This window comes from Molossus molossus, unplaced genomic scaffold (genome assembly GCF_014108415.1).
Source record: "Molossus molossus isolate mMolMol1 unplaced genomic scaffold, mMolMol1.p scaffold_m16_p_15, whole genome shotgun sequence".
NCBI lineage: Eukaryota > Metazoa > Chordata > Mammalia > Chiroptera > Molossidae > Molossus > Molossus molossus.
This window is the reverse complement of record NW_023425350.1, coordinates 70,443,562-70,509,771: the sequence shown is the minus strand read 5'-3', so window position 1 is coordinate 70,509,771 and position 66,210 is coordinate 70,443,562. Positions and strand designations below refer to the sequence as shown.

At 50.5% G+C, this 66,210-nt stretch overlaps 1 protein-coding gene across 1 annotated transcript; it reads right to left on the bottom strand.

Annotated features, from left to right (window-relative positions):
- Positions 1 to 19,009: 19,009 nt before the first annotated feature.
- MAL (mal, T cell differentiation protein) lies at positions 19,010 to 43,585 on the bottom strand. The gene is made up of 4 exons (XM_036263189.1): positions 43,391 to 43,585; positions 23,051 to 23,218; positions 21,812 to 21,937; positions 19,010 to 19,329 (listed from the first exon to the last, which is right to left on the bottom strand). Exons 1-4 carry the CDS (start codon positions 43,481 to 43,483, stop codon positions 19,255 to 19,257), a joined length of 462 nt encoding a protein of 153 aa, XP_036119082.1. The 5' UTR covers positions 43,484 to 43,585; the 3' UTR covers positions 19,010 to 19,254.
- Between the last annotated feature and the right edge of the window lie 22,625 nt (positions 43,586 to 66,210).

The window sequence follows — 66,210 nt, the reverse complement described above, 5'->3', positions numbered from 1 at the left end:
TTAGATAGAGTGGGAGGGAGGGAGAGAGAAACATCAATTGGTTGCTTCCCACATGACCCTGAACTGGGCTGGGGATCGAACCTGCAACCTAGGTACATACCCTTGACCAGAAATCGAACCCACGGCCCTTCAGTCTGCAGGCGGACACTCTAACCTCTAAGTCAAACCAGCCAGGGCTCACACTCATTAGACACATTAGATGTGGGGGTTTCTCCCCCACCGAGCAGATCTCTGCAACACCAGCAGGCTGTCCTACAGTTAATTCTGACACTGTCTGGAGACAGCCTAAGATCCCACAGGTTAAGGGCTCAGTCCCACAAGACTGCCCTGCCCCCAGCTCAAATGCCAAACTAAAGTTGGATTGTCACCCGTGCTTCCAACTGAATGGCTGTAAATCAAAAGATCTCACAAGCCCTGGCTTGTGTAGAGCATCAGCATTCAAACTGAGGGGTTTATAGTTCAATTTCCGGTCAAGGACATGTACCTGGGTTTCAGGTTCAATCTCCTGTCCAGGTCGGGGCACATTCAGGAGGCAGGTAATCCATGTGTCTCTCTCACATCGATGTTTCTCTCTCTGTCTCTCTAACCCTAACCCTTCCCTCCCTTCCTTCCACTCTCTCTAAGAATCAATGGAAAAAATATCCTTGGGTGAGGGGTGAAGATTAACCCCCCACCCCCAAAAAAAGATCTCACAAACACCCTCATTGGGATCCACTGATTTGCTAGAGCAGCTCACAGAACTCAGGAAAACAGTTTACTTATATTTACCACTTTGTTATATGAAGGATGTGATGAGAAACAGATGAGCATCCAGAGGGAAGAGATGCTTAGGGAGGGATGTGTGGGAAGGGTGTGGAGCTTCCATGCGCACTCTGGTGCCACTCTTCACACCGCCCTGTGTTCACCAACCCTGGAGGAAGTTCTTGAGACCATGTACTTTTGGGATTTTGTGGAGGCTTTATCACATAGGCATGATGTATTGGCCAATTATTAACTCTATTTTAGCTCCTCTCCCCTCTGGAGAATGGCGGGGGGTAGGATTTGCTGGAAATTCAAAGTTTTTTTTAAGAAAGAGATCGATTAGTTTTCTACTTATGTATGCACTCATTGGTTGATTCTTGTATGTGCCCTGACCAGGGATCAAACCCACAACCTTGGTGTATCAGGATGATGCTCTGATCAACTGAGCTACCTGGCCAGGGCTCAGAGCTTCCAATCATGGCTTGGACTTTCTGGTGACCAGCCTCCATCCAGGAGCCTACCCAGAGTCACCTCATTAGAACAAAAGATACTCCTTGTCACCCAGGAAATTACAGAGGATTTAGGAACTCTGTCAGGAACCAGGGTCAGCTGCCACCAGACAGAGTCCCACTTATTTATTTTTTTACTTTGTGAAATTTGCAGGGAGTTGCTTGCTTGCCCTTCCTTCCTTCCTTCCTTCCTTCCTTCCTTCCTTCCTTCCTTCCTTCCTTCCTTCCTTCCTTCCTTCCTTCCTTTTTATTAATTTATTTTTGTTACAGATGTTTCTCCTTTTTTCCCCATTGACACCCTCCTCCCCGTTCCCCCAACCTTGTCCCCAGCTTTGTTGTCCATGGCCATCAGTAAGTCCTGTGGTTTATCTCTTCCCTCCCCCTGCTTCCTTTCTTCTGCAGGTTGTCAGTCTGTACCCTACTTCCACGTCTCGGTGTCTGCCCTGTTCCTAAGACTGTTATGTTCATTATATTCCACAAATAAGTGAGATCATGTGATATTTGTCTTTGCTTGGCTTGCTTCACTTAGGATAATACTCTCCAGGTCCCTCCATGTCATCGCAAAGGATAAGAGATTGCGTAGTACTCCATTGTGTATATGTACCACCACTTTTTTATCCAATCATCTACTGATGGACACTTGGGCTGTTTCCAGATCGTAGCTATTGTAAATAGTGCTGCTATGAACATGGGAGTACATATTTCTTTCTGATTGGTGTTTCAGGCTTCTTAGAGTATATTTCTAGAAGTGGGATCACTGGATCACATGGTGGTTCAATTTTTAATTTTTTGAGGTAACACCATAGTGTTTTCTATAGTGGCTGCACCAGTCTGCATTCCCACCAGCAGTGTACTTGAGTCCCCTTTTCTCCATACCCTCGCGAACACTTGTTTGATGATTTGTGGATGGCAGCCATTCTGACAGGAGTGAGGGGATACCTCATTGTTGTTTTAATTTGCATCTCTCTGATGATTAGTGATGTTGAGGATTTCTTGATATGTCTCTTAGTCATTTGTATGTCCTGTTTGAAGAGGTGTCTCTTTAGCTCCTCTGCCCATTTTTTAATTGGGTTCTTTGTCTTCCGTTTGTTCAGTTGTATGAGTACTCTATATATTTTGGAAATTAACCCCTTCTCTGATATATCATTGGCAGTTATGCTCTCCCATACAGTGGGTTCTCTTTCCATTTTGATGGTTGTTTCCTTTGCTGTACAGAAGCTTTTTAGTTTGATGTAGTCCCATGTGTTCAGTTTTTCCTTTGTTTCTGTTGCCTTAGGTGATGTATCAATGGAAATTCTGTTGCGTATGATGTCTGAAATTTTGTTGCCTACATTTTTTTCTAGGATTTTTATGGGTTCATCAGTCACATTTAAATCTTTTATCCATTTTGAGTTTATTCTTGGGTATGGTGTAAGTTGATGGTCTAGTTTCATGTTTTTGCATGTAGCTGTCCAATTTTCTCAACACAGTTTATTTAAGAAGCTGTCTTTACTCCATTGTATGCTCTTTCCTCTTTTGTCAAATATTAATTGAGCATAATGTTTTGGATCAATTTCCGGGTTCTCTGTTCTGTTCCGTTGGTCTTCTCCTGTGCCAGTACCAGACTGTTTTGATTACAGTAGCTTTGTAGAGTAACCTGATATTCAGTATTGTGCTCCCACCTACTTTGTCCTTTTTTTCCCAAGATTGCTGTGGCTATTCGGGGTCTCTTTTGGTTCCTTATGAACTTTTGAAGTATTTATTCTAGTTCTGTGAAATATGTCGTTGGTATTTTGATGGGGATTGCATTGAATCTATAGATTGGTTTGGGTAGTATGGACATTTTAATGATGTTAATTCTTCCAATCCATGAACAAGGTATGTACTTCCACTTTTTTATATCTTCCTCTATTTCTTTTTTCAATGACCTGTAGTTTTTTGCAAATAGGTCCTTTACTTCTTTGGTTAAGTTTATTCCTAAGTATGTTAATTTTTTTGCCGTGATGGTAAATGGGATTTTTCTCAGTTTCTCTTTCTGTGAGTTCATCATTGGTATATAAGAATACCGTCGATTTCTTGACATTAATTTTGTATCCTACTACTTTGCCAAATTCATTTATTAAGTCTAGTAAATTTTTGATGGAGTCTTTAGGGTTTTCTATGTGTACCATAATGACCTCTGTGAATAATGACAGTTTCACTTCCTTGTTTCCCATTTGGATCCCTTTTATTTTTTCTTCCTGTCTGATTGCTATGGCTAAGACCTCCAGTACTATGTTAAATAAGAGTGGTGAAAGTAGGCATCCTTGTTCTTAAGGGAAATGCTTTTAGTTTTTGCCCATTGAATATGATGTTGGCTGTAGGTCTTTCATATATGGCCTTTATTCTGTCAAGATATATCACTCTGTTCCCACATTGCTGAGCATTTTTATCAGAAATGGGTGCTGGATTTGGTCGAATGCTTTTTCAGCATCTATTGATATGATCATGTGGTTTTTATCTTTCATTTTGTTTATGTGGTGTATCACATTTGTTGGTTTGTGAATATTGTACCAGATTTTGGCATCTATGTTCATCAGGGATATTGATTCGCCTGTAGTTTTTTTTCTTTGTAGTGTCTTTTTCTGGTTTTGGAATTAGAATAATGCTGGCCTCATAAAATGAGTTTGGAAGTCTTCCATCTTCTTAATTTTTTGAAATAGTTTGAGGAGAATGGGTGTGTGTTCTTCTTTGAATGTTTGGTAAAACTCTCCCATGAAGCTATCCAGGCCTGGGTTTTTTTTGCTGGGAGAGTCTTGATTACATCTTCAATTTCCTTAGTTGTTATTGGTCTGTTCAAGTTTTCTCTCTCTTCCTGGTCCAGTTTTGGGAGACTGTGTGTTTCTAGAAATTTGTTCATTTTGCATAGATTGTCAAATTTGTTGCCATATAATTGTTCATAGTATTTGTTAACGATCCTTTGTATTTCTGTGGTGTCAGTTACTTCTCTTTTATTTCTGATTTTGTGTATTTGGGTTCTCTCTGTTTTTTGGTGAGTCTAGCTATAAGGGTCCATCAATTTTGTTTATCTTTAAAAAAAAAAACAAAAAACGCTCTTTGTTTCATTGATCCTTTCAGTTGTTTTTTTTGACTCTATGTTGTTTATTTCTGCTCTGATCTTTACTATTTCTTTCCATCTACCTGCTGTGGGGTTTTCTTTTTGTTTGCTTTCTAGTTTTTTAAGTCTATTAGAAATTTTTCTTGTTTCTTGAGGTAGGCCTGTTGTGCTATGAACTTCCCTCTCCGAACTGCTTTGTCTGTATCCCATAGATTTTGTGTTGTTGTGTGTTCATTTTCATTGATTTCCAGGAAGTTTTTAATCTCTTCCTTGATCTCCTCAGTACCCATTCATTGTTTAATAACATGCTATTTAGCCACCATGTGTTCAAATGTCTTTGCATGTTCTTGTTGCAATTGATTTCTGGTTTCATGCCATTGTGATCTGAGAAGATGCTTGATATGATTTCAATGTTCTTGAACTTGTCGAGACTTAGTTTGTGTCCTAACATATGGTTTATCTTTGAGAATGTCCCATGTGCACTTGAGAAGAATGTGAATCCATTTGGTCCAGTACTTCATTTAGAGTCTTTATTTCCTTGTTAATTTTCTGTCTAGATGATCTATCCAGTGATGTCAGTGGGGTGTTGAAGTCCCCTGCTATGATTGTATTGCTATTGATTTCTCCTTTGAAGTCCTCCAGAACATTTTTAATATATGTTGGTGCTCCTATATTGGGTGCATGTATGTTTACCAACGTTATATCCTCCTTTCAATATTATGTAATGGCCTTCTTCGCCTCTAGTTATAGCCTTCATTTTCAAATCTAGTTTATCAGATATGAGTATTGCTACCTCAGCTTTTTCCTTTCCTTTGCTTAGAAGATTTTTTTTCATCCCTTCACTTTCAACCTGTGTGAGTCTTTTGTTGTGAGGTGGGTCTCTTGTAAACAATATGTATGTGAGTCATGCTTTCTTATCCAGTCAGCTACTCTGTCTTTTTATCAGAGCATTCAATCCTTTTACATTTAAGGTGATAATTGATATGTACTTATTTATTGCCATTTATGTTTAGTGTGGTTCTATTTTTTGTCCTATTTTTTCTACTAATTACAGCAGTCCTTTTAACATTTCTTGCAGTGCTGGTTTGGTGCTAATGTATTCCCTTAGCCTGTTTTTGTCTGGGAAGGTCTTTATTTGACCTTCCATTTTGAATGATAGCCTTGCTGGATAGAGTAGTCTTGGATTCAGATCCTTGTTCTTCATGACCTTGATTACTTTGTGCCATTCTCTTGTGGCCTGTAGTGTTTCTGTTGAGAAGTCAGTTAATAGCCTTATGGGGGTTTCTTTGTAGGTTACCTGTTGCTTATCTCTTGCTGCCTTTAGGATTCTCTCTTTGTCTTTAATTTTTGGCATTTTAATTACTATGTGTCTTGGTGTGGGCCTGTTTGGGTTTTTCTTACTTGGGGCTCTTTGTGCTTCTTGAACTTGAATGCCTTCTTCCTTCACCAAATTAGGAAAGTGTTCTGTCACTATTTCTTCAAATATATATTCTAACCCTTGTTCATTTTCTTCTTCTTTGGGGACTCCTATGATGCAAATATTATTATGTTTCCAGTTGTCCCACAGTTCTCTTAAGCTGTCTTCCTGGTTTTTTGTTTGTTTTTTTAATTTTAAATCTTTATTGTTGAATGTAGAATGTATTCCGATGTTCCTCATTTTCCCACCATTGACCCCCTCCTCCCCATTCCTGCCCCCCTCCAGCCTTTTCCCACACAATTGTCTGTGTCCATTGGTTATGCATACAAGTTCTTTGGTTTATTTCCTCCCACCCCCAACCCCTTTCCCTTTGAGGTTTGTCAGTCTAGCAATGAATTTGTACTTCTTAATCCCTTCACCTTTTCACCCATTCCCCCAACCCCCCTCCCATCTGGCAACCAACAAAATGTTCTCTGTATCTATGAGAATGTTTCTGTTCTACCTGTTCATTTTGTTTGTAGATTCCATTGTCAACAGATATGTATTCATTGCCATTTTGTTTGTTCATATATATATATTTTTTTCTTCAAAAAGACCCTTCATCATTTCATATAATAACGGTTTGGTGGTGATGAACTCCTTTAACTTTTTCTTGCCAGGGAAACTCTTTATATGGCCATCGATTCTAAATGACAGCTTTGCAGGATACAGTAATCTTGGTTGTAGGTTCTTGCTTTTCATCACTCTGAATATTTCTTGCCACTCCCTTCTGGCCTGCAAAGTTTCTTTTGAGAAATCAGCTGACAGCCTTATGGGAACTCCCTTGTGTAACTAGCTGCCTTTCTCCTGCTGCTTTTAAGATTCTCTCTTTGTCTTGAACCTTTTGCATTTTGATAATGATGTGTCTTGGTGTGGGCCTCTTGGGGTTCATCTTGTTTGGGACTCTCTGTGCTTCCTGGACTTGTATGTCTGTTTCCTTCACCAAGTTAGGAAAGTTTTCTGCCATTATTATTTCAAACAGGTTTTCGATTTCTTGTTCTCTCTCTTCTCCTTCGGGCACCCCCAAGATGTGAATGTTGGCACGGTTGAAGTTGTCCCAGAGGTTCCTTACACTCCTCATTTTTTTGGATTCTTTTTTCTTTTTGCTGTTCTAATTGGGCGTTTTTTGCTTCCTTATATTCCAAATTGATGGTTTGCTTCTTGGATTTACGTACTCTAGTATTGAATCTGTGTAAATTATTCTTTATTTCAGTTAATGCCTCCTTCATTTCTGACTGTGCATCCATCATTTCTGACTGGTCCTTTTTTATGCTCTTGAGGCCCTCACTAAGTTCACTGAGGTTCTCACTAAGTTCATTGAGTATCCTTATAAGCAGTATTTTGAACTCAGCATCTGTAGGTTGCTTATCTCCATTTTGCTTAGTTCTTTTCCTGGGGTTTTGTTCTGTTCTTTCATTTCAGACCTGTTTCTTTGTCTCCTCATTTTGGCTGCCTCCCTGTGTTTGTTTCTGTGTATTACTTAGCGAGCGGTATGGGGCTAGCTGAGACCAGATGCTGCCTGTTTGAAAGAATTTAGGAAAACCTGAAGCAGGATCCAATATAGGCCAATCCTTTGGTTAAGCAAGTGGCAACAGCTTGGGTGGGCCTGAAAGTAGGGTGGGGCGGGGCAGGGCCTCAGGGAGTCACCAGGGCGGTGCTACCAGTGTGAGCCAGGTTACTGGAGTCCCAGATATGGCGACTGTCTGGCGCCCCAAGGAAGGGCTCACCAAAGGAACAAAGGCCTCTGACAGCACATTTGTCCTGGAGAAAACCCCCTCTCCAGCCTTCGCTCCAGTGCCAAACAGCTCAGTTCTTCCCTGTATGTCTCTGGCGCCTGTGGAGCTGCTTCCCCTCCAAGCTTAGAGGGAGAGAGTCCAATAAGTCCGTGCGCGGGCCCTTTAAAGAGCTGCCTGGGGCTCCAGCTGCGTCACCCTCCCTGAGCCTCAGTTCCTGCTGGTTTTTCCAGCCAGAAGTTATGGGGACTTCCCTTCCTGGCACTGGAACCCTGAGCGGGGCACCTGGTGTGGGACGGGGACCCCTCAGTCCTCAGGAAGGACCTTCCCAGCCAAGGTATCCTCCTGACTTTTACCGGCCATACGTAGGTGTGGGTCCAGCCTGTCGGGCCTCCGCCCCTTGCGCCTCCGCCCCTCCTACCAGTCTGGATGTGGCTGCTGCTTTAATTCTGTAATTGTAGGACTTACATTCAGTTTGATTTCAGGCGGTTTTGAATGATGGTTGTTTTGTAGTTTAGTTGTAACTTTGATGTGGTTGTGGGAGGACGTGATACTGCATTTACCTTCGCCGCCATCTTGACTGGAAGTTCTCTGTCTTCCTGTTTTTTAATTGTTTTTTCTTTTTGGTTTTCTGATTGGTTGATTTTTTTACCCTGTCTTGTAATTCACTGATCTGGTCCTCATCTTCCTCTAGTCTGCTGTTTAGTTCTTCCAATGTGTCCTTTATTTCTCCTATGTCATTCTTCATTTCTTCTTGGTGTTTTTTCATATCCAGTTGGTTGATTTTCAATGTTTCTATGTCTTTACTCATGGTGCTCATGTCCTTACTCATACTGTTCAGCTTCCTCAAGATCATGGCTCTGAACTCTTCCTCCGATAACTTGCTTAGCTGCTTTTTATTTATCTCATCTTCGGTAGAGGTTTCTTGTTCTTCTATTTGGCATTTGTTTCTTTGTTTCACCATTTCGGCTGTCTCGGTTTTGGAGTCTGCCAAATTTTCACTCTGGGTGTTAGTGTTCTGCTGTTTGTGGCTCCCTCTACTGGGTTTGGGTGAGCATGGGAGGACCCAGGTTAAATACCACTGTCAAGTCTTACTTTCCTGGCTAAATTTGCAAGCCCAGGAACGGTTCAGTTATTTTCAAGCTTTTTGCCTGGAGGCTATTAGTCGCAGTTACATGAAGAGCCTTGGTTTCACATTTGAACGAAAAACTCCCTCAGGTGTTCCATGTATGAGGATTTCCTGAGGGTGGGGCAGATGCTGGTTGTTAATGAACCTCAATTTGTATTTTAATGGCCCACCTGTGTGGGGTTGGATCTTCGAGGGAGGGGCCACCACCTCTCCCCAGAGCTCTGGGAAGGAGTAAGATGGTCACCATCCTGTGGGGTCAAAACTCAGCAAAAGCTCTCCGTGCCCTCCAAATCCTGAGTGTCCCCACACAGTTCCAGTCCAGTCTGCCCACCCTCTGCTCTGTGGAGCGGGCTTGGGATTTTAACCTGCTCACAGCTAAAACCACTTCTGTCTTGGGCTCCCAGCCCCCCTCTCGCGCCTCCGCAATTCTACCAGGATCGATTCAGTGTCCCTGGTTGTATGGTCCTCTCAAGCTGCTTTTCTGTTGCTTTTTCCCCGACGATTTGTCTTTATTTTAGTTGTAATTCCAGTTTGGTCCTGGGAGATGGTCTGTGTAGCTTACATTCACTCTGCTGCCATTTTGGAATCCTTCCCTTATTTCTTTTAATGTCTTTTCAGTTGCACCCACAGTGTCCTTCAGGGATATACTTGGCATAAATGTTAGATCTTTTGTTATGGTCCCACACATTCCTGAGGCTCTATTCACTTTTTTTATAGTCTGCTTACTCTGCTCAAATTGGATAATTTCTATTGTTTCATCTTCAGAGTCATTGATTTTTCCCTCTCCATTTTGCTTTTGTGCTTATCTATTCAAAATTTTTATTTTGGCTGTTATGTGTTTCAGGTCTAATATTTCCATTTGCTTCTTTTTATCCTCACCTGAGGACATTTTTTCATTTTTTGTTCAGATAGAGTGGGAGGGAGAGAGAGGAAGAGAGAGAGAGAAACATCGATGTGAAAGGGACATATCGAGTGGCTGCCACCCACACAACCCAACCAGGGCCGGGGACAAACTGCAACCGAGGTACATGCCCTTCGTGGGAACCGAACCCGGGTCTCTCTGGACCACAGGCTGATGCTCTAACCACCGAGCCAAACCAGCCAGGGCTCCATTTGCTTCTTTATCTTCCATTTCTTGGATGATTTTTTGTTGTTGTTTAAGTATTTGTGTAATTGTTGGAATATTTTTATGGTGGCTGCTTTAACATCTCTGTAATTTCAGTATTGGTGTTATCTCAGTATGGCATTCTCTGATTGTCTTTTCTCACTCAGGTGGAAGATTTCCTGATTCTTGGTCCGAAAAGTGATTTTGGCTATATCCTGGATATTTTCAGAAATTTGTTATGAAATTCAGCGTGTTACTTAAATCTCCCGTAGCAGGCCTTTCCTTGGCTGCACAGGGCTGGGATGGGGCACTGCCTTGTTGCTGTTAAGTGGTGGTAGAAATCCGGGTTCCCTCCTCAGGCTCCCTGCAGGCCTCATTTCTGCTGGTTGGAGGGGGAGTAGCCCAGTGATATGGTGGGACAGGGAGGAGCCTTTTCAGGCAGGATGGTGGTGAAAGTGCTCCACCTGTGACATCAGATGGGACCACACTTTCATGTGGCTTGAGTAAAGAAATGTTTTGTCTTCTTAGGTTACCTTCCTTACGTATCTAAGAAATATCAAGACATTGAACTTCAGGCAACAAAGGACTGACATCTTGGAGATGGGAAACAAAATTGTCCCCACGAACCATCTGGAAAAAATGCAAGGCTCCAGGAAGGGTCCTTCTGTCAGGACTGGTGTTCTCCCTGAGTTGAGATGGGATTGGGAGTCAAGGGCAGTCCAGGTGGCTAGAGTTCACAGGGAGAATTCCTTAGAAGAGAGAGCTGCACAGCACTAGAAGGTCTGCAGGAGGTCTGAGGAGGGGCCGTCAGAAGCTCACTTGTGTACGACACAGTCCATGCTTGTGAGGAAACTGCCAAGGCCAGGGCAGACCCGCCCAGAATGATGAGAGGAAAGTGTTTAGAGCCGAAAATGGTGCGTGCCTTCAGTGGCCGTACTGGAAACCTCGTGATTCGTGTGGCATTGGAGAGCAGTAAGGAGAATCGTGACTTGAGGGAGGAAGGATTAACCCCACACTAAACCTGTCTCTGGTCCCAACTCACAAACCTTAAAAGCAAGACCCAACTAGAACACAACTGTTTCCAAGTAACTTTTACTGTGTTCCAGAGCAAAGCTCAAGAATATTTGTAAGAATACAAAATATAACACCCAGGAAAGTATAATCCATGGTGCCTGGCCTCTAATAAAAATCACCAAGGATGCAAGGAAGCATGAAAATAAAGCCCATAATGAAGGGAAACCCTAGTCAATTGAAACTGACCCAGATATAACAACAATTGAACTAGTAAACAGGGACATTGAAACAGATTAGTAGACAACGACTGTATTCTCTATGTTTAAAAAACTAGAGAGAAAAAGTAAGCATGTTAAGAGACATGGAAGACCAAAATTATGCAAATCAAACTTCTAGAGATGAAAAATATAGCAGATACGGTTAATAGCAGATTAGACTGCAAAAGAGGCAAGTGAACCTGAAGACAAGGCAATAAAAGAAATACCCAAAATCAAACAGGAAAAAGACTGAGGAAGCAAGGAACTCCCATGGCTACTCTCCCAGTCACCGCAGAAGGGCCTTGCACAATGCCTTGGTCCCAGTGCTGATGTGGAAACCCCAGGGGAACCAGCCAGACATATCAGGACACCAAACCCACATCTGCTCATGTGGTCGTGCCCAGGAAGGGAAGGGTTCTTTCTGTCCATCCCGGTCCCGTACACCTCTCCCAGCCACCTGACCACTCACAGACCCTAACGGCTACTGCAGCCACTTCTGTGCTTCCTCACATGTTCTGTCTGGGAGAGAACTTACCTGGGCCCAAAGAGAACAGAGATTGCTTAAGCAAGCTGGGGGCTTCTTATTGCTCCCCCAGACTGGGAGCTAGGTTGTTCTCCCACCTCAGCAGGAATTCTCATTGAGAGAAGAGTTTTGGAACAGGAAAGTGGGATCCTGTGTCTGAAACATCACCATTAAGGCTTTCCTTGCAGATTTTCAAGGGTCTCCCAAAAAAGTAGTCCTTCTAAGCCCAAAGGTGAACAGGGCAGCTGGGAGCCTGGATTCAACCAGGGCTGGCGCCTGAGGGATCAGATTGGGGCCCGGGGCATGGGAGGCACTGGTCTCTATGACAGCTCTGCAGGACGGCTCTGGCCCCTCCTGGGCCCGAGGTTGGCCTGCCCTGGCTCCAGGCCTGGCTGAGCCACAGAGCGGGGGCCCCAGGAGGCATGATTCAGTGTCACAGAACCTGCTTCCTGTCTGCGCAGTGGAAACGGCAGCAGCACCTGCTAATGGGATTGCTGGGAGGTGGCGGTAAAGAACATGTGGGGAGCTCTTAGCTTCAACCACACAGAAGAATGATCCAGTGACGGGGCCTCGTGTTTAACACCTGAGGGAACAAAGCTGAGCAGAAGGTGCTGAGCAGGGTAGGGCCTGATTCTGACCGCATGGCAGCTTTCTCCCCTCCAGCACCTCTCCCCACCTTCCTACCTGGTGAAGCTGGAAGCCTTTGCCCTTTCCATTACTGTGGGGCTTTGCTATGCCAGGGCAAGGAGAGCACCCTGGGGCCAGACTGTCCCCCAAAACTGATGCTAGCACCAGGGGCCAGTGAACTGATTCAGGTTAAGGGGTGAGGGGCAGGACAGCCCTATCGGAGCATCTGGCCGCCCAGGCCAGCTCCCTGGGCATGCTGTCTCAACGCGCATTCCTGTCATTGTTTGCCCAAGGCAGGGCACAGGCCAAAGCTGGAGGCCAGCCCCGCTTTTAGAAGGGAAAGGTCCTGGGAAATACTTTTTCTGTCCACCTGCACTTCCCTGCTGGCCATCCATTCCTGGCTGGGCGACAGGCATGAGTCTGGAGGGGTTCCTCTGGGCCAGTTCACCTCCTCCTCTCGCTGCCCTTTCCGTCCTGGGAGCTGTGGAGAGCCCTCTGCCCTGTTAGGGGCTGGGGATGGGTGAGCTTGTGCAGAGCTGGTCAGGGCATCAGCCTGGGATGTGGCCGCTGGCGTGTGGAGAGCCAGGATACCCTGGGGGACATGGCCTGCCAGCTGGTCATGGATTAGGTCAGTGCATGACATTGTGGTCATCACCACCATAATCGTCCTCGTCACCGACATTCATCGTACAGTGTGTGAAGGGTGTGCTGGGTGATTGGCACGTGATGCTCACAACAGCCGTGCCTCACCCCAGCCGTGGGTGAGTGTCCTGTGTGATCTATAAGGTTGTCATCAGTTCTAACCCCAGAAACTGAAGGCCTTCTGGGGCCACAGCCTGAACAGTGTCCCCGCACTCAGGGACAGCTCTGCTTTCCTGCCACCTCGTCACTGTGGGTTGCTGATCCGCCCACTCTGCTCCTCAGTGACTACGGCAGAAAGCAGCTGAGTATCTTAAAAGAGGAGTGCACCTGCCTGAAGTCCACCTGTTGTCACAAATGACAGGATGTGACTTCTTTTTACGACAGTAGTATTCCGTTGTACATGCACACTACTTTATCCATTCGTTTCTTTTTAAAAACTTTTCTCTTTATTGGTGTTAGAGAGAGGGAGGGAGAGAGAGAGAGAAACATCAATGAGAGAGAACATGGATTGGCCACCTCCTGCATGCGCCCCATTGGGGATCAGGCCCACAACCTGAGCCTGTGCGCTGACTGGGAATCGAACCAGTGACCTCTTGATGCAGGGTCGATGCTCAATCACTGAGCCACACCGGCCAGGTTCCATTCATTTACTGATGGACACTTAGGTCATATCCATGTCATGGCTATTGTGAATAATGCTGAACATGGGGGTGCAGATATGTCTGTGGGATAGTGATTTCCTTAAGCCAAGTGAAATAAGTCAGCCAGAAAAAGACAAATATCTGTGATCTCATATGTGGAATATATATATTTTTAAACTCAATGGAGTCCTGGTTGGTGTTGCTCAGTGGTTGGAGCATCGGCCCATGCACTGAAGGGTCAGGGGTTCAATTCCTGGTCAGCGGCATGTACCTGCATTGCAGGTTTGATATCTGGCCTTAATCAGGGTTGTGCAGGAGGCAACCAATCGATGTGTCTCTCTCACATTGATGTTTCTCCCTCTCTCTCCCCCTCCTTTCCTTCCACTCTCTCTCTAAAAAAATCAATGGAAAAAATATCCTCAGGTGAGGATCAACAAAACAAAAAAAGCACTCATGGAAACAGATCAGATTTGTAGTTGCCAGAAGCGGGAGTTTGGGAATACAGGGAGTTGGGTGAAAGTGGTCGAAGGGCACAGACTTCCAGTTATTGGATGAATACGTCTTGGGGATTCAATGTGCGGCACAGTGACTAGAGTTGATAATAACAGATTGTATGTTTGAAAGTTGTTAAGAGCAAATCTTAAAGCTTAGAATAAGGGGGAGAAATGTGTAATAATGTGTGGTGGCGGATATTAACTAGACCTACTGTGCTGACCATCTCGCAGTATGTATAAATAGAAATGATTTTGTTGTGCACATGAAAGTTATGGCTGGTTCTCAGGTTTGAGCACCCGCCAGGACTGAAGGGTCTGTCAGATTGGGTGACCCTGACCCTTGGGCCCTCACCGTACACTTCTCAGTGGTCAGAGGGCTCTGGCGGAAGTGGCCGCCTTCAAGGGACTGAAGTTGGGGCCATTTTAAACTGTGTTGTGGCTGATGAAATGTTCCGCTCTGTGGGGAAAAGCAGCAGTATCCATCCAAGTTCATGACAATGTCAGGAACATGGTTAATGAACAAACTAAACAGCTATTATTTGCCCAGGTTAGAAACTTCATGATCATTTTAGACCCTTTCCTTCTCATTCCTGTAATTCTTTGGCCTTCCCCCCTCCACGTCCTGGAATTCTCCAGTCCACCGAATGCTCCTGCAGGCAAGGGCCTGAGGCAGACAGGCCGCACCCTGGGCTGCTCAGGGACCCCTGCTGGCGGCCACTGCCTTCCACAGCCTCTCAGTTCACTCAGATCTGGTCAGTCTGTCCCACCTCCCCGGCCCAGCCTGTGTTCACCACCCTGCCACTGCCCACTCCCTCCCATCTCTCACCGGACAGCCGGCACTGCCCAGCAGGTGTTCCCACAGATGCCCCTTGGGTACAGCCAGGTTGCAGCCTTGCCCTCAGTGGGGCATCCAGGGCCCTCACAACCTCCGGAGACCTCTCCTCCCCACCCGACCCCTACCTGGACTGGGTCACCCTGGCTCTGCCCGGGAACCCTACCCCCCTTTGCCTGACAAGGAGGTTGGGCTTCTGGCTGGGTGCCCGACACTCGTGCCACTTGGAAGCTTCACTGTCACTAGTCAGTGTTGTGGGTGCGAAGGACTTTGGCATCTGCACCCCCTGCTCCCAGAGGGACAGGGGCCGTGTCATGGCGAGATGTGGCAGTGACAGGTGCTTCGGGGCTCAGCCAGACCCCATGAACTGGAATCATACCAACTGCTGTGTGACCTTGGGTGAATCATTTCACCCGTGTCTCAGATGCCTCACCTAAAGGACATCCACCATCCATGGTGTCACAGGAGTAAGTGAAGAAGTAAAATGCTCCTGGTACCCAGTGTCGTTGGCAGGTCTCACTTTTACACCCTGGTGTCTGCGTTCCTACAGGTTCTTGTTGGCCATGTGTTGGCTGAAGAAGGCCCTGGAAGCCGAGCAGCCTGTGTGTACAAGGGTCCTGTCGCTAGAGCCTGGCACGGTGACTGTCCCAGCGTTAACAGTGAAGGAGAAGGAGTCCACAGCACCTGCCTCCCGCTCCCCAGCTCTTAGAGGCGGCCACCGCCAGGGATGACGGAGACACAACAAAGGCCTTTGAGTCACACAGAGGGGGGAAAACCACTGTAATCTTTTTCCAAATTGTGTTATTTTAAATGCCCTGGGCGGATGCCCATGTGTGCAAGGACACTTGGCTGGGCCAGAGGCGCTTTGTTCCCTGAAAGGCCCCATTGTGACCCCGACTGGTCCAAGTGATCCCCGGAACAACAGGCCCTTGTGTGGCCCCACAGGCGGCTCTCGGCCCATGGCTGGCAGGCGAGCCTTTCTCTGTCGAAGGCCAGCACAGGGAGGCTGCGCGGTTCTGATGGTGGTGCTCTTTAGTTTCGTTCTAGAATGTCGATGAGGCCCAGCTCCTATAAACTGTCCTCTCCAGAAGGGCGTGTCCGGTGGGGACCAACGTGAGCAGGAGGGACGATCGGGTTTCCCACGGGAAGCCCCCAGGCCACCCTGCCCTGCTCCCAGAGGTCTCCCGGGGCGGGGGGGATCCAGAGCCCCACGGAGCAAGGGGCCACGGCCACCAAAGTCACGCGAGGATCTCCACCCAGCTGGATTCGATCCGCCGCCATCTCGCTGTCCTCTGGGGTGCGCACCCTCACCACACCCTGTGGCGACCATGGTTGGTTCCGCTCTGAAAGCTGCAGCTCTGGGTCCCACTGCAGACGTCAGCTTCTTATTCACCTTCTTTACAAAGCGTCGGGCCTTTACAAAGCCTGGGTGGGCCGTTGGCTTTGTGGGGGCTGCGAGCGGAGCTCACTGGCCGCCTGGACCGGCGTGGTAAGCTGGCAGCTCCGAGCAGCCAGCCCCTTTCAGTAAGACAACTGACTCCAGAACCTGGGCCCAGCACATGGCCTCCTGCCAACCCTCCCACTGGTCGGCCTGTCCCTGAAGGCCCCTGCCTGCTGGCATCAGGCCCGCTACAGGGTTTCCCCTGTCACTTCCCAAGGGGCTGGAGGGCAGGCCCGGTGAGGGTAGCCTGGGCCCTGAAGGCGGTGGGTGAGCACAGGGCTCCCAGGGCAGGAGCAGCACCTGCGTGCAGCTCTCTCTGCGCACCAGCTGGGTGTTCCCTCGCTTGTAAAGCGAGGTCATCTGCCGTGGCCACTGGGAGGATGACAGGACACCGTGTGTGGGCGTTGGTGCGACCTGTCCTTTGGTTCACGTCAGGGCCACCAAGCAGGCAACCTCTCAGGAATGCCCCACCTGCCGTTGGAGTGGCACCAAAATATGCCCCCAAGGAGGTTCCCTCCTACCCAAGACCCAGAAGCAGAAAGGGAAGGCATGGTGGCCACAATGGGGGGCAGACACCTTCCCACACCTTGGGGACCAGTGTCCCAGCACACAGTAGGTGCTCAGTCAATGCTCATTCTTTGCTGAGACCTGTCCATCGACCAGTATTTGGACCTGAAAAACATTTCCAAAGTAGCTGGATGCAAAGGAGTTGAGCCAGAGATGCATGGGGTGAGGGAGCAGGGCATAGGGTGGTCTGGGTGGAAGGAAACTGAAGCCAGGAGGGCATTCGTGCGGCTGCCTCCCCATTAACATCCTATGCAAGTCGGATGCGAAACAAAGGCTAAATGAGACTGCGAAATTAACTCAGGATGGGAGGAAGGAGAGTTGTGGGAACCCTCTGTAAAGCCTTGGGCTACTTAAGGCTTCCACAGTTGGACCCATTTGCAACTGAAAAAGATAATAGAGAAAGATTCTATCAAAGTTTCTTTAAAAAGTAGGATTAAAATTTTGAAATCTTGAAAAATTCAGCTAAGCTTTTCACTTCCCCCCCCCCCACCCCCCTTTACTTGTTATAGAGAGAGAGGAAGTGAGAGGGAGAGAGATAGAAACATCGATGAGAAAGAACACGGATTGGTCGCCTCCTGCATGGCCCCCACTGGGGATCAGGCCCACAACCTGAGCATGTGCCCTGACTAGGAATTGAACTGGCGACCTCTTGGTGCTGGGCTGACGCTCAACCCCTGAGCCACACCGGCCGGCCCACGTCCCTTTCTGGATGGGGCAGGAATGAGGCTGTTGGCATGTGGTGCGGGCTCACTGGCAGTTCTGTTCAAGGTTTCCCCCAACCATTTGCGTGGAAACATCGCTGGACAAGTGACAAACTTCCTTTTGTTTCTTAATCTGCACTTTAAATTTTCAGGATATAGTCCCAATCAAGCCTTTGCTCCTTCCCGGCCGGGTGGCTCAGTTGGTCCTGGACACCCAGAGGTAGCAGATTCCATCCCAGGTTGGGGCACGGACAGAGGCAACCGACAGATGTTCCTCTTATATGAATGTTTCTCTCTCCCCCTTCTTTTCTCTAAAATTAATAAAAAAATATATCCTTAGGTGAGGATTAAAAACAACAACAACAACAACAAAAAAAACCTCTGCTCCTAATTTACTATAAGTATTTTACCTACATTTTGTGTTCAGTGGACTCACTAGAAGTGCCCCTTTTCTGCTAGCATTACCCTGGGATAACCAAAAAAACGGAAGATACACTGAGACCAATTCAGTCATGGGTCCCCACGTTGGAGGGGAAGTAGAACCTCTACCGGAAGCCTGCCTTTGCCGAGCCTCTGCCTGTGCAGTGCCGTGGCCGAGAGCTGGCCGGTGCTGGAGAACCTCTTCTGGTTCCCGTCCGAAATCCACCCGCTTCTTTGGGCCACAGGACAAAGGAGCGTTTGCTAATGAGAGCTGGCTTTCCGGAGTCCTAACAGAGCCCTCCTTCCCAACCTCCTGTCCTTTCAGCCCAGCCGTCTCATGCCCACGACACGGCGGCCACCACTCGCCACCCTTCGCCCTGCAGTCCAGCCCTCGCTCTCTCCTAGGAAGTGGCCCAGGGAGATTCTAAGAACAGTTTACCAGCCACATCCCTGACTGGAGCAGAGCCAGCGCGCTCTGCCCAGAGCACTTCTCGGAGAATGAGAACCAGCTTCTGCGTCTTGTTTTCTTTGGCTTTAAGACTTTCTAACTGAGCACAGACCCTTGTCTTGCAGGAAAAAGAATGAGAGCCTCGGGCTGGTACTTGGGGAGGGTCCAGGGAGGGTGAAGCCACCCTGGCAGATGCCCTGGTAGCTGGGAGGGGGGTGCCCAATGCCAGGCCCTCTGAGAGGACAGTGTGGAGACCAAGCAACACCTGTCACTCGAACTGCTGTTCAATGCTGCCTCTGGAGTCGCTGGGCCAAGGACCCTCGGAAAGAAGCTGACATGATGGCATTCCCGATACAAAAGACACCCAGAAGACTACTGCACATAAAGGCGCTTTATGAAGTGTCTCAGAGGTTTATCATCTTCCACTGGGGACATCTGCAAATATTTGTTGGGTGAGTTTTACCCCCATGATGGGTAGAATCTCCATGAAGACATAGAAACAGGCTGCGAGATGGGTGCTCAGAAAGCCCGGAAAATCCCAAGGGAGTTCGAAAGATCCATCCAGTCAGCAGGGGGCCTTTGGTTCAGGGTCTCTCAGCTCACAGCCCCCACTTCCCACCCCCACCATGCCCCCCACCCTCCCTCCCCCTACCCCTGGCAAAAAAAACCACATAGGAAATGACCCAAGAAAGACAGCCCTCATTGGAGGCTAACGGTAGCTGGCCCCCAACCTGACACGAAGGTCTATGGGACAGTAAACAGACAGAGCGTTGCTTTTTTTCGGTTTTTTTTCTTTCTTCCACCACGGAGAGCAGGCCTGCACTCTAGAAAGTTATGCTGGAAGGTGGGCTGATCCATGAACACCATCAGGGTGCTGGGCTAAAGTTCTTCCTCTGCTCTATGAAGACTTCCATCGGAGTAAAGAAAACACAGCGTGGACCACGTACAGCAGAGTGGCTACGTATGAGAACACCTGAAACCGAGACAAGCGACCATTAGCGGGCACGCATGGGCCAGGGCAGGGTAGGCACTCGTCCGGGACGGCAGGCCTGGCGTGCATGGCCGGCCGCTGCTTCCCACCGGCGTGACACTCCTCCTCGCTGAGCCCAGCCGTGGCCCTGGAAGGCTTTCAGCACAGGGCTGACCGGACAACCCTCTGGACTTGGTGTGAAGGTCAACTATCTACGTCCTCACGTGATCATGCGGTGCCACCAGCTGGAAACGGGGCCTCAGAACAGGAGTATCAGCCACTCTCCCTGGGAAACTTCCCTCCACCCCAGGAAGACCGAGTCCACCAGCGGTGGCCCCAGCAGCCTCGGCTAAGAAATGCAAACACGTGGGTTTGCTGGCTCTGGTCAAGGGCTCGATGCTGCCTGGACATCCTCAGGCCCCGTCAGAACTGTATCTGTGTCACAGGCCGGGTGAGGGGGCCACGCTCGCAGGCAGTGAGGGGCAGGGACACAGAGGAGGGATCTTGAGCTTTTGCATAAAAGCTGCTGGGAAGACCCAGTCAGCCACGGTGGCGCTGGAAACGAAGGCCCAGATGTGTGGCGATTGGCTGCTTGATGGTGTCACGCCCCCGACTTTTTCACTGGGCACCATTTATTCCTATCACCCTACTCAGGCGGTTGGCCTCCCTGACGGCTGCCTGCCCCACGTCAACTCTCTGCACCTGGTTTTGTGACCTTGGGCTCAGGGTCAAGCATTCCCAAGCCAGGCACCGCATTTAGGGTGGCCACGCTTCCCTGCCTTTGGAAAATGCCCATAAACAGCAGCGGCACGGTGCTGCGCTGTCCCCGGCTCCACACCTGGGCGGACCCTTGGGCCTCGCTGGCCAGAGGCGATGAGTAAGCCGGGTTACTTAATAACAAATGTAAGAGAACTCATCCGGGGACTCCTAAGTACCGTGTCGGGAAGGATTCGTCATACATGTGTGAGTAGCCCCCGAACACCACCTCCCCCAGCAGCAGGGGCCAGTTCTCCTTCTGGGCAATTCCAGACCCATGAGAACCTCAGCAGAAGCACCTCTACAGTCCCTGTGGGAACAGGAAGCAGACATATTTTCCAAGTGAGGCCAAGAAATGGCACACTGGGGACACAGAGCCAGGGACATGGAACCTTCTTTAGCTTTCAGAAACGCCTGTCCCCAAATGGCTGCCGTCAGTGCCTGCAGCCAGACCCAGAAGCCTCCAGATTTCCACAGAAAGTTCCTGCTGCCTTCAGTCGGCCCAGCAATCCCAGCAGGCCGAAGGCCAGGGGTGGGCAGGCCCTGAGATGCCTCCCACACCCCCGGACCGGCCGCCTCCTGACCGTCTGGAGGACAGGCTCTAGTTGGTCCGGTCTGGGGCTAAGTCCCGGCAACCATGGCTCCTCCTGCACTGTGCCCCGATGGCACTGCGTCCGGCAGATGGGTGACCGCGGGGTGGTCTCAGCCCAGTGCTGTCTGCCCGCAGAAGACACTTTCATTGGGCTCCTGGCCCTGCTGGCTTTGCCCGGGCACACTCGTGGTCCTCCACTTAACTAACAAAACTGTGGGGACATGATCAGTCACGGAGTGAACACCATGCTGGTGTGGTCTTCCGTGGAATCCTATGTGGCAGAGAATGAACGCTCCCTCTCAGCCAACCGTGCAGGCGGCCTCACCAGCGTGAGGTTGAGGAAGAAGCCAAAGAAACACAGCACAACTCCACTCGCAGGGACTCAAAGCAGACGGAACTGACCGGGGCAGCTGGATGTCAGGACGAGAAGGACTCTGGGAGGTGTCTGTCCTGTTCTATTTCACGATCAGGGTGGTTACACAGACCGACTGCTCGGCGGGAGCCAGGAGGCCAAGTGGCCGGACTCACGCTCCAACCTGCTGCGAGTGTGGGCGGCAGCACCTGGCCTGGACCCCAGGCCCCAGCGGTTCTACGATCTCGGACCATGTTCTCCACACTCAGTGCCCTGGCTCTCCACCTGTGACATGGGTGTAACAGCAGTGCCTGCGTCCTGGGGCTGCTGCGAGGGTCAGTGAACTGTCACAGAGAGCTCAGACACGTCTCCTCACACACAGCCCCCACAGGGCCCCAGCACAGACCCCCGGCCAGCGCGACACTGACTGATGGCCGGGCGAGTCCTGGGCACATCTCACTTTCCTTTGCTTCCTCAGAAATGAGGGGAAGGTTGAGTTCACTCAGAAGTTAGTGAGCCCAGCTGGTGTGGCTCAGTGGATTGAGCATCATCCCGTGGACTGAGAGGTCCCAGTTTGATTCCCTGTCAGGCAAGTGCCCGGGTTGCGGGCTCGATCCCCAGTAGGGGGCGTGCAGGAGGCAGCCAGTCAATGCATCTCTCTCACACCAATGTTTCTCTCTCTCTCTCTAAAACATAAAAACATTAAGAGAAGAAAGTTAGTGAGCTAACACCACAGCAAGGGCCTGGGCGGTGGAGCTGGCAGAGGGAGGCTGGCAGGCACTCACCACGGCGGAGATGTTCTCGTGGTAGCTCTTGTAGGTGAAGCCGTCATGCATCAGGATGGTGGCCAGAGCTTCCAGGACCGAGGCGCTGAGGTAGAACAGGGCGGCCACACAGTGGTAGGCTGCGTCCTGCAGGGTCAGAAAGGGCATCAGAGAGGGGTCCTGGGCGTGGACATGCGGGCAGCTGTGGTCCAGCAGGCTGTCCATGCCCCCTGTCCCCACCTGGCATGGCTTCGGTCCCCTTATCCACCCATCGCCACGCCCGCCAGCCCCCGCCGCACGCACTGTCTGGTCAGCACTTCCCAGCGAGGTTTTCCTCACTGGTTTGGGGTCAGAGCAAGGACGTGGATGAGGAAGGGACACTGCTTTCCCTTGAGGTGGGATCAAGGAAGAGGTGGGGGCGGCGAGAGCACTCAGCCTTTAACACAGACACTGAACCTGAGAAGGGTCACACGTGGTCACGGTCCCAGTTAGGGTGTGACCTTAGTGGCCAGTGCAGGCCAGAGAGGCCCAGGCCATTTCCACTATTGTTTTGTTTTGCTTTGTGGTTCAATTTGCAGGGCAAGTGGGGGCTGTACAGGTATGTTTAAGGCAAACAGGAGCTTTGAGAATCTGTCATTTGGAAGTGACTTCAACGTTTCTACAGGAGGCTTTTTGAGAGAGCGGGGCCTGGCCAAATCTGCTCCCCTTCCGGGGCAGGCGATGGCAGGGGTTTCATGTGTGAGTTTTACCCTTGTCATGAGCCTCGAGACAAAACTCATGCGGATGGAGACCATAGGTCACCTCTCGCCCTGTCCAAGTCCCTCCCTGGTGACCCTGCTTTAGAAGACAGAACAGAGCTGGGCAGAAACATGGCCTCACTGGGCAGCAAAGGCAAACGCCCAGGACAAGGTGGAAACCAGCCCCCCTGGAGGACAGGAGGTGCCACTAGGCACCTGGCAGGTGCAGGCAGCATGGGCAGGGGCTGGGCTGCTGGTTCCCTGCAGAAGGCAGTCATGGAAGACAAAGCAGAGTAGGCCCAGCGACATTCAGGCAGTGACCCTCAGCCCTGCCTCCTCCTGACCGGGCCACAGGGAGCCCTGGACACATGGACAGCTGGGCGCTGAAGGCCTGGCCAGCTTGACCTTAGAACATGGGTGGGAGACGCCTGCGGGGCAGCCTCAGCCAGCAGGGAAAAGCCAGCCTTCCAAGGAAGAGGGTCCAACACTGCCCACCCCTCAGACATCCCAAGCTGAGACTCACCAGGGTGATCCAGGAAGCCTCCCCGCCGTGGGCACCAATTATATACAGGATGAGCAGGGTCGTGGTGGCCACGAAGCAGAACACAGACACGAACATCACCCATCCCTGGATCAACGGCAGGGGCACCAGCGACGAGGCGATCAGGATCCACACCAGGCCCCCAAAGACCTGCAGAGGGATCATGGAGGGAGGGTTGAGCCTGGGGCAGGAAGGGCCAGACCTGGAGGTCCCGCTGGGTGGAAAATGGAAGGGAGGCTGAGAACAGTGAGAACAGAGTCCTCACTGGAAAGGACTCTTGGTGGATCTCTCATTCCAATCTGTCCAATCCCGTGCCTGCTTGCCTTTTGCATTATTTATTTATTTTTTGTTGTTTTTTTATCCTCACCCAAGGACATTTTTCCATTTTTTATTCAGACAGCGGGAGGGAGAGAGAGGAAGAGAGAGAGAGAAAAAAACATCGACGTGAAAGGAACAAATCAACTGGCTGCCACCCACACGACCATCCAGGGCCGGGGACAAACTGCAACCAAAGTACGTGCCCTTAGCGGGAACCGAACCCTGATCTCTCTGGACCGCAGGCCAACGCTCTAACCGCTGAGCCAAACCGGCCAGGGAGCCTTTTGCATTTTTAAAAATATAATTAAAGTATTTTTATTTAACAAATGCTTATATCACATTTATATACCAGGCACTTTCTTCTTTTTTTATTTTTTATTTTTTTTCTTTATTGATTTTAGAGAGAGAGGAAGGGAGAGGGTGAGAGAGAGAGAAACATCGATGAGAGAGAACATCGATCGGCCGAGCGGCGTGAAGAGGAGGGAGGGTCATATGCCTGGCTGGTTGGCAGAGGCGAGGGTCTAAAGCACACCTCCCCTCCTGAGCATCCTCCGCTGGTCACCGGCTGACGATGCAAGGAGGGCGGGGCCTGAGCCAGTTCCCCAGTCACATGCGCTAGGGAGCCCTGCTCTCTCCTGCAGCACTGAGCCCCAAGCAGGTACACAGTCGTCCCTGCCACTTCGCACTTCAACTTTCCTGGCTTCACTCTATCACGTTTTTTTTCAAATATATTCATTAAAAAGTTGATCAAGACAGTGAAAATGATACAGCACGCGCTCAGTTGTCTGAGTCAATTATACACCCTGTATTACAACTAAAATTAAAATTACTGTACATATGGACTGTAAGCCTGTGTATTTGAGTGCCCCAGGAATCCTTCAACGCCAGGTGCAACCGCTGGAGTCTGGAACGGATTAACCACGATAAACAAGGGACACTGTATTCGGTTTGTTACAAAATGACACTTTGCTTGACCAGGTGATAAAGGGGAGGAGGTTCACCTTGCTCACAGCTAACTCCTGGGTGTGGGACACCTGTCCAGCCATGCATCAGTGTCTGAGTTAGTTACCTGGCCTCAGGGGCCGAGGAGATGGGTGTGGCTAACCAGACCATGTGTGAACCAATCCCAAAGGAAGAGCTTGGGAAGCCCACGGAGGGGCGTGCACTCGTGATGAAGGCCCCGTGGGACCCAGCGGGCTGGAGGTGTTTGCATGTGGTCAATGGACATGGCCCGAGGGGCACTGAATGCCGCAAAAGGAAATGATTCTTTTTCACTCTCTGGTTTTTCTAAGGCAGAGAGACGGGCACAGGGTGGAGCCAGGCATCTGGGACTCGCCTAGAATATGGGCTCTTAGGATGGGCGGGCAGAGGGAGCTGGATAATAGCACTTGTTTCTTATTTTTAACACTGTTATAGTTATTTTAGGGACAAATTAACTGTGAAATACGTGTGAGGTAAATTAAGGCACAGGTGGTGCCTGGACACGGCCACACCTGAGAAGGTGGCTCTCAGATCCTGGTCTGCAGACCTTTTTTTCTTTTTAATCCTCACCCGAGGATATTTTTTCAAGTATCTTCAGATAGAGTGGGAGGGGCAGAGAGAGAGAGAAACACTGAGGTGAGAGGGACCCATCGACTGGCTGCCTCCCACACGACCCCGACCAGGTCCAGGACCGAACCGAAACCGAGGCATGTGCCCTTGACCAGAATCGAAGCCGCTACTCTTTGGTCTGATGGCTGACTCTCTAACCTCTGAGCCAAACCGGCCAGGGCAGACCGTTTAACTTTCATCCGATTCTTCCCAAGGTTGCTGGGTCAGGAATCAAAGGCCACAAAAATAAGGTGAATTTGGAGTGAAGTCGCTGCGCTGAGCTCTTCGTGGGTCCTGAGCGTCACTCTGGGGATGCAGCAGAGCTCGGGGTCCAACTCCTGGCCCCGGCGGCAGAGCCAGCTGCAAGCTGCATCCGGACCTCCTGACCTGATGAAGACTGTGCTCCAGCTCCTGGAGAACATGTCTCCCCCCTCTCTCTCTCATTCCTGGAGTCCATGGTAAGAACCCATCCCACCTTGCAAAGGTCCGCTAGAAAATTTTGCTGACTTTTTCTTCTCATGGTTTATCCATAGCAGCAGGTTTCACAGTGAGATGGTAGGGAGAAATTTGTTTTTAAAACAGCTTTAATGAGATACAATGCACATGCCATACCATTCACCCAGGCAGCACGTACAGTTCGACGGTTTGGTATATGCACAGGCTTTGGAAGCTGCAGAACGTTTTCATCCCCTAGAAGAAACCCAGTGCCCTTTGCCCTCCCCTCCCCCTCCACCCCTACTTGACAACTCACCCACGTTGTCTCCAGAGATGTCCCTGTTCTCAGCTTCCACGTGAGTGGGACCATGTAATACGTGGACTTTTGTGATTGGCTTTTTTCATTTAGCTTAATGTCTTTTAAGGTGAGAAGTTCTCTCTCCAGGGGACTTTGTCTGACGATCACAGCACAACCACGACCCGTTCTGACCCCCACCCTTGGGGCACATCAAGTGAATGTGTCTTATCTGTCTGGGGCCCCCAAGCTGGGAAAAGCTGGGGACTCACTGGTTCCCAAGGAAGTTCTTAAAAGACAGATGTCACCAGGCCCCACCTGTCCCAGAAACATACTTTAAGTCACGCGTCACTAGAAGGGAATGTCCTCAGCACAGAGGAGGTGATTAACCCTGCGGGTTCTGTTCCCTCTGCCCCCACAGCCCTGCCCAGGAGGTGCCCAGGGCGGAAAGGTGGGCAGCTGTTTCAGGAGGGAGCCACAGAGGCCACCTGGGAGAGGTGCTGAGCTGCGGGCAGAACAGCCCTGGGGACAGGAGGCTGAACTGAGCAGAGACCCTGTTCCTGGCTAGAGGTGTGAGCAGGGCGCTGGGCACAGACACCGCTGCTGTGAGAATCCCAGGACAGGTGCACGTTAGAAGCTGTAACAGCTTCGAGGACGCCACTCCCCTGGCACAGGCGAGTCCTGCAGCACCCGCATGACGCGGCATTTGCACGTGAGCCCTGGGCCAGGCCCACTGCACCGAGTGGCCGAGGCTGCGGCAAGCGACCCGGCCCCATGGCCTCAGCTTCCTGTCTGTAAACGACAGTGGGCAGCCGTCTCCCCCCTGCCCCTGGTACACCCCGGCCGGACTACGGACGTGAGCACGGAGCTTCCAGCACCCTGCTCAGCACCACCCACACCTGCAGTAAGGCACGCTCAGGCAGGAGGCCCCGGCCCAGGGACACACAGAGGCCGCCAGTCAAATCCTGAAGGGAGAGGTGGGCTTGGCTGGTTGACCTGGCCAAAGGCTCGAGAAGTAGCTCTCCGGGGGAGGAAGAGGATGCGCCAGCCCAGAGGACGCTGAAGCAGCAGCGAGGGCGTCTGACGCGAGGGGCGGGAGTCGGGGGACATGGAGCTCGAGGGGGGGAGCCTCGAAGTGACCGGGCCGGTGGGAAGGCCTCCCAGGCCCGCACAGTTCAGCGTGAGGATTCTGCGTGAATCATCGGACCAAGCCAGGGCCTGCCCCACTCCACCCACCAAATGGGCAGAGAGCAAACAGAGAGCGAGGGCTGCACCCACACCCAGATGATAAGGCACCCTGGGCAGGGAGCAGTCACTCTGTCCCAGCAGCAGGACCCCACTGGCCAAATATTTGTCAAGAGCAAGGGGGTAGGTGAGGGTTCAAGCGTTCCCCTTCATAAAGAACACTCTGAGTGGCCCCAGCTTCCAGGAAGCAAATGCTCATAGGCCATCATCCCCCACCCCTGCCTGCACCCAGGTCCCCATCCACCACGACAGAGACGGTGCAGCTGCTGGGTGGTCTCACACAAAGGTCCCTAAGTCCCCTGGGTTGAGCTCTCTCTGGGACCCAGACCCCCGGCTGCAGAGGGGAGGTGGGACCTGGGCTAACCCTGTATGGTTCTCAGCTCTCACTCTGCATTCGCATCGCTTGAGACACCTTGAAAAAACACCAACGCCCAGTGTCTCACTTCATTGGCGAGAAGCAGTTACAGGACAAGACACAGACATCCAGGCTCTTGTCAAGGGCCTTGGGACATGTTTCTACAACAGCCCTCGCGGATGCTTTGGTAACTCCTGTCAGACAGAAGGGTGGCTCCGGCTCTAGCACCGAGCACAGCCCTCCGGTGACACCGGTCCCTACTCTGCTCCCGCTCCTGTTTGGTTCTGGGTGCAGAGTTCCCTCTCCTCTCCTCTCCTTAAGCCTCAGTCCCTGTCTTACCTTGAACATGAGCTCGTTGTCAGGTGTCCGCTGGATGCAGGGACACAGCCTCAGCGTCTATGAACGGGGGCTGAGCTGGTGGTCTGGGCCCCTACCTACTTTAGCATTTCAGGACTGGAAATCTGTTTTTAATTCAGGCTGGTTTGGGTGCTGAGCACTAACTGAGAGGTTCTTTAAGAACCAAAGGTAATGTACAAACAAGACAAAAACATTCCCAAAGACCTAAAGAGTTCGTATCTGTGGTCTACCTGACTAAACGATTTTTGTCAAAAATTTCTTCGGGAGATAGTCTTGGGGGGAGCGCTCATGTAAACTCAGAGAAGGTTCTCTTTTTCATCTGAATTAATCCACAGGACACAGGCAAGGGTGGTTAAGACTTTAGAAAAAGAATTTGAATCCCAGCTCTAGGATCCACACGCACAAATATCCGCTCCAAAACTGGTAGGGACCCAGAATTTCAAAACACATTCAAGCCCAGGCTGGTTTGATTGTGGTCAAGGGCACATACCTTGGTTGCGGTTCGATTCCAGCCCTGGCCGGGGTCATGCGGGAGGCAGCCAGCTAATGTGTCTTTCTCACATCAATGTTTCTCTCTCTCTCTTCCTCCCTCTCTCCCACTCTATCTAAAAATCAATGGAAGAGTATCCTTGGGTGTGGATTAAACATACACACACACAAATACCTTCAAAAGCATCAAAAGGAGAAAAACCTATGATTTCCCAGAAATCAAAAGTGAAGAAAAATGTGTCTGCTTCTGCAAAAAAGCAAAAAAAAAAAACCCCAAAAACCTCAAAGGACATCAAAGTACGAGAACTCCTTCCTTTGAACAATGAGCCTCGGTTACAAAGGCGGGAAAGAATCTTCGGCACATTCTTGGGATTCGAGAGGCGGTGCCCTTGACTGCGCAGCACTGAGGGGTTCGGCGTCCACAATGGCCCACTGTCTCCGCCAAGAGACTTGGACAACTGAGCTCAGTGCAGAGGAATTGCTCAAATTCTCTGGATATTTTTCTGGGGCTCCAGTGTACTCTGTCAGGGTCTCCCCACCAGCAGACACTCTTCCAACAACATGTATGTCAAGACGTGTACCAAAGAAGGCTCCCTGTGCAGGGCTTTCCACACGCACACCTGGTGGTGTGGCCCCAACAGCTGAGTGTCTGGTGTCACGACAGTGCACGTGAACAGAAGTCGGTGCCCTGGGCTCTTGAGAAGTAAAGGAAACTGGCCAAGAGCATGGGCTGTGCACCCAGCACGAGGCTGCCCTGCCTTGCTCAGGTCTCCCAGGGAGGAAAAGAAAAGACAGCCAGCGCACATGAGGCGCATCCCGCCCGCATGCGCACCAAGCCTGTCGGTGCTCCCAGGGCCACCAGGGCACCCCAACCTGTGCTGCAGGAAACAAGTACACTCACTGAACGATTTCGCAGTCAGGAGGGCACAGTGAGTGGGTGACTTGACCAGTACAGGACATAGCACAGGAATGCACAGGGGGAGGTCGGAAGGGAAACCCCAAAACCCTGAAGCCTTCCCCAGGCTCCCTTGGCTCTTCCCTTCAGAAAACGGGTCTGAGAGGGAGGCTAGGGGACTGCCCTGTTCTGACGGGTGGGGTGGCAGGAAGCAGACAGAGGGGCTCACGCCAGCTTCCCTGGTTCGTGCATGAGCCCATGCAAGATGGGGTGAGTGTACATGTGTAGTTTCTCCCCTGTGGAGAAACTCAGCCCCCAGCAAGTCCAAGGAGACACTTCTTTCACTTGCTCACTCACTCAACCCCTAATCCACTCCTTGGTTCATCCATGCATCCAACAGACGCCGAGTGACCAGGAGTCTGGTCGGCACCGCAGCAGGTGCACCCAGCAGACTTATACCAAGACACACACTGCTAAGCAGCGCCCACCTCTCCTTCCCTGACCCCTCTCTTCCAGTCTTGCCACCAGGCCCACTGGAGAAGTTCTGGGTCCACCAAGGGCAGAGTCCTGGTGGAATCATTGGGGCCCCAGTGAGGGCTCCTTGGGGCAGGTGGCGGGGTGAGGTCAAGTCCTCTGTCCTGCCCCTCTGTCTGCTTCCTGCCACCCCACCTGTCAGAACAGGGCAGTCCCCTAGCCTCCCTCTCAGACCCGTTTTCTGAAGGGAAGAGCCAAGGGAGCCTGGGGAAGGCTTCAGGGTTTTGGGGTTTCCCTTCCGACCTCCCCCTGTGCATTCCCCTACCACCCGGTGCTTATGAATCACAGGGTGAGTCCTTGACCCCAAGGGCAGACGGAGGATGAAACTGACAATCATCCCCCGTTCCCAGGAGATCTCCGGGACCCTCGGGGGATCACAGCCCATGCTCTCGGCCAGTTTCCTTTACTTCTCAAGAGCCCAGGGCACCGGGCCCCAGGCACCGGGCACTCCTCTGCCCAGGACAGGGACAGAACCCAGACCTTTGCACCGGACCTGCTACCCTGACCCCATGGGGAGGTGGCTGGGGCAGGTGAGACATTGTGTGGGGGACCCCTCCCCCTTCCCAAATGATAAGACAGCTTATTAGGAGTCTGACCTCTGAAGCTCTCTTAGGGTGTACACTGGGGCGGTGCTGAGGACCCTGACTCTGTTTACCTATAGCAGCTGCTCTGCCCTCCTGGCTCCTTCATCAGCGGAATCCTTTCTCCCAGAGGGACCCATCATGCCTCATCCCGCCCAAGGGGTCTTAGACTATGTCCTTTTATCTAATCTGAAGGCAAGACCAGGGCTGGGGGCCTGGAGGCTTGGATTCTGTTTGTGAAGTGGGGGACAGAGATTTGGGGTTAAAGAGATGGAGTGAGTGTACATGCGTAGTTGGTGTAGCAGGGTGAGTGTGGCCCTGCCTCCCTGCTCCCCTCCGCTGAGCCCACCACACCTCTGCTCCAGGGCCCTGGGCAGGGGCATGCCGACGGATCACAGCCCAGCACGAGCTCCCTCACCAGGCCCCCAGTGAAGGGGACCCACAAAGCTAGGGGATAGCTTTCCTCACGCATGTCCTCAGTTGGATGGAAAATTTTACCTACCACACCTATACCCACTGGCTTTACTCAGCAGGATAAACAGCAACAGGAGGTTCCGTGAAAAATGCAGGTAAGCCACCTGTGAAAGACAATCCACCTCGGACACGCTAGACAAGGTGGGAGTGGCTTCAGGGAAAAAAACAAAAGGCAGTAATGAGAGTCACCAAATCAAGTGGCAATGTGAGCAGACTGACAAAACAGGTGTGTACCTGAGAACTGCTCGGACAGGCCCTGCGCTTCCCCCGAGGGTCCCGGAGATCTCCTGGGAACGGGGATGATTGTCAGTTTCATCCTCCGTCTGCCCTTGGGGTCAAGGACTCACCCTGTGATTCATAAACACTAGCCCGGCGGGAGCCCAGATGCTAGCCGGCCCCTCTGGTGCAGGCCCAGCCGGCAGGGCAGCGGAGTGCTGAGTGCTCCAGGGTGCTCCCAGGGCGGCCTGCAGGTGGAGGTGTTCGGGAAGCCTGCAGGATAGAGGACTTGGCCCCACCCCGCCGCCTGCACCAAGGAGCGCTGTGGGTGGAGACCAGCGGATGGAGACCAGTGGGCTGCTGCTGACAAGGACCCTAAGTCGGAAAGCCGGTGGTTCCCTCCCAGCCAGGCCCCTGGCATAGCAGCAAGCAGCACAGGGCAGGATGGAGCTGGGGGAAGTGGGGACACTGTCATGCCAGAGCCTGCCCTCGCCCTGAACCAATGGCCCAGACGGCGCGGCACTGGCACCAGCGATGACAATCCGTTTCTCAAAGGCTTAATCCCGGGCCCACTGCTAATTGCTTCCTTTGCTTTCGGGCAGATACAACCATCTTCATCACGCTCAGAATTCACTAAGCTCTCCCCACCCGTCCTGGCACCAGGCTGGCAGGAGAGGCTCAGGCAGAGGCCAACAGGCCAGTGGAGGCCCAGTTCCTCCTTGCGACCCCACCTGCCTGGCCAGGGGCAGCTCCAAGCTGAGGAGCCCACAGCAGGTGGCGTCTGCAGATTAGGTGACTGGGCACAAGCGTGGCCTCCACAGCCCCACTCACTCCCAAATCACACGCACCCTCTGCCTCGCATACCTTATCCAAGGCACAAAAGGGCACGGTGTGGGATGGCCTCGTGGCCCCCTCTTGCACTGATTGGCCAGTTGATCTCAGAGCAGGTGTGCGAGCTTTAGTGAACGGATCTGATCCTCAGCGCTCCTGAGCAGCAGGTTCTGTGCGTCATGTTACTGGGACAGCTGTGTTATTGGGTTACACTCGCTCGCTTCTCACGGCATCCTAGAGGCAGGTGCTACCCTACCCCATTTCCCTGCTCTCGATCGGGCCTCCGTGCCTGTGACAGCTCCCCATGGTGACCCACAGGCAGTGCCCCCGAGCCCCTGAGAACAATAACATGGAAGGAGCCCCTTGGCCTCCATCCTGCCCCCACCACCCTGGTCCAGGCGAGGAGACTGCGAGGAGCCGGCCCAGGAGCAGGTTCCCTCCCCCACCCCGCCGCTGCTCAATAGGCTCTGTTCTTTCGGAGGAACAGAATAGCAAGTGTTGTGTTTAAGGCCAAAACACAAGCAGAAGAGCAGAACTCAAGGATGTCAGCCCCTCTTCTGCAGGCACAGGTTGTAGTCCTTATCCCGGGGTCCATCAAAACGACCCCTGTCATGACCTGGGGGTGCAGCCTATCTTCTGTCTTTTCCCATTTGCTCTTTTCCTGCAGGGGCAATCCCCCCACGCCTCCTCAAGCCTGAACCCCCGGCCCTCTAAGGGTCTCTGAAGTTGGAGCCAGGAGATTCTGGAGTCCTCCTCCCTCCTTCTCCCCTCTCCCTCCTTCTCCCCTCCCCCTCCTTCTCCGCCCCCCCTCCTACCCAGCTGCACTCTGACTGGAATGGGGCTCTGGTGTGGAGTTTCGGGCCAGCTGGCCCTGGGCCTTCCTCTTCCCGCTGCGTGTGTATGTGTGGATCACCGTGTGATGCTGGTGACAAGGCTGTTCTTTTAGTTCCTACTTACTTTCCTCAAGCCCTAGGGCCTTGGTGCATTAAAGTGATTTATCAAAGGGGTTGTTTTGCCTCAAAGGTGGGCAGAACAGGAGCTGTGAGTGAGGCGGGAGAGCCTGGAGCGGAGGGTGGCGGAGAAGCCACGCCTGGACATCACCCTGGAGCCCAGCAGGAGCGACCAGGAACCAAACCCTTCCTTCCACCGGAGTGGAGAAGGCAGGTCCGGCCCATGATGCGGAGAGAACCAGGACCTGCCCAGTGCTCTCAGGAACACTCTGAAATCTGGGAGGAGTCAGCCTCTCCAGGCACAAGGGGTGCCACTCACCCACTGTCCTCACCCCCATCAGCACCTGAAGAGAACACCTGCTGGGGCATCTTATCAGCACCTGCCCTGGTGGCCTTTGGTCCAAAACACTACTGAGAGGCCAGAGGAAGCCCCCCGCCGAGGCTTTGAGCTACATCCACTAGTCAGCCCCAGCCCCCATCCAGGTCTGGACACGCTGGCCCCACCCCGCCTGAGACAGGCCTCAGATGGCTCAGTCCCCGACCCCCAGCCCTTCCCTCACAGAATGTGTCTGGAGCCCAGAGCAAAGCCAGTCCCAGCCAGTGGCACCCTGTGCTCTCCCGCCCTCCTCGGCAGCAGGCACGGTGGGTGTAGGCGCAGTGCCAGCCTTCCCCCTGGCCTGAGCTGCCCCTGCTGGGCATCTGGTGTCCTCCCACCTCCCGAAAGCACGAGAGGCATCACCCCATCTGTGCCAAGTCAGAGGACTGATAGAAAGCTCGAAGGCACCCTGCTCCAACGCAGCGCGGGGCGGGGCCGTCACCAGCTAGCAGTTTCCAGGGAACAGCTCGGAGTCACGGACCAGAGCAAAGCAGGCCTCTGGTTCTTGAAAAACTGGAAAAGTCACTTCTCAGCCCCAAGGACAAGTCCCTCAGGGACCTCGATCTGAAGTTCTTCCCTCCCTTTAGAGAGGAGGAAAGGAGAAACCCTGGGCAGGGCCCTTGGCCCTCCAAGCAGCCAGGGAGCGAGGGCCCACAACGCAAGATCGGACAAGGCCAGGAGCCGCGGCCACAGCCAGAGAAGGCCGTGCTCGGCCCCGTCCTGCGCTGGCCACCGGGGCCAGCCCCCACTCTCTGATGACCACGGGAGAGGCCCCTGGCTGGGGCAGCAGAAGCCTGCTCTGAACCCAGGCGAACCTCAGGGCACCTGGCTCCCTGCCCCAGCCTCTCACTGAGTACTGTCCCCGATATTCTTTCTTTGTTTTTCAAGATGCACTGAATTTATCGAATAAGCAAGACTGAAAGGAAAAGCTGTGGAGAGGACGGTTAAGCTACAGAATTGCTGGTGGGAGAGGTGGAGGAGAGAAGGGTGTCACCAGCCAGCGTCACAGTGAGCCTGGATGCCATCCGAGGAAATCCTGCTGTGACCTCATGCAGCACATTAAGGCATGACAGGTCATAGTGACGAGAACATGACGAGAACATACCATTACCCTGAGTTTGAAGTGATGTCTCATCAGTTCAAGGTTAAAGCAAATTTTAAAAGGGAGAGGTTAACAAATTCACACAAGCATAATGAAGAATAAGAACTTACTTCTCATGACACATGTATTCAAGCAATGATGACACGGCACATAATGTCTTGCCCGCCCCAGTAGTCTGTGCTCTCTGGACGATCACAACCATTTCCCTCCCAGCCCAACCTCCACGGTGACTTGCAGAGTGCCACAGCTTCCCCCCTCCTCGCTGGCCCTCGTTAAGTTTTGTTCTCTTTTGATTAAATTCTTGCTCTACTGCTACTGTGCACGTAAAAATTCTGCATTCATTTTTTCCAACTCTGCTACCCGTTGTGAAGAGAAACCTCAGGCTGAGAAGCTGGCCCACTGAGCCATGGCCAGGCAGAGGGGACAGGCAGGGACGTGATGTCTGGGTTTCCCCATGTCCCCACTATTCTGTCTCCCCATAAAAACACTGAGGGGTGGGCTGGCCTACAGATGGCCATGGGGTCTGTACAGTTCTTATCAAATCCGTTTTTTTTTTCTTTTTAAAAATAATTTTATCGATGTCCAGACAGAGAGGAAGGGAGAGGGAGAGAGAAAGAGAAACATCCATGTGAGAGTGAAACACTGATCAGCTGCCTCCTGCACGCCCCCTACCAGGGATCGAGCCAGAAACCCAGGCATGTGCCCTGACCAAATCGAAGGCAGTGACCCTTCACCCTTCAGTGCACGGGGACCACGCCCAACACCGAGCCGCACAAGTCAGGCTCAGATGCAGATTCTTGGACCTGCCCTGGACCTAGTGTCTCAGACCCTCCAGTGTTTCTGACAAGCAGGCCCAGTGGGTTGTGAGCTCCCCAATGGCTCTGACTGTCCCTTCATTCTCAGGGGGGCGGGGGGAGAAGGGAGCCAAGCCTCGCCCAGGCTGTCAGTGGGGCAGGGCCACCTGGTCATGGCCCCTTGTGCTGTAGGCAAAAGTGCACTGTGGGCATCTGAGGAAACACAGAAACCTGGATGTACTTCGCTGTCGTTACAGAAAGTGCCACCCTGGAAACCGAGTGACCCAGGTAGCTGCTCCCTCTCTGAGCCTCAGTTCCCTTTCAGTTCCACAGACCGGGTTTCTGTGACTTTACGTCTCTCCTCTCCTGCGAGCCCAGAGGCTGCCTTCCCGGCGTAGCCAGACCACCCTCCAGAAAACGGCTGTATCGCTGTTCCCCACCGGAACTGCAGTGCCCCGTCCTGGCAGGTGGAGGTCTAGGGCAGGTCCCAGGATTTGTCGGGTCACTATCATACAATAAGAGGTCCCCAATCACTTTGAGTCGCAGGAACGGTCTCATCTGAGTAACTAGTATGTCTGGTTCACGGTGAACAGATCCCTGGAGGCTCCCTGCACTCCACCCCCACCCAAAGTGCACCCTAACAAGTACTGCGTCTCTCCACATGCGAGGGGCTCAGAGAGGTGGGTGGCACCCCTAGCACACTCTTTTCTTTCTTCCCTTTTTTTTTATCCTCACCTGAGGACACTTTTTCATTTTTGTTCAGGTACAGTGGGAGGGAGAGAGAGGAAGAGAGAGAGAAACATCGACGTGAAAGGGACACAATGAGTGGCTGCTTCCTGCACGACCCCAACCAGGGTTGGGGAAAAACTGCAACTGAGTTATGTGTCCTTAGTGGGAACTAAACCCAGGTCTCTCTGGACCGCAGGCCGATGCTCTAACCACTGAGCCAAACCGGTCAGGGCTAGCACACTCTATTCAAAGAAATGTTCTCTTAAATCCAGCCATGCTTTCAGGGGCCCCACCTCTTTTTTTTTTTTTTGAGAGAGAGATAGAAACATCCATGAGAGAGAACATCAACTGGCTGCCTCCTGCTGCCCCCACTGGGGTTTGAGCCCACAGCCTGGGCGTGTTCCCTGACTGGGAATTGAACTGGCGACCTCTGGGTGCATGGGTCAACGCTCAACCACTGAGTCACACCAGTGGTTTCACCTCTTAATGTCGGCTGGGAGGAGGCTGTGTGTTGGTAATTTCATAACCTGTTTTCAGGCACTTCCTTTACAAATTTCAGAAGTGTGTGTGGGTGGGAGGGGGTCTCTCTGGGCACCTTGTGAGAGGCTTCCTCTAAGTGCTCTGTCTAGAGCTGAGACAAGAAGCATCCCACGTTCGCATCCTGTTCTGTGAACGGCGCCTTGCGTGTCATGAAGCCCTTGACTTAGGAGGAGGAGGAGGAGGAAACAGACACTGTGGCTTCCATAGGAAAAGTACCCCATGGGGTGGGGATGTGGGGGAGCAGGACAGAAGCGGAGCCCTGGGGTGAGGGGAGAAATAGACTATTCCACCTGGATCCACAGGGGTGCACCTGGGCCCCTACTGCCTGCAATAGCAGCACAGCCTGTGTGGCTCTGGTGTGCACTACCTGTGGGGACCCTGCAGTATTCAGAGGTTAGGGGTGCTGGGCGAGGGTGAGGCTGCCATGCCCTAACCTGAACCACGTCCTTTCCCTCCTCCCTTGGGAAGGGAGTGAGCTCCACCCTGGTAACCCCCGAAGGCCCAAGTTTGACATCTGCACCTCCCAGGCTACTGGGAGGTCTGGCACAGGCACAGTGAACTGTGAGTAATCAACAGCTCACTGGACTACAGATTTAAAAAAAATAATCAAGCAGCCCTGGCCAGTTGCTCAGTGGTTAGAACATTGGCCCAGGGACCGTAGAGTCACAGGTTCAACTTCTGGTCAGGGTACATACTTGGGTTGGGGCACATACGGAAGGCAACCGATCGATGTTCTTTCTCTCTCTCTCTCTCTCTCTCTCTCTCTCTCTCTCTCCCTCCACCCCCCTTCCCCTTCTGCCTAAAATCCATATAAATATCCTCGGGTGAGGATTAAAAAATAAAAGTATTCAAAATGGGGCAGGGTCTTGGAAGGGGCTAAGCAAGTGGGGGTCCTGAGCTTAATCAAGCTTCAGCAGCCTCCCAGTAATTCTGCTCCTGAGGTGCGTAAGTCAGCATGACCCAGTGTGGACATGTACAAAGCTCGAGGGACGGGCGTGGAAAGCATGCTGCAGAAAGACGTGTGCAGGGGGACACTGCTCTCGCCGCGTGCAAGCACGAGGCAGGGCCGCGCAGCTCACCGCGTCTAGCCTGGGCGTGGCCCTGAGTGCAGGAGGCAGAATAATGTAGTAACAGGAAATCCAGGGGCTTTGATGCCACCTGAAAGGCTTTATTTCCTTAATACTAAAAGTAATGAGGCAAAATATTAAGACACGGCAAGTTGAGTGATAATACCTGGGTGCCAATTAGAGTATTTCATATATACTTTCTTGTAATATTTGAGATATTTTTACAATTTTTAAAAATTGATGTGACACTCAAACATCGAATTCACCATTTTATTTATTTTTCTTTTCTTAATCTTTATTGTTGAATGTATTACAGTTTTTCCTCATTTTTCCCCCATTGACCTCCTCCTCCCCCCTCCTGTCCCCCTCCTGCCTTTTCCCACACTGTTGTCTGTGTCCATTGGTTTGCATATAAGTTCTTTGGTTTATTTCCTCCCACCCCCAACCCCCCTTCCCTTTGAGGTTTGTCAGTCTAGCAACCCATTTGTATTTCTTTTTTTTTTTTAAATCCTCACCTGAGGACACTTTTCCATATTTTGTTCAGATAGAGTGAGAGGGGGAGAGAGAGAGAGAAACATCAAAGCGAAAGGGACACATGGAGTGTTCACCACCCGCACAACCCAACCAGGGCTGGGGACAAACTGCAACTGAGGTACGTGCCCTTAGCGGGAACCGAACCCGGGTCTCTCTGGACCGCAGGCCAACGCTCTAACCGCTGAGCCAAACCGGCCAGGGCCCATTTGTACTTCTTAATCCCTTCACCTTTTTCACCCATTCCCCCATCCCTCTCTCATCTGGCAACCAACAAAATGTTCTCTATATCTATGAGAATGTTTCTGTTCTGCTTGTTTATTTTGTTTGTAGATTCAATTATTGATAGCTATGTGTTCATTGCCATTTTGTTTGTTCATATTTTTTATCTTTTTCTTCAAGAAGACCCTTCAACATTTCATATAATACTGGTTTGGTGGTGATGAACTCCTTTAGCTTTTCCTTGTCTGGGAAACTCGTTATATGGCCATCGATGACAGCTAAATGACAGCTTTGCAGGATACAGTAATCTTGGTTGTAGGTTCTTGCTTTTCATCACTCTGAATATTTCTTGCCACTCCCTTCTGGCCTGCAAAGTTTCTTTTGAGAAATCAGTGTTATGGGAGCTCCCTTGTAGGTAACTAACTGCTTTTCTCTTGCTGCTTTTAAGGTTCTCTCTTTGTCTTGAAACTTTTGCATTTTGATGATGATGTGTCTTGGTGTGGGCCTCTTGGGGTTCATCTTGTTTGGGACTCTCTGTGCTTCCTGGACTTGTATGTCTGTTTCCTTCACCAAGTTAGGGAAGTTTTCTGCCATTATTGTTTCAAACAGGTTTTCGATTTCTTGTTCTCGCTCTTCTCCTTCTGGCACCCTCAAGATGCGAATGTTGGCATGCTTGAAGTTGTCCCAGAGGCTCCTTACACTCTCCTCATATTTTTGGATTCTTTTTTCTTTTTGCTGTTCTGATTGGGTGTTTTTTGCTTTCTTATATTCCAAATTGATGGTTTGCTTCTTGGCTTTACCTACTCTACTATTGAATCTGTGTAAATTATTCTTTATTTCAGTTAGTGCCTCCTTCATTTCTGACTGTGCATCCTTCATTTCTGACTGGTCCTTTTTTATGCTCTTGAGGCCCTCACTAAGTTCGCTGAGGTTCTCTCTAAGTTCATTGAGCATTTTTATAAGCAGCATTTTGAACTCAGCATCTGTTAGGTTGCTTATCTCCATTTCGCTTAGTTCTTTTCCTAGATATTATTTTTGTTCTTTCATTTGGGACCTGTTTCTTAGTCTCTTCATTTTGGCTGCCTCCCTGTCTTTGTTTCTGTGTATTACTTAACAGATGTATGGGGCTAGCTGAGACCAGATGTTGCTCATTTGAAAGAATTTAGGAAAACCTGAAGCAGGATCCAAGACAGGCCAATCCTATGGTAAGGCAACTGGCAACAGCTTGGGTGGGCCTGAAAGTTGGGTGGGGCGGGGCCTCAGGGAATGACCAGGACGGGGCAACCTGTGTGAGCCAGGTTGCTGGAGTCCCAGATACAGCAGCTGTCTGCTGCCCCAGGGAAGGGCTCACCAAAGGAGCAAAGGCCTCTGACAGCACGTTTGTCCTGGAGAAAGCTGCTTCTCCAGACCTTTCTCCTATGCCAAACAGCTCAGTTCTTCCCTGTGTGTCTCTGGCTCCCTTGAGCTGCCTCCCCTCCAGGCTTAGAGGGAGTGAGTCCGTGCGCAGGCCCTTTAAGGAGCTGCCTGGGGCTCCAGCCGCCTCAGCCTCCCTGAGCCTCAGTTCCCGCTGGTTTTTCCAGCCAGAAGTGATGGGGATTCTCTTCCTGGCACTGGAACCCTGAGCGGGCGCCTGGTGGGGGACCCCTCAGTCCTCAGGAAGGACCTTCTCAGCCGAGGTGTCCTCCTGATTTTTATCCGCCACACGTGGGTGTGGGACCAGCCTGTCCCCTCCGCCCCTCCTACCAGTCTGGATGTGGCTGCTGCTTTAATTCCGTAGTTGTAGGACTTCCATTCAGCTGGATTTCAGGTGGTTCTGAATGATGGTTGTTCTGTAGTTTAGTTGTTACTTTGATGTAGTTGTGGGAGGACAGATACCGCGTTTACCTACCTGCCATCCTGACCGGAAGTCAAATTCACCATTTTAAATGGACCAATTCAACGACATTTACTGCACTCACAGTGTTGCCCCACCACCAGCTCTGTGGAATTGCCAGGCATTTTCATCAGCCTGAAAGGAAACCTGTGCCCACTGAGCAGTTGCTACAACCCTGCTTCCTGCTGCCCTCAGCTCCTGGCAACTGCCAGCTTGTTCCACCTGCACGGATTCACCTGTCGTGGGTGTTTTCTATACACGGGCCCCACCGCAGGTGACCTTCTGTGTCTGGCTTCCCTGCTTAGCATGGTGTTTTCAAGGTTTATCGACTGTAGTATGTGTTAGTACTGGATCCCTTTCTATGGCTGAGAATACCCACTGCATGGATGTATCACTATTTGCTTATTGTTTATCTGTGGATGGGCCCAATTTAAAAATGGGCAAAGGACTTGAACAGACATTTCTCCAAAGAAGATGTGCACATGGCCAATAAGCACATGAAAAGGTGTTCAATGTCATGCAGGGAAACAACATCAAAGCCACAGTGGGGTGTCACTTCATACAAAATTAGGATGACACACACAAAATGGAGAGTGGTAAGTGCTGGCCAGGATGTGGAGAGGATCGGATCCTCCTGCGTTAATAGTGGGAATGTAAAACAGTTCATCTGCTATGGAAAACTGTTTGGTGGGTCCCCCCAAAATGACCATTTGACCCAGCCATTCCACGCCCAGGTTTATAACCAAAAGAATGGAAAACAGGGACCTGACCAGGTGTGTGGACAGGTGTGTTTATAACAGCACCATTCACAATAAACAACAGGTAGCAATGGCCCAGAGGCCCATCCACAGATAAACAATAAGCAAATTGTGATACATCCATGCAGTGGGTATTCTCAGCCATAGAAAGGGATCCAGTACAAAGTTGATAAACCTTGAAAACACCGTGCTAAGTAGGGGAAGCCAGACACAGAAGGTCACCTGCGGTGGGGCCCGTGTATAGAAAACACCCACGACAGGTGAATCCGTGGAGGTGGAACAAGCTGGCAGTTGCCAGGAGCTGAGGGCAGCGGGAAGCAGGGTTGTAGCAACACTCAGTGGGCACAGGTTTCCTTTCAGGCTGATGAAAATGCCTGGCAATTCCACAGAGCTGGTGGTGGGGCAACACTGTGAGTGCAGTAAATGTCGTTGAATTGGTCCATTTAAAATGGTGAATTTGATGTTTGAATGTCACATCAATTTTTAAAAATTGTAAAAATATCTCAAATATTACAGGAAAGTACATATACGAAGTACTTTAATAGACACCCAGGTAATTATCACTCAACTTCGCCGTGTCTTAATATTTTGCCTTATTACTTTTAGTATTAAGGAAATAAATCTTTTCAGGTGGCATCGAAGCCCCCTGGATTTCCTGCTACTACATTATTCTGCCTCCTGCACTCAGGGACCACCCTGAGGCTAGATGCGGTGAGCTGTATGTGGCCCTGCCTCGTGTTTTCACGTGGTGGAAGAAGGAAAAACAACCTCTTTTTTTTTTTGGTATGTGTCCCTAGCGGGAACCGAACCCGGACTCCCTGATCCACATGCTGATGCTCCACTGCTGAGCGAAACCGGTCAGGGCAGAAAAAACAACTCCTAAGGCAGGTGAGAAGGAAGTGTTTCAGCAAGGGGGAATTGTTTCTTCTAGAAGCCCCACCGGCGCAGGTCACACGCCGCCCTGGAGGAGTAAGTTTCCACTAATCCCTGGCTCTGATTCTGTTTCCCACACCCCGTTCTCTCCTTTCACTTGGTGGGGCTGGGGGTCCTCCTGTCCCCTTCTCTCAAGATGGCTCTGCCTGGCTGGGCTGTTCCTATCCTTAGGGGCACTCCTTCCTCTAAACTGCCATTCCAAGAGGAAGCAGAGGGCAAAATGTCCCTTCTGTGAAGCAGACACCTGCCACCACCTGCTGCCACCTGAGCCAGTTCTTGTGAAGGCAAAAGGAGGAAACACCAGAATGCTTTGCATGGAGCCCCACTAACACACTGTGTCCTGATTCTTGTTCTAATGCTCCCCGAACAACTACACAGAGAGTCTCACATTGGAGCATTTTAAGAGACAGTAGGAAGAGCTTTTGTCGTCTAAAAATGTCTTTGTCCCATCACACCTTGTCATTAGTCACTCTATCTTTGGGCAGGAAATTGCCTTTGTAAAAATAGTACAGCGGCCCCTGTACAGAGGACCTGCCATTCCTTACGAGCACTGCATGCCCCTTGATTTCCGTGATCCAGCCTCGGGCAAGCAGAGACTAAATGCTGAATGGAAAAACAGGGAATGAGCCATTCAGGGAAGGAATGTTCCTGTGGTACAAGCCCCTCCCCACTGGGGGGGGGGGGGTGTCCCTATCTACCTATGATGAGATTAGGTTTAGTGGTGTCCATGGTTTCTTCTAGATGTCACTGCCTTGATTCTGGCTTGCCCCAGGATTTGAAGTCTCTCTGGAAACACCCAGGTTTGGGCTCACCTCAACTCTCATAAGTTCAGTGATAGGGTGCCATCAGGCAACCTGGGCCCTCCTAGCTCTCCCTCCAAATTATCCATGGATGGCAGAACCTGCTTCCTTTGATGATCACCCTCCTGGCTCCATCACTCACACAGTAAAAAGCTGGGGTCCCATTTTTAAACAGTTAAGTTTAGCCATTTTCTTTTCCAACCAACTCTCCAGGCACTCACCACTGTGGTGGGGGTAGGTACAGAAGTGGAGTCTCCCTGACTTTCACTTCTGAACCCACAAAATAAGCATAGCCTGCCCCATTCCAGGTAAGCGCTCGTAGACCCTGGAGACCATCTTACCATCCTGCAGCCATTGGCTGAGCTGTACCCTCCAGTGCAAGGAGAAACCAACCACAGATGCAGAGGTCTCAACTGCTCAAGGTCAGCCCAGATTCCGAATGGCTCAGCCAGCACACACCCCCACCCCCAACACACACACTCACACACACTCACACAGCATAATGACTGGAGGAGCAAAACACAGCCTGTTTTCTTATTTCCAGACCAAGGTTGTCTTATATACCTTCACTCGCCAGAAACTCCCGATTCAGCTTCTTCTACGACACCAGCCCCATCTCCAAACCTCAGCTGGTGAACTCAGGTTTCTTTTGCAGACTTTATAAAAGGAAACCCTAACCCTGAGTAAATCTGAGCACCTCTAGGTGGACATCGCATTCCAATGAGGGCTTCTTCTGCGTGGCCCATGCGAAGCGGGTCGGGGCTTTGGAACCGGCGCGCAAGGAAGGGGTCTGGTCCTCTTCCAACCTCTGACCCAGGCTGAGAATTTGGTTTTCCCTCTTAAGTCTGTGTCCCCCATTGTCGTTGGTCTAGAAGGGGCCAAACGACCGAAAGGGTAAAGGGGTCGGGGAGGGGGAGACCTTCATCACCCTGGCCTCGCTACCCCTATGCGGCGGGGACCTGCGCAGCTTGTGAATCAGGTGCGGACGGTCCACCCTTCCCATTCCCCAGCACGGTCGCGCAAGCCACTCACAAACTCGAGGGTGAAGAGCAGGTCGGGGAAGACGGTGAAGACCGAGAAGCCGCTGGGCAGGGAGCTGCCCCCCGATGCCGCTGCGGGAGCCATGCTGGAGGGCTGTGTTGGCCTCGGGACGGGACGCGCGGCTCCGGCTCCGCGATGACTACTCTCTGGTACCGCGGAGGCCAGTGGCCGGGCGCCCCCGCGCGCAGATTAAGAGCAGGGGCGCCCGGGGGAGGAGGGAGGAGCCCCGGCCGCTGCCCGCCCAGCCCGGCAGGGCGCGCCCCAGGAGATCCAGCTTGGGGAGGGGCGCTGCTGGCGCCGCCCTGACCCACTCAGAGGGCGCGCGGAGGGCGCGTGGAGCAAGGGCTGGGACTTGGCCCTGATTCCCAACTCCGGCACCACCTCCGGCGGGGAACAAGAATAAGCCACTCAGTGCACTCTTCGCAGGTGATCCCCACCCCTTAGGAATGATAACCATCCATCACTGCGTCCCCAAACTCCTCATCATGGCGCCCTGCGAGTTGCCATTGCTTTAATTCTGAAGTGGGGTCCCTTTATCTTTCTGCGGGGTCCAGGCTAGCGGTAGGACCAGTTCCTAGCCCTGCTCCCTGAGGGTCTGCAAGAACCGCGCCAAGACTCTCTCTGGCCACCACCCCTTCCTGCGCAGGACACCGTGAGCCTTCGGCCCGCTCCGCTGTGAGCGTTAGGGGCGAGCCGGTCCGTCTGAGGGGAGGCGATCGCTCTCGGCCGTGCCCGCCCCCAGGAGGGCTGCTGGTGCTGCTGCGGGTGCTGGGGCAGATCTGTACGGAATCCGGGGGACGGGGTAACACTCCTAGAGCAGATGTATCTCCTCCACTCCCAGAGGGCAGCTGGCGCCTCTCTGCGACGGGATGACTCCCTCGCCAAAGGCCCTTTGTTTCGTTTTGTTTTATTTTTACCGGGACCACACTTTATTTATTTACTTACTTATCTCTCTCTCTCTCTCTCTCTCTCTCTCTCTCTCTCTCTCTCTCTCTCTCAAATTGATTTTAGGGGCGGGGAGGGAGAAAGAGAAGCATTGACTTGTTCCACCCATTCATACATTCACTGGTTGATTTCTGTATGTGAAACAAGTATCACACTTAAGTAGTTGCCTATTTATTTTAATTTGGGTACTATTCCCAGGGCATGTCCCCAGCTAAGTCTCCCCAGCACTGCTGCGATTTCACCCACAGCCGATAGCAGGGCATCCAGCCAGCTCCCCCCTCTCCAGTGGAACCCTTACCCTTTCCCCTCTACAGCTCTTTCCTTCCCAGTCCCTCTGAAAAGAAGTAAATTCCTGGACACATTTTCCAAAGTAATAGTCCTTGCCCTGAGCTGTCCATTCTGACCACTTTTGGAGACGCACCAGGCATTTGAGATGAGAAAATCCCACTGCACCTCTGTGAGCTTCTTGGGCCTGTTGGTTTTCACAACCTGAGACCCAGGGGCCAGAGTGCCAGGGCCCATTGTCTCCCCTCTCCCACCAGGTCCCCAGGGCAGGACCCCTCTGCCCGGATGAGCCTGCATGAGCTATGAGATTGTCAGGGCCTCCCCCCAGGTCTGCACCCACCCAGGCATTTTACACAGAGTTGGTTGGGCCTGCTGGGCCTGGAAGGACATCCTCTTTCTCCCGAGGGGACTCTAGTGGGGACAAGCCTCAAACAAGGTGGCCACAGAAAGCCACAGCCTTCAAGCAAATTCTCAAAACAAACAAAAAACAGTAGAGCTTGGCAATTTCTCTATTGGTGTTCACTGATTAAAAAACACAAAGGTTGCATCAACTCTTTTAAAAAATATGTTTTTATTGATTTTTTTAGAGAGAGAGAGAGAGAGAGGGAGAGATAGAAACATTGATGTGAGAGAGAAACATCAGTTGGCTGCCTCCTGCACACCCCCCACTGGGGATCAAGCCCGAAACCCGGGCATATGCCCTAAAATGGAATCAAACCCAGACGACGCTCAATCCCTGAGCCACACCGGCCTGGCTATATCAACTCTTAATAACCTTTTTGCCTGGCCTTGAAGTTTTCCATTTGCATTTTGCTAGCTATTTCAAACCTTTGTTGCTAAGGCCTTCAAGCCTGGGCCTGTGGCTTGGAGAAAGGCTCCTTGGGGTCCTTCAACTATGCTGATTGACTCCAGTCCTCCTCTGATAAGGTCTAAGATGCTATAGAGGATTAGGAAGCAGTCTGGTCAAGGTCAAGGGGTTTGTCCCTTTCTCTGTGACGCACGCCTCTGCCCTGTAGTCCTCTGCTTCCTGACCAAGTCTACCCTCTACAGGGCATCCCTCACCCCATCCCCATCAATCTGCTCCTTCCCTGTTATATCCTCTGCACCTGACCAAGAACCCAGCCCATGGTAGGTACTTAATAAATGTTAGTTCAGTGTCAGGATGAACCCAGGCTTGCCCGTGCTTGACCACAGAGGAGGAAGTGGGGTGATTCTGTTGGACATAAAGAGTATTGGGAAGCAGAGACAGGTTTGTGTTCAGGTCACAGCAGAGCTTCCCCAAAGGGCTCTGGGCCACTTGCTGATGGTTCATATTTATAAGAAGCCCAGGATCACACTTTGGTTTCCAGCAGAATATGAAAAAACAACCCAGCCAATAATAAGTCTTTGAAGTGTCCTCAGTCCTCCTAGCAGCACAGAGGGTATGAGTGTGAGGGGTCAGTCTGGGCTGGATCTGGGGCTTCTGCTAAAATAGTAACATGGCCTGCTCTGGCCAGTGGCTCAGTTGGTTGGAGCATTGTCCAATACACTGAAAGATTTGAGGTTTGATCTCTTGTTGTAGTGGGTATGGTAGGTAACCAATCAATGTTTCTTTCTCACATCAATGTTTATCACTTTCTCTCTCCCCCTTCCTTTCTCTGTGAAAATCAATAAAAACATATCCTTGGGTGAGGATTTTTAAAACAACAACAACAACAATAACAATAATAATAATAGCAGCCCTACCTGGTTTGGCTCAGTGGTTAGAGCACCTACCAGGGTTGCAGGTTTGATCCCCAGACCCTTTGGGGTCCAGCAGGAGGCAACCAATCAATGTGTCTCTCTCACATCAATGTGGTTTTTTTTCTCTCTCTCACCCCCCACTCCTTCCTACTCAATCTAAAAATCAATAAAAAAACATCCTCCGGTGAGGATTAACAAAATAAAAACAACAACAACAACAACAACAACAACACGGCCTAGGGTGGGTTACTACAAAGTAGAAGGTAAAAGTTCATTGCCATGCCAGCCCGAGGGCTGAAGCCGTCCTCCCACTTAAGTATGGGTGGAAGGGGATGGGGCAGAGGGACCTGTTCTAAGATCCATGGGACAGGAAATGCCAATAAATAGGGCACAGACTGACATCCCTCAGAAGAGGGGGTGGGGAGGTGGGAAGAGATAAACCACAGAAGTTATATGCATGTATGCATAACCAATGGACATGGACAACAAAGCCGGGGACAGGGTAAGGGGGATGGGGAGGGGGGTGCCAATGGGGTAAAAAAGGAGAAACATCTGTAACACCAACAAAAAAATTAAAAAAAAAAAAGAATAAAAAAATAATAGCAGCTGATTTGCTTTTGAGGCCTGTAGAATGACTCCCATTTGGCTGATAAGGTAATGGAGGCTCAGAAAGGCTAATTAGCTGCCTGAGGCCACAGAGCTGGAGAGGGGTGGAGCTCAGTCTTGAACCTGAGAGATGCTGTGTCTGCCTCCATGGCTGCAAGTACGCAAGACTGTGCTGAAGATGGAGAACTGCCAGTCAAACGCTGTGCTCCGTGCAGACCATAGACAGCCACCCACATCCAGTCTCAGTGGTCATCTCAAGCTTGTTTTCAGAGCCCTGCCCGGTTGACAGGGCTCTGGACCCTGACAAGGAACGGAAGGTTGGAGGTCATCATCCCTGTTTATGGCTAGGAAAGCTGGGTGAAGGCCAAGCTCACGGAGCTACTGTGGGCCAGCATTTACCCCAAGGGATCTGTTTTAGCCACTGCAGCCCTCAATCTCCATCCCAGGCATCAAGAAACGAGGGCACCTGCTGGCCAGATGAGTTCATGGCAGTCACAGCTGTCTTGGCTGCAGCCCACTGAGTGCCCAGCACCACCACAGGCACTGTGTCCACATGACCTCATTTAATGCCCCAGAGCCTAATAGGTGTCACCCCACTTTTCAGGCTCAGAGTGGGGAAGGAATCGGCCCAGACCGCAGGGAGGGCAACAGGACCTCTTGACTCCAGAAGGGAGACCACCCCCACAGCCTCCGTGCCTACTGCATAAAATCCACACCCTTGAACATTAGAGGTGATGTTTGCTCCCCAGACAGCAGTCCCTTGATGGACCAATGGGGCACCTGTACCCTGCTGCCTCCAATGACAAGTGATCATTTTCTCTTGTTCCTAACCTCTTCTGGGTTTGTGTTCCCTAGTGCCAGGGAGGCTAGGCACCCTCCCCCCCTTTCCGAGAGAGTCATCGCCAAGCTCTGAGATTCCCAGTGTGCAGCAGGGACTGGCATTGTCTGGGCGTCTCAGGGGCAAGGACAGAAGGCGGAGGTTCCCTTAGGTGAGTTCCATCTAAAAGGGACATCGAAGGCCCTGACCGGGTAGCTCAGTTGGTTAGAGCATCATCTGATACACCAAGGTTGCGGGTTCAATCCCCAGTCGAAGCAACCAGTGAGTGCATAAATAAGTGGAACAACACATCGATGTCTCTCTCTCTCTCCCTTCCTCTTTCTCTAAAATCAATCAATAAAAATTTAAACATATAATGAACTGCAATACCAGGGTCGCACCTGCAGAGCGGTAGATGTGGGGCCGGGCCTGCCCTGGCACTTTCCCCGTCTCTGCACATGCTGAGCAGTGCGGTGTGGGCCAGTCACTCTGCGTCAAGGTTGGGGTGAGGGCAGGCCCCCATTTCTGAGCACCTGTTGGGAGCACTGAAGATGCAGCCCTGGTGGAGGCCCCTGCCCTCAGTCCCCCGTCAGTAGCAGCCCAGCAAGCGCCAGGCAACAGGGATAGCATAGGAGCAGGGGGGGCGTGGGTCCCATCAGGCCCTGCTTTGCACCCCGATGGCAGCAAGTACAAGGAGGGACATCCATCCTAAGAGTCAGAGGCACTCGGGTGTGGGCAGCAGCGCAGAAGGAAGTAGACGCAGGCAGTGAGTTCTGGAAGAAGCCGGGAGAGATGCTGCCGGCTGGGAGGAGGTAGAAAGGGTGTGACAGCGGAGGGGGCAGCACAGGGGAGTCCTGGGGGCCAGAAAGCTTTTCATCTCCGTGGGGAGCAGGGCGGCTTCTGGATAGAACTGGAAAGGCCAAGGGCAGGCTGGCTCGGGAGAAAAGAGGCAACATTCATAGGGTGTGAAGCGGGCTTCAAGCTTAGTCACTTCCCTGTTCGCCCTGAGAGTAATCCGGCTCCTTTTGCCGCAGAGAGGGCTGGAACCCGCTCCTTTACCCGGGGCCAGGACCTGCCCAGAGAGTCGCCGAGTATTTGGCCCGAGTTGCCCTAAATGTTAGGAAGCATCAGAGGCAGAGAGCAGGGCTGGGCCTCTGGTCCTTGCAGTGGTCTCGGCAGGTTAGGGCCCGGGCTAGCTTGCTCCCCGGTGAAGAAATTCCACTTACCCTCAGAGAGGTTCGCGCACCCCTCACTCAGCCCTGAGAGCCTCTGCCCCCAGCCTGCTTCTCCCGCCTGGGAGCACTTGCCCAGCAAGTACCCGGGTCCGGCAGATGCATCAGAGCAGGCCTCTCCCTCAGACTCAGCTCCTACCCGGGACTTCCTCCCAAGTCCTCCCTAGGAACGGACCCCTCATGAACGACCAGCAACCCACCTGCTAGAGAAGCCACTTGCCTCCGGTCATTGAGAAAGGGAGACCTTTAACTTCCCACCCACGGCGGCCTGGGCCCTCTCACTATCCATCCTTCTTAGTATTCCTTAGTGTTGGGAAAAAATATATTTAAACTTAGAAAAGGTAGACAGGAAAATTGTGCTCATGCTTCCTGGTTCTTCCAAATCAAGACAACCATTTTCATCTCTGCCAGGTATCTTCTAGACCTCATGCAGAGGCCGCCAGTGCCTGTCTGAGCTTCTGTTTCCACACAGTGACTTGTCGTTCATTTAGCTTCAAGCGCACCCTCCAAACGCCATGCCCAAGCCGACTGAGTGCAGTGACCAGGCTGGAAGGGGGGTATGTGCAGGAGTCTCGGGATGGAGGTGAGGCCAGGCCGGAAAGGGGGTATGTGCAGAGTCTCGGGAGGGAGGTGAGGCCAGGCCGGAAGGGGGGTATGTGCAGAGTCTCGGGAGGGAGGTGAGGCCAGGCCGGAAGGGGGGTATGTGCAGAGTCTCGGGAGGGAGGTGAGGCCAGGCCGGAAGGGGGTATGTGCAGAGTCTCGGGAGGGAGGTGAGGCCAGGCCGGAAAGGGGGTATGTGCAGGAGTCTCGGGATGAAGGTGAGGTCAGGCCGGAAGGGGGGTATGTGCAGGAGTCTCGGGATGGAGGTGAGGCCAGGCCGGAAGGGGGGTATGTGCAGGAGTCTCGGGAGGGAGGTGAGGCCAGGCCGGAAGGGGGGGTATGTGCAGGAGTCTCGGGAGGGAGGTGAGGCCAGGCCGGAAGGGGGGGTATGTGCAGGAGTCTCGGGAGGGAGGTGGGGCAGGCCGGAAGGGGGGTATTGTGCAGGAGTCTCGGAGGGAGTTGTCGGTGAGGCCAGGCCGGAAGGGGGGTATGTGCAGGAGTCTCGGGCGGGAGGTGAGGCCAGGCCGGAAGGGGGGGTATGTGCAGGAGTCTCGCGAGGGAGGTGAGGCCAGGCCGGAAGGGGGGATGTGCAGGAGTCTGGGAGGGAGGTGAGGCCAGCCGGAAGGGGGGGGATGTGCAGGAGTCTCGGGAGGGAGGTGAGGCCAGGCCGGAAGGGGGGTATGTGCAGGAGTCTCGCGAGGGAGGTGAGGCCAGGCCGGAAGGGGGGTATGTGCAGGAGTCTCGGGAGGGAGGTGAGGCCAGGCCGGAAGGGGGGTATGTGCAGGAGTCTCGGGAGGGAGGTGAGGCCAGGCCGGAAGGGGGGTATGTGCAGGAGTCTCGGACGGGAGGTGAGGCCAGGCTGGAAGGGGGGTATGTGCAGGAGTCTCAGGAGGGAGGTGAGGCTAGGCTGGAAGGGGGGTATGTGCAGGAGTCTCGGACGGGAGGTGAGGCCAGGCCGGAAGGGGGGTATGTGCAGGAGTCTCGGGAGGGAGGTGAGGCCAGGCCGGAAGGGGGGTATGTGCAGGAGTCTCGGGAGGGAGGTGAGGCCAGGCCGGAAGGGGGGGTATGTGCAGGAGTCTCGGGAGGGAGGTGAGGTCAGGCCGGAAGGGGGGGTATGTGCAGGAGTCTCGGGAGGGAGGTGAGGCCAGGCCGGAAGGGGGGGTATGTGCAGGAGTCTCGGGAGGGAGGTGAGGCCAGGCTGGAAGGGGGGTATGTGCAGGAGTCTCGGGAGGGAGGTGAGGCCAGTCTTCCTGTGAACATTCCAGGTGGGGGCCATCAAGGTCCTTGCTGAGACCAGTGTGAGTTCTCTTCTGGGAGAAGAAAGGGGAGTCCAGCAGGTGGCCGTGTCTCCTCAGTCCTTGCAATGTTTAGTCAGTGCCAAGCTCTTGAAAAAGAGCCAAGGACACAGGGGGCCAGAGCTGGGCCAGAGCCAGCCCAGAGGTCTGTGAATTGGCCCAGGGACCCTAGAGATGCAGCTCAGCATGAAATACAGAAAACCACAGAACCTCAGCCAGGCTAATGAGAAACTTGGTGAGAAGGAGAATGCCACGTTCTCATGGAGAGTCGTAGGGCCTTGCTCGTTGGTGCCCAGGGCTCCGCACAGGGCCTGGTCCATGGGAAGGGCAGGGAGCGAGGACAGGGAGAGAGGAGGGGGAAAGCAGAGAAGGACCGAGGGAGGCTTCTGGAAAGCAAGGGGCCCTCAGTTGCCACAGGGGCTGTGTTCCATTGGTTTCCTAAAATTGCCAAGCGCGACCCAGAGTGTGTCCTTTGGGTGAACTGATTCCTAGCACAACAGAAAGACCTGTTTTTCCAACTGTGTGGCCTAAAGGAAGAGGAGGGAAAAGCTCTCAGCTGCCCGTCATGGTCCATGAGTCAGAGCGACTAAGCCCTTCCTTGGAAGGAAGAAAGGAAACCTGCCGCTGCCTCACCTGGGTGACAAGGAGGAGGCTCCAGGGATGTGCATGCAGAGGTGTGCAAGAAGCAGCCCGGCCAAAGAGGGTGGACAACAACCACCGCCTGTGGGGAGGAGGGCTGGACCCTCATCCGATCAGCTTAGCTGGTTTGGGGAGCAGCCCTGACTGTGCAGAACGGGCCACTTCCTTGTGGAAGATGATTCAGACCCCATCACCTTGGCATCACCTCCCAGAGCCATCGCCTCTCAGACCCGTCACCTCTCTCACCCATCTCCTCCCAGACCCCACCCTTTCCTCACAACATCACCTCCCAGAAACATCACCTCCCAGATCACCTCCTCTCAATCCGTAAGCATCAGCCAGGCTTTTAGCATTACCAGCTTCTCCAAGACACGCCACCCCCTCACCACCGCCCCCACCTCTGATCATTGCTCAGAGGGAACAGTTCTGTGGGAAAGGACAACCCTTCTCAAGGCCTGTGACTACATCCACTTCGCATGGGACAAGTCACCTGGACACACAGGGCCAGCCACACGGCGGGATCCCTTGCCAGCCGGGGGAGGGGCAGCGGACATTCACCTGCTGACACAGGTCGGCCAGGAGAGCAGCAGTTGCAGGTGAAAAGGGGAATTCTCATAGTAACACATAAAGCATAATTCATGTTTTTTCTTAAGAAACGGTAAGGGTGTCACTGTGCAGATGAAGTACCTGGAGGGAGAGAGCTAGCTTTTCACAGTGGTTCCCTCTGGGGGTGGGATGGCGGGTGAGGCATCCCTCTGGGGCCGAGGGGGGGAGAGAAGTGTCACTTGTTCTTAAATAGTATGGCCCGGCCGGTGTGGCTCAGGGGACGGAGCGTCGTCCCATGGACTGAGAGGTCCCGGTTCGATTCCCAGGCAGGGCACATGCCCGGGCTGCGGGCTCGATCCCCAGCCCATTGATGTTTCTTTCTCATATCAATGTTTCTATCTCTCTCTCCCTTTCTTTCTAAAAAAATCAATAAAAACATATTTAAAAATAAGTAAATAATAGTGGACGTAGAATATAGAACTTGTCATTGGAAAACTCATATAAGGAAGGCGCGCATTACAGCTGTGCCGCTAGCCTGCTGACCTGAGGGGTCTCCTTCGCTCTGCTCCCGCTGGAGACACCTGGGTGCTACAGGACCAGACGGGGCGGGGGCAGGGCAGGAGACCCCAGATCTTGGAGCTCCCCACTTCTGGAAACATCCTTTCTTTCCTCCTACCCAATGGCCCCGACCTCCAGTACACGGGCTAGAGGTGTGACTGGACAGATAGTTACCCTCAGAGGCCGGGGGCGAGGCCGCACCCAGCCCCGTCACGCCCTCTCGCTTTGGGTGTCCTCCACAAGAGGGCACCAAGCCTTCAGGTGGCTGGCCCTTCTGAACATTGGCCTCTGGCTTTCCCTTCTGTATATCGCCTTCCACAAAGACACCCTGGCTGGGAGGCTTCACTGGTTGGAGCGTCATCCCATACACCAAAAGGCTGTAGTTTTAATTCCCAGGGGCGTGTATGGGAGGCAATCGATCGATGTTTCCCTCCCTCCCTCCCTCTCTTCTTCCTTCTCCTTACTCCTCTTCCTCCTCCCCCTCCTTCTGTCTCCTCCTTCCCCTCTCTCTAAAATCAGTAAAACATATCCTCGGGTGAGGACGTTTAAAAATCTCCCCTCTGCTATTTGCTTGCTGTGCGCCTTCAGACAAACTTCTGATTTCTGGCCTTGGTGTTGTGCCGACACACAGCAGTCATGACCCCCCTCTCACATGCTATTTTGGATTAAATGAGATACTGGGTGGCGTGCCTGCTGCGAGGTAATCTGCAAGATCAATAGGTGCTCACAAAACTCCCCAGGTTCATCCCCCCACACACGTGTGCTCTCCCACGTTCCTTCACGCTCAGAAGAAGAGTTCCCTTCCTTACATGGATGCGGACCCCACGAGAGAACTCTAGGTCCCACTCACACACCTGCATCTCCGCCTCATTTCCTGGCCACCAACCCCCGGGCCTGAGGCTATTTCTGTCCCTTTCTCTTTCAGCCAGTGGCCGTTTCTGTTCTGGTCACTGCAGGAGCCAGCAACTGTGAACACCTGCAACTCAGAAGATGACTGGCTGTGACAGCCAGTCCCACGGTCGTTGAGAAAGGAGACTTTGTATAGTCTCCATCTCTAACTTTACTGAGACTTAATCTGTGGCCTAACACATGCTCATCCTGGAGAATGTCCCACGTGCTCTGGAGAACGTGTGTGTGGTTAGCGGGTAGAGTGTTCTGTGTGTGTCTGTCAGGTCTAGTTGGTTTATTGTGCCATTTAAGTCCTCTTATCTCTGTCTGGTTGTTCTACCCACGAATGCGAGTGGGGTATTGAAGTCTTCCCTGGAAGTCGCAAGACTTCAGTGGACTCCAGAGTTCCCAAATAGTTACTTCAGCCAGATTCTACCAGTGTGATTGTCGTCCCCGGGGGAGACAGGGTCCTGGTACCTGCCACTCTACCATCTTCCCAGAATCCGCCAATCAGCAGCTGTACTTTTTTCTTTCTTTATTGATTTCTGAGAGAGAGGAAGGGAGAGAGAGAAACATCGATGAAAGAGAACATTGATTGACTGCCTCCCACATGCCCCCCACTGGGGATTGGGCCCACACCTGGGCATGTGCCCTGACCGGGTATCAAACCAGCAACCTCTTGGTGCATGGGTCAACGCTCAACCACTGAGGCACAACAGCCGGGCGACAATTGTACTTTTTAAAGTGGAAACTTGTCATCATTGCAAATGGAGAGTAGCATCATTAATCACATATAGAAAGGAGCTCTGAAGATAGATGCTATGAAAACCGAACAGCTGGATTACATTCCAGCTGATGCTGCGCCAGGTCAGGGTCTCTGCCAGGCCTGAGAAATGTGGCGATACGGCCCCAACGACAGCATGAGCAGAATGCGACCTGCTGGCCCCTGGGAACTGTCAGGCTACTCCTAACAGGCCAAGAACATACTTAGCAAACCCTCCCATGAAGCTTTCCTCTTTGTTGTTATTCTTTATTATTATTATTATTAATTAATTTATTTTTGTTACACATTTCTTTTTCCCCCACTGATTCTCCCTCCCTCCCCACCCTGTCCTCAGCTTTGTTGTCCATGTCCATTGTTCATGCATACATGCATATAAATTCTGTGGTTTATCTCTCCCCCACCACCCTCTCTTCTGGGGATTGTCAGTCTATACCCCACTTCCACATCTCTGGGACTACCCCATTCTGCATACTGTCATGTTCATTATATTCCACAAATAAGTGAGATCATGTGATCCTTGTCTTTCTCTGTTCGGCTTGTTTTGCTTAGGATAACACTTTCCAGGTCCCTCCATGTTGTCTCAAAGGATAAGAGATCTTTCTTTCTTACAGCTGCATAGTACTCCATTGTGTATATGTACCACAGCTTTTTTATCCATTCGTCTACTGATGAACATTTGGGTGGTTTCCAGATCTTAGCTATTGTAAATAGTGCTGCTACAAACATGGGGGTACATATATTCTATCTGATTGGTGTTTCAGGCTTCTTAGGGTATATTCCTAGAAGTGGAATCAGTGGGTCAAATGGCAGTTCAATTTTTAATTTTTTGAGGTAACACCATATTGTTTTCCATAGTGGCTGCACCAGTCTGCATTCCCAACAGCAGTGTACTAGAGTCCCCTTTTCTCTACAACCTCACTAACACTTGTTGTTTGATGATTTGTTGATGGTGGCCATTCTGACAAGTGTGAGGTGATACCTCATTGTTGTTTTAATTTGCATCTCTCTGATGATTAGTGATGTTGAGCATTTCCTCATATGTCTCTTAGCCATTTGTATGTCCTGTTTGGAGAGGTGTCTATTTAGTTCCTCTGCCCATTTTTTAATTGAGTTCTTTGTCTTCCTTTTGTTGAGTTGTATGAGTACTCTATATATATTGGAAATTAACCCCTTATCTGATGTATCATTGGCAATTATACTCTCCCATAGAGTGGGTTGCCCTTCCATTTTGGTGGTTGTTTCTTGTGCTGTGCAGAAGATTTTGAGTTTGATGTAGTCCTGTGTGTTCATTTTCTCCTTTGTTTCTGTTACCTTAGGTGATGTATCAGTGAAAATTCTGCTGCATATGATGTCTGAACTTTTGTTGCCTACATTTTTTTCTATGATTTTTATGGATTCATGAGTCACATTTAAGTCTTTTATCCATTTTGAATTTATTCTTGTGTATGGTGTAAGTTGATGGTCTACTTTCATTTTTTTGCATGTAACTGTCCAATTTTCCCAACACCATTTATTGAAGAGGCTGTCTTTACTCCACCTTATGCTCTTGCCACCTTTGTCAAATATTAATTGTACATATTGTCTTGGGTCCATTTCTGGGTTCTCTATTCTGTTCCACTGATCTATATGCCTGTTCTTGTGCCAGTACCAGGCTGTTTTGATTACAGTAGCTTTGTAGTATAACCTGAAATCTGGTAATGTAATCCCTTCAACTTTGTCCCTTTTTTTCAAGATTGGTGTGGCTATTCAAGGCCTTTTTTGGTTCCATATGAACTTTTGAAGTATTTGTTCTAGTTCTGTGAAGTATGTTGTTGGTATTTTGATGGGGATTGCATTGAATCTATAGATTGCTTTGGGTAGTCTGGACATTCTAATGATGTTAATTCTTCCAATCCATGAACAGGGTGTGTGCTTTTTATATCTTCCTCTATTTCTTTTTTCAATGACCTGTAGTTTTCTGTGAATAGGTTCTTTATTTCTTTGGTTAAGTTTATTCCTAGGTATCTTAATTTTTTTTCCTGCGATGGTAAATGGGATTGTTTTCTTAGTTTCTCTTTCTGTGACTTCATCATTGGTATATAAGAATGCCATCGATTTCTTTTTTCTTTTATTTTTCAAATCTTTATTGTTGGATGTAAAATGTATTACATATGTTCCACATTTTTCCCCCATTGACCCCCTCCTTCCCACTCCCGCCCCCCTCCCACCTTTCCCCACACTATTGTCTGTGTCCATTGGTTATGCATATACGTTCTTTGGTTTATTTCTTCCCACCTCCCCAACCCCTTTCCCTTTGAGGTTTGTCAGTCTAGCAATGAATTTGTGCTTCTTAATCCCTTCACCTTTTTCACCCATTCCCCCAACCCCCCTCCCAACTGGCAACCAACAAAATGTTCTCTGTATCTATGAGAATGTTTCTGTTCTACCTGTTCATTTTGTTCTTAGATTCCATTGTTGATAGATATGTATTCATTGCCATTTTTTTTTTGTTTGTTTGTTTTGTTTTGTTTTTTAATCCTCATCCGAGGACATTTTTCCATTTTTTGTACAGACAGTGTGGGAGGGAGAGAGAGAAAGAGAGAGAGAGGGAAACATCGATGTGAAAGGGACACATCGAGTGGCTGCCACCCGCACGACCAACCAGGGCCGGGGACAAACCGCAACCGAGGTACATGCCCTTAGCGGGAACCGAACCCGGGTCTCTCCGGACCGCAGGCGGACGCTCCAACCGCTGAGCCAAACCGGCCAGGGCCATTGCCATTTTGTTTGTTCATACATTTTATCTTTTTCTTCAAAAAGACCCTTCATCATTTCATATAATAACGGCTTGGTAGTGATGAACTCCTTTAACTTTTTCTTGTCTGGGAAAGTTTTTATATGTCCATCGATTCTAAATGACAGCTTTGCAGGATAGAGTAATTTTGGTTGTAGGTTCTTGGTTTTCATCACTCTGAATATTTCTTGCCACTCCCTTCTGGCCTGCAAAGTTTCTTTTGAGAAATCAGCTGACAGCCTAATGGGAACTCCCTTGTAGGTAACTAGCTGCTTTTCTCTTGCTGCTTTTAAGATTCTCTCTTTGTCTTGAAACTTTTGCATTTTGATGATGATGTGTCTTGGTGTGGGCCTCTTGGGGTTTATCTTGTTTGGGACTCTCTGTGCTTCCTGGACTTGTATGTCTGTTTCCTTCACCAAGTTAGGGAAGTTTTCTGCCATTATTGTTTCAAACAGGTTTTCGATTTCTTGTTCTCTCTCTTCTTATGGCACCCCCAAGATGCGAATGTTGGCACGCTTGAAGTTGTCCCAGAGGTTCCTTACACTATCCTCATTTTTTTGGATTCTTTTTTCTTTTTGCTGTTCTGATTGGGGATTTTTTGCTTCCTTATATTCCAAATCGATGGTTTGTTCCTTGGATTTATGTACTCTATTATTGAAGCTGTGTAAATTATTCTTTATTTCAGTTAATGCCTCCTTCAATTCTAACTGTGTATCCATGATTTCTAACTGGTCCTTTTTTATGCTCTTGAGGCCCTCCCTAAGTTCACTGAGGTTCTCACTAAGTTCATTGATCATCCTTATAAGCAGTATTTTGAACTCAGTATCTGTTAGGTTGCTTATCTCCCTTTCGCTTAGTTCTTTTATTGGGATTTTGTTCTGTTCTTTCATTTGGGACCTGTTTCTTTGTCTCCTCATTTTGGCTGCCTCCCTGTGTTTGTTTCAGTGTATTACTTAATGAGAGGTATGGGGCTCGCTGAGACCCGATGCTGCTCGTTTGAAAGAATTTAGGAAAAACCTGAAGCAGGATCCAAGACAGGCCAATCCTATGGTTAAGCAAGTGGCAACAGCTTGGGTGGGCCTGAAAGTTGGGCGGGGCAGCACGGGGTGGGGCAGGCAGGGCCTCAGGGAGTCAGCAGGGCGGGGCTACCAGTGTGAGCCAGGTTGCTGGAGTCCCATATATGGCTTCTGTCTGCTGCCCCAGGGAAGGGCTCACCAAAGGAACAAAGGCCTCTTACAGCATGTTTGTCCCCGAGAAAGCCCCCTCTCCAGCTCTCGCTCCACTTCCAAACAGCTCAGTTCTTCCCTATATGTCTCTGGCGCCCCTCGAGCTGCCTCCCCTCCAAGCTTAGAGGGAGAGAGTCCGACAAGTCCGTGCGCGGGCCCTTTAAGGAGCTGCCTGGGGCTCCAGCCGCTTCAGCTTCCCTGAGCCTCAGTTTCCGCTGGTTTTTCCAGCCAGAAGTTATGGGGACTTCTCTTCCTGGCACTGGAACCCTGAGTGGGGCACCTGGTGTGGGACGGGGACCCCTCAGTCCTCAGGGAGGACCTTCCCAGACGAGGTGTCCTCCTGATTTTTTATCCGCCACACGTGGGTGTGGGACCAGCCTGTCCGCCTCCGCCCCTCCTACCAGTCTGGATGCGGCTGCTGCTTTAATTCCGTAGTTGTAGGAATTCCATTCAGCTTGATTTCAGGTGGTTTTAAATGATGGTTGTTCTGTAGTTTAGTTGTAACTTTGATGTGGTTGTGGGAGGACGCGATACCGCGTTTACCTACGCCGCCATCTTGACCGGAAGTCTCGCCATCGATTTCTTGATGTTAATTTTGTATCCTGCTACTTTGCCAAATTCATTTATTTAGTCTAGTAGATTTTTGATGGAGGCTTTGGTGTTTTCTATGTATAATATTATGTCATCTGCGAATAATGACAGTTTTACTTCCTCCTTTCCAATTTGGATCCTTTTTATTTTTTCTTCCTGTCTGTTTGCTGTGGCTAAGACTTCCAGTACTATGTTACATAAGAGTGGTGAAAGTGGGCATCCTTGTCTTGTTTCTGTTCTTAAGAAAAATGCTTTTAGTTTCTGCCCATTGAGTATGATGTTGGCTGTAGGTCTTTCATATATGGCCTTTATTATGTCAAGATACGATCCCTCTATTCCCAGATTACTGAGCGTTTTTATCAGAAATGGGTGCTGGATTTTGTCGAATGCTTTTTCAGCATCTATTGATATGATTATATTATTTTAATCTTTCATTTGGTTTACGTGGTGTATCACATTTATTGATTTGCAAATATTGTACCAGCCTTGCATCCCCAGGATGAATACCACTTGGTCATGGTGAATAATTTTTTCGAAGTTTTGCTGGATTCGATTTGCTAGTATTTTGTTCAGGATTTTGGCATCTATGTTCATCAGGGATATTGGCCTGTAGTTTTCTTTCTTTGTAGTGTGTTTTTCTGGTTTTGGAATTAGAATTATGCTGGCCTCATAAAACGAGTTTGAAAGTCTTTTTTCTTCTTGAATTTTTTGAAATAGTTTGAGGAGAATGGGTATTAATTATTTTTTGAATGTTTGGTAAGATTCCCCCGTGAAGCAGTCCGGGACTGGGCTTTTGTTTTCTGGGAGAGTCTTGATTACATCTTCAATTTCTTTTGTTGTTATTGGTCTGTTCAAGTTTTCTATCTCTTCCCGGTTCAGTTTTGGGAGACTATGTGTTTCTAGGAATTTGTCCATTTTGCTTAGATTGTCAAATATGTTGTCGTATAATTGTTTGTAATATTTGTTAACGATCCTTTGCATTTCTGTGGTGTCAGTTATTATTTTACCTCTTTCATTTCTGATTTTGTGTATTCAAGTTGTCTCTGTTTCTTGGTGAATCTAGTTAAGGATCCATCAATATTCCTTATCTTTTCAAAGAACTAGCTCTTTGTTTCATTGATCCTTTGAATTGTTTTTTTTTGTCTCCATGTCATTTATTTCTGCTCTGATCTTTACTATTTCCTTCCTTCTACTTGCTCTGGGGTTTTATTTTTGTTTTCTTTCTAGTTCTTTAAGTTGTGAGGTTGAATAGTCTATTAGAAAATTTTCTTGTTTCTTGAGGTAGGCCTGTAGTGCTATAAACTTCCCTCTCCGAACTGCTTTCGCTGCATCCAATAGATTTTGTGTTGTTGTGTGTTCATTTTCATTGGTTTCCAGGAATTTTTAAATTTTTTTCTTGACCTCCATGGTAACCCATTCATTGTTCGATAACATGCTATTTAGCCTCCATGTTTTCAAATGTCTTTGCATGTTCTTGTTGCAATTGATTTCTAGTTTCATGCCATTGTGATCTGAGAAGATGCTTGATATGATTTCAATCTTCTTGAGCTTGTCGAGACTTAGTTTGTGCCCTAACATGTGGTCTATCTTTGAGAATGTCCCATGTGCACTTGAGAAAAATGTGAATTCTGTAGTTTTGGGGTGTAATTCTCTGTAGATATCTATTAAATCCATTTGATCTAGCGCTTCATTTAGAGTCTGTGTTTCCTTGTTAATTTTCTGTCTAGATGATCTATCCAGTGATGTCAGCGGGGTGTTGAAGTCCCCTGCTATGATTGTATTGCTATCGATTTCTCCTTTGAAGTCCTCCAGAAGATTTTTAATATATTTTGGTGCTCCTATATTGGGTGCGTATATGTTTACGAAGGTTATATCTTCCTGTTGGATAGATCCTTTCAATATTATGTAGTGGCCTTTTTTGTCTCTAGTTATGGTCTTCATTTTGAAATCTACTTTATCAGATATGAGTATTGCTACCCCAGCTTTTTATTCCTTTCAGTTTGCTTGAAAGATTTTTCTTCATCCCTTCACTTTCAACCTGTGTGAGTCTTTTGTTGTGAGGTGGGTTGCTGCAGTCGTGCTACAGTAGGATCCAGGGGTCCCAAAGGTGGTAAGACGTTGGCGCTGGGAGACAGATGACTACACAACTCAGAGGAAGTGTGACACTTCCAATTTATCCCAAGTTTCTATGTGCTTATATACTTTCTTTTTTAGCATGAGTTTAACTTTTTTGGTTATAGAAGTAGGGAGTTTCATTCCATTGTACCAGGATGTTAGTTTCACTTTTGTCAGAATTAATTTATAACATTTTGTGTTTATAGATACAAAGAAGGGAATAGAGTAACCTGTAAGGTGAGACAGAGTTTTCTATAGGCCCTTTGTCTGAGATTAATAGTTGACCTTTATTTAAAATCTAGTTCTTGGTTTTTAGATCAGCTAGTTTTTGATTTACCTCCCTAACTAACTCAGGACAGCATTTCCTATAAAACCTACTCAGTTGCAATGATTGAGATTTCTTTTGTTCTTATGTGCGTAAGCACCAAGGGGGTCCTTGGGGTGCCAATCGTTCCATGAAGGCAAGCTTGCGTAAGGAACACGTAGACCGTCTTTGTTAACTATTCTTTTTTTTTTTTTATCCTCACCCGAGGACATTTTTTCTATTTTTTGTTCAGATAGAGTGTGGGAGGGAGGGAGAGAGAGAGAGAGAGAGAGAGAGAGAGAAACATCGACGTGAAAGGGACACGTCGAGTGGTTGCCACCCACACTACCCAACCAGGGCTGGGGACAAACTGCAACCGAGGTACGTGCCCTTAGCGGGAACCGAACCCGGGTCTCTCAGGACCGCAGGCCGATGCTCTAACCGCTGAGCCAAACCGGCCAGGGCAACTATTCTTTTTTTTTTTTTTTTTTTTTTATCCTCAACCGAGGACATTTTTCCATTTTTTGTACAGATAGAGTGGGAGGGAGAGAGGAAGGGAGAGAGAGCGAGAAACATCGACGTGAAGGGACACATCGAGTGGCTGCCACCCGCACGACCAATCAGGGCCGGGGACAAACTGCAACCGAAGTACGTGCCCTTAGCGGGAACCGAACCCAGGTCTCTCCGGACCGCAGGCTGACGCTCTAACCGCTGAGCCAAACTGGCCAGGGCGGGGCAACTATTCTTATTCTATCTTTATTATATGCTTCTCTGAAGGGCAAGGGAGGGTTAGGAATCCTTTGTATACGTTTAGCCCCTCTAGGTGGCTACCATAGTTTTCCTTTTATCCAATAAGCTATATAAGGAAACCCTTGAGCAGTGGGTAGGGGTCGATACAATTTTCTTTTATTCTCTTGAAATACTCTTTTTATCTGGGGAGGAGGCACAGGAGTATAAGGTGCCTCCATTAGTTCTACCTGGTATAATTCATCAATGAATTGTTTATAGGGACTTTCGTGGAAAAAGTTTTACCTAATTGAATTAGTAAATTTTTAAGACAGTCTGGACATGCAGTGGTGACTGTTTCAGGGGAAGCTAGAGTTTCTTCAGAATTTAATTGAAGAGGCATGATTTTAGATACCTTGTTTGTTATTTCCAGGTTAGTCATATAATAAAATAATAATTCCCAATATTATAATTCTTATAATACTGATTAATCCCACCCCCATGCTACGTCCTCTTCCTAGAAGATGCATTCCTTGAAGCTTTCTTCTCCATATCCGAACTTTGTCAGACAATATGATTGGAAGAGAACGTGGCAGTGGGTCTCTTGTAAACAACATATATGTCAGTCATGCTTTCTTATCCAGTCAGCTACTCTGTGTCTTTTTTTTTTTAATCCTCACCCGAGGACATTTTTTCCATTTTTTGTTCAGGTAGAGTGGGAGGGAGAGAGAGGAACAGAGAGAGAGAGAGAAACATCGACGTGAAAGGGACACATCGAGTGGCTGCCACCCGCACAACCGACCAGGGCCGGGGACAAACTGCAACCGAGGTACATGCCCTTAGCGGGAACTGAACCCGGGTCTCTCAGGACCGCAGGCCAACGCTCTAACCGCTGAGCCAAACCGGCCAGGGCTACTCTGTGTCTTTTTATTGGAGCATTCAAACCATTCACATTTAAGGTGATAATTGATATGTACTTATTTATTGCCATTTTTGTTTAGTGTGGTTCTATTTTTCTTCCCATTTCTTCTACTAATTACAGGAGTCCTTTTAACATTTCTTGCAGTGCTGGTTTGGTGTTAATATATTCCCTTAGCCTTTTTTTTTTTGTCTGGGAAGCTCTTTATTTGACCTTCTATTTTGAATGATAGCCTTGCTGGATAGAGTAGTCTTGGATTCAGATCCTTGTTTTTCATGACCTTGATTACTTCATGCTATTCCTTTCTGGCCTGTAGGGTTTCTGTTGAGAAGTCAGCTGAGAGCCTTATGGGGTCTCCTTTGTATGTAACCTGTTGCTTATCTCTTGCTGCCTTTAGGATTCTCTCTTTGTCTTTAATTTTTGGCATTTTAATTACTATGTGGCTTGGTGTGGGCCTGTTTGGGTTCTTCTTACTTGGGGCTCTCTGTGCTTCTTGAACTTGAATGCCTTCTTCCTTCACCAAGTTAGGAAAGTTTTCTGTCACTATTTCTTCAAATATATTCTCTAACCCTTGCCCATTTTCTTCTTCTTCGAGGCCTCCTATGATGGGAATGTTATTACATTTCCAGTTGTCCCACAGTTCTCTTAAGCTATCTCCCTGGTTTTTAATTGTGTTTTTCCTTTTGGTTTTCTGATTAGTTGACTTTTTTATACCCTGTCTTCTAATTCACTGATCCAGTCCTCAGCTTCCTCTAGTCTGCTGTTTAGTCCTTCCAATGTGTTCTTAATTTCTGCTATGTCATTCTTCATTTCCATTTGATTGGTTTTCAATGTTTCTATATCTTTACTCATGGTGGCGATGTCCTTACTCATGCTGTTCAGCTTCCTCAACATCATGGCTCTGAACTCTACCTCTGATAACTTGCTTAACTGCATTTCATTTATCTCATCTTCAATAGAGTTCTCATGTTCTTTCAACTGGGATTTGTTTCTTTGTTTCACCATTTTGGCTATCTCAGTGGGTTTTGGAGCCTGCCAAATTTTCCCTGTGGGTGTTGGTGTTCTGCTGTCTGTGGCTCCCTCTACTGAGTTTGGATGAGCCTGGGTGGGCCCATGTTAAACACCACTGTCAAGTCTTACTTTCCTGGGTAGATTTACAAGCCGAGGAATGGTTCAGTTATCCTCTAGCTTTTTCCTGGTGGCTAGTAGTCTCAGTTACTCAGTGCCTTGGAATGTAGCCCTGGTGTTTTGCATAAGAGGATTTCCAGAGGGTGGGATAGATGCTGGTTGTTAATGAACCTCAATTTGTGTTAATGTGCCTCACCTGGGAAAGGCTGAATCTCCAAGTCAGGGGTGGGGTGTGGGGGCTACTGCTTTTCCCCACAGCTCTGGGAAGGAGCACACTGGCCACTGTCCTTTGTGGCTGCAACTCAGCAAAAACTCTGAGTGCCCTCCAAATCCTGGGTGGCCCCACAGAGTTACAGCCCAGTCTGCCCTCCCTCTGCCATAGCCCCCAGGTGACTGGCTGTGGCTATTTTAGTGCTCTGTCCTGGTTCACTGTGCTGTGGTACAGGATTGGTCTTTATTTCCCAAGGGCACTGCTCACAGGTAAGACTGCTGCTGTCCATGGGCTTCCAGCCTGCAACCCTCTTTCACCTCCACAGATCCTACCAGTGTCCATGGTTATATGTTCCTGTCCTGCTGCTTTCCTATTGCGTTTTCCCGGGGATTTGTCTTTATTTTAGTTGTAATTCCCATTTGGTCTTGGGAGATCATCTGTGTAGCTTCTATTCACTCTGCCTCCATTTTCACATCCTCTAAGCCTATCTTGTGTGCAGCTGGGTTGCACAGGCCTCTCTGGTGCCCCTGCACCCTGCAGGTCCCGCGGGTAACTGGATCTCACAGTCCCTTTGGGGACCCAGCTCTATGCCTATGTTATGGGCTGCTGGGTTGCACAGGCCTCTCTGGTGCATCAGCACCCCACAGTTCCCGCGGGTAACTGGATCACACAGTCCCTGCTGGGTTGCACAGGCCTCTCTGGTGCCCCTGCAGTTCCAATGGGCAGGAAGCTGGATCGCACCAGTCTCTCTCAGGCTCTGGCTTCCCACTGCTCTTGTGAGCTGCTGGATCACACAGGCCTCTCTGGGGCCCCAGGTCTGCCACTGATGGATGGGGAGTGCTGCTGCCCAGTGGGGCTCAACTCCTGTTCAGCTTTTGCTGTAGTTTTTGGGGATGGGTCTCAGCTGCTGGTCTGTTCTTCTGTTGCCTGGGGATGGATGTCTGCTCCCCAGCCTCTGTTGCTGGGGGTATATCTCCACTCTGATAGGGCTGCTACTATGGGGGATGGTGCTGGGCTCCAGGCTGTCTGAGGCTTCCGCAACCGGCACCTTGGGAGCTCCACTACTGTGCACCGGTCTGTGTTGACACAAAGTGTCCACTTGTTGGATGGGGCCAGGTGTGCTGGTGGGCTCAGGTTGCTGGGCCCTAGCCGCTCCCACTGCCTCTTCCCAGGGAAGACCCGGGATCTTCAAAAATGATGGGACCTCCCTGCGGTGCAGGGAGAAGCACCCTGAAGGGCTGGCTGCTCCGTCCACAGCACAGGGACCTTCTGCTCCGCAGCTCTGTACTGCTCGGGTTTGGCGTCCACCTTCTTGTCCACTCACACTCTCTCACACTCACCCTCCCTCTGCTCCTGCCCGCTGCCATCTTCTCACAGCCTTCTCGTTGTTGTTCTTAATAGGCGAAGGACAGCTGGCTCCCTGAACTTTCTGAGTGACGTCGCATCTCAGGAGCGCCTCCCGGGGTCTCTGTGCACTCTGCGTTAGGTTTCCCTAACCGGGCTTGGTCCTGGGGCTCCCATCTCCTCACAACTCCGCCCCGTGGGCCCCGTTTACAGCTAAGGGCCCTGCTGCGGGCCTGCGCACACCCACGTGGGCGGCTGTGAGTTTTACCATTTTGAGGAAACTCACCATGTCACAGTGTTGCCCTGAGGGTCTCGTGGCTTTGAACTGGCACTCCATGCATATTAATTAACACAGCCAGAGTGAGTCACTGCTTCCTGCTGTTGACTGCTTTGTTTCCGTGTCGCTGTGTCATTTCCGTCATTTCCGCTTTGTTCCGGTTGTTGACGTAGAAACATTCAAACCTGTGAAGAACTTGTCAGTTTATTTGAGCCCAAACTGTTGACAACTGTTAGGAAGCAAAACCTCAGTGGATTGAGATAATGCTCCAGAGAATGCA

Excerpts from the sequence above, each read along its gene's own strand:
- MAL (XM_036263189.1), bottom strand. The coding sequence starts at position 43,483 with ATGGCTCCCGCAGCGGCATCGGGGGGCAGCTCCCTGCCCAGCGGCTTC. Across the intron at positions 21,938-23,050 it reads AGGCTTCCTGGATCACCCTG|GACGCAGCCTACCACTGTGT; the intron begins GTGAGTCTCAGC and ends CTGACCCTGCAG. Across the intron at positions 19,330-21,811 it reads ACGAGAACATCTCCGCCGTG|GTGTTCTCATACGTAGCCAC; the intron begins GTGAGTGCCTGC and ends TCTCGGTTTCAG.